At 38.7% G+C, this 54,151-nt stretch overlaps 3 protein-coding genes and 1 long non-coding RNA gene across 7 annotated transcripts; 1 reads left to right on the forward strand and 3 right to left on the reverse strand.

Moving 5' to 3' along the window:
* Positions 1-10,391: 10,391 nt before the first annotated feature.
* ccna2 (cyclin A2) lies at positions 10,392-13,934 on the reverse strand. The gene is made up of 9 exons (XM_026183235.1): positions 13,849-13,934; positions 13,302-13,736; positions 12,520-12,778; positions 12,332-12,438; positions 11,940-12,163; positions 11,645-11,849; positions 11,451-11,564; positions 11,089-11,222; positions 10,392-10,978 (listed from the first exon to the last, which is right to left on the reverse strand). The coding sequence occupies exons 2-9, from the start codon at positions 13,509-13,511 to the stop codon at positions 10,927-10,929; spliced, it is 1,305 nt and encodes a 434-aa protein (XP_026039020.1). The 5' UTR covers positions 13,512-13,736; positions 13,849-13,934; the 3' UTR covers positions 10,392-10,926.
* A 6,546-nt stretch (positions 13,935-20,480) lies between these two features.
* bbs7 (Bardet-Biedl syndrome 7) lies at positions 20,481-28,451 on the reverse strand. 2 transcript variants are annotated; one of them, XM_026183255.1, is made up of 19 exons: positions 27,949-28,451; positions 27,784-27,849; positions 26,992-27,054; positions 26,742-26,917; positions 26,456-26,642; positions 26,299-26,368; positions 26,100-26,207; positions 25,646-25,776; positions 25,383-25,467; positions 25,174-25,276; positions 24,875-25,067; positions 24,676-24,750; positions 24,507-24,572; positions 24,250-24,389; positions 22,241-22,405; positions 22,018-22,127; positions 21,804-21,907; positions 21,143-21,266; positions 20,481-21,038 (listed from the first exon to the last, which is right to left on the reverse strand). In XM_026183255.1, the coding sequence occupies exons 1-19, from the start codon at positions 27,982-27,984 to the stop codon at positions 20,905-20,907; spliced, it is 2,136 nt and encodes a 711-aa protein (XP_026039040.1). In that variant the 5' UTR covers positions 27,985-28,451; the 3' UTR covers positions 20,481-20,904. The 2 variants fall into 2 exon arrangements, with proteins under 2 accessions (XP_026039040.1, XP_026039033.1); XM_026183248.1 differs by having other exon boundaries at positions 24,507-24,575; positions 27,949-28,450.
* Positions 28,452-29,469: 1,018 nt separating this feature from the next.
* On the reverse strand, positions 29,470-37,180 carry tmem33 (transmembrane protein 33). Its single transcript, XM_026183268.1, has 8 exons — positions 37,069-37,180; positions 35,908-35,975; positions 35,101-35,195; positions 34,802-34,989; positions 31,591-31,658; positions 31,030-31,163; positions 30,718-30,801; positions 29,470-30,507 (listed from the first exon to the last, which is right to left on the reverse strand). The coding sequence occupies exons 2-8, from the start codon at positions 35,953-35,955 to the stop codon at positions 30,378-30,380; spliced, it is 747 nt and encodes a 248-aa protein (XP_026039053.1). The 5' UTR covers positions 35,956-35,975; positions 37,069-37,180; the 3' UTR covers positions 29,470-30,377.
* A 1,308-nt stretch (positions 37,181-38,488) lies between these two features.
* On the forward strand, positions 38,489-49,794 carry LOC113031251 (uncharacterized). 3 transcript variants are annotated; one of them, XR_003273702.1, is made up of 4 exons: positions 38,489-38,771; positions 38,893-38,989; positions 39,127-39,217; positions 48,656-49,794. It is a non-coding gene; the product is annotated as an uncharacterized LOC113031251 (long non-coding RNA). The 3 variants fall into 3 exon arrangements; XR_003273701.1 differs by having other exon boundaries at positions 38,893-39,217; XR_003273703.1 differs by lacking the exon at positions 39,127-39,217.
* The last annotated feature ends 4,357 nt before the right edge of the window (positions 49,795-54,151 follow it).

Consider the following 54,151-nt stretch of genomic DNA (forward strand, 5'->3'; position numbering starts at 1 on the left):
ATCTGTTTTAACATCTCCCAGTAGTTGGGCATTTTCACTTTGGCAATCTTGGTGTTTTAAAAATAGTGCAAAGGCTTGAATCTAGAACAGATATTCATCTGGAAATGTTTACTTAGCCTTTTCCCAACATTAATTGAGGTGTCTCAGCATTTATCAGATCAACTGTCCTGAAATACACTAGTAATCTTAACAGTTTTACAAAGCAGTTTATGATAAAAAGTCATGTGTGGCTGAAAGATAAAACCATGTAAAGAAGTCCTTTATAAATTCTTACTCTGACATGTGAAGGAACCTATTGTCCAAACGACACTGAACGTTGGGGTCAAGAGCAGCTCTGAAGGATAATTAGTCAAATCTGCATCACATGAAATAACACACAAAAAGCAAAATGACTGATGGATAATTCCATGTCAGTTTATCAACTGCCTCCCAGCTGACCAGCTTGGATTTGCCAGAACAAAACTCCACAAGGAAAATAGGACTCACTTGATTACACATACTCTCTTTTTGGCCAGGAAAAATAATTTCTTACTGGGCAGTGAGCGTGCATAAATTGAATTAAAATATCTTGCTCTACTTCTGAAACAGTCTTTGGCTGCCATAAACAAATAACTGAACTCAAAAATTCAAACGGGAAAACGAGAGAGAGAACCATCAGAAATGTAGGATATTAGCATTAGCATATTAGCATATTAACAGAAACTTGTTCTTTCAGCTACCTACATACAGGCTTCTATCATCAGGGATTATTCTTATTAAGAAGTGTCTCTTCCCTGGATTGTTTTTTTTTTTTTTCAAGGCAAAAGCTTCAGGGGGAAGGCTTTTTTTCTTTGTTTGGTTGTTATTATATGAAAAATTGAGATGGAATTGTCCATTTTATGCTGTAGTAGGTATTGTAGCAAACTTTTCATTAGATGTCTGGATGAATGGATGGATAATTAAATGAAGATATAAGGGATTAGTAAGCAAACACAAATTTTAACTTAAAAGCAGCACTGGGTGTTTGTTTGTGAGTGTGTCAAACTGTAAATGAGTTACCTATTCTGTACATTAGCGGGAAACATTGAAAACTGATACATGTCCTTTGAGCATTTTTAGAGACCAGAATAACTTTTTGTGTATAACATTCAATGTATAACCATTGAAGTCATGCTCAAAAACTACACATTTGCCTTTGACTTTATCTTCACCAATATCTCCTCTTCTAAAATTTTATTCTTTTTTTTCTTTTGGCTAAAAGCTGTTCCTGACTAAATCCTGAGAGATCACAGGTCAGGTCCTATCAGTTAAAGATGACTTGAGATTTATGGATTACAGATGCCCAAATTACATATGGGATTCTTTAGACTTACTTAAGCAAGGTGTTTATGTCCAGCACTTTTTATAAAATGAGCATAAACACAAATATAAACTCTCTAGAGGCAATAAGCTGGATATATTTTGTTCATTGTATCTAAAAACGTCACCTGCTGGAACATCAAATAAGACATTTAAGAGGATTACTGATGTAGATTTATATATATATATTTCACTGTGGATCATTATTCCTGTGTTTCTGACCTTTGTAATGACAACATTTTCAATATACCTCATTCACGACTAGACTATATGGTGGAATAAATAAATGGTTTTAGCCTTAGTTCATTTAGAAGTCATACCCAACCTCAAAATGTGGTTGTTTTATTCACTTATTTTAGTTTTTAAGTGAAGATGGAGTAGTCTCCTTTTTAAACCATCATGCAGTGCCATCTCCCAACTGTCTCTTGATGAAATTGTAAGCCAGTGGGGATACAATAGAGACAGGTGCCTGCAGTTTCCATGTACATGGTAATTCAATATGGTACAAACTAGACCACCGTCATCAACTGAAACTGAGTTCTTTCTTCACGTCTCCTCATTAGACAGTCTGAGGTATCTCAGCACCCTGATGGGGATAAAATCAAATCAAGGATATCAAATGAAGCTGCTGCTTCTCTTTTTGTGCCAATGTAAGTATACAGCACAGGCATACTAATGTTTTTGTAATGAGTGCATCTTCACACAGAAACTCCTTTCGGTGAAATGAGGCTCATCAAAGAGTCAGGGTATCCACACACACCAAGTCTTCGTGGAAAAAGGAAATTGGAAAAATGAGAATTTAGCTAAATATATAGAGGGAAAAATAATTTAGGGCTACATGCAAGCCATTTGATTGAGCTATTTGTGATGGGCATCGTTTCAGAACGAATGTCACAGTGACTTGAAAAGGGAATGACCTTTCAAGAGTCAAGCCACACTTCATTACACAAAGAAAGTCCTAGAGCTGCAGCTTAACAGGAGGGATTCTTGGCACTTTGCATAGCTTCTCTTTTCACAGAGCACAAAACAATGAAAGGACACACTTACCATGCTTTTTTTTTTATTGATGATTGAAGATAATGGCTGTCAACTGAAAGGAAACGAAACAATTTTAAAAAATATTGAAACAAAGGCTTAGATTCACTGGATTTATTCAAAAACAGTATAAATCGAGTGGAATTACTCAACAGTAACAAGTTTCTGTTCTTACCAACTGATGTCTGTCTTCTCCTCCACACAGATGATCTGGAGTCAGGTACGCTCTTTATTTTCTTCCCCCTAAAACTCCTCCTCACTAAGGAAAGCTGACAAGATGCACATCCTCATCTGCAGGTAGTGTTGCCTTTCACTGACAATCAAACGTGAGATGGTTAGCTCATGCTTCAAGTCACCTTTGTGTGACTTTTATTAAGCGGTTAAAAATTTCTACAAATTTTCACAGACAGCAGTTGTTATTTTTTAGAATGTGTGATGCTGCCCAGCAGCTTTGATCACGTATTTAATTAATTTGAACTCTTTAAAAAATTGCAAACATGTTAAAGTTCCACCAGTCTATCTGAAACTGTTAGTAATACATTTTTTTAAATCATTTATTCTTTCCTCTTTTCTTATGTTTTTTTTTCCAAGTTTTATTACTAGTCTTGAATATTTTTGTTTCCAAGCTTTTCTGCGGGTAAACTTTGTTTGCACTCTAGAAATACATTTTCTTTGTTTTAGTGGCCCTATGATGGGGTTGATTATTTGCTTTAAATTATCTTAAATTTAACCCTGACTAAAGTCTGTAGTACTCTGTAGTTCTTTATACAAATGCTCCTTTGAGTTTGACAGTTAAAATAGTTGTATTCTGTTTTTATGACCAACAATTGGCTGAGGTGGAGCAAATTTGATATGTTTTGGACAATACTGAGTAGTTTACAAAAATGCATTCATCATCATATAGCTTATATATATTCTGTATAAAATCCTAATTAGCAATTAGGTGAAGTATAATATAAGTGAAATGCAAAAACCGAGTTTTCTGAAAGAAGGCCAGAAGCTTTAAGATGTGTATTGATTCTTTTGTTTGTTATTCTCACTTCTTCTCTTGTTTGAAACTAAGAACTGCAAAACCATTCAGGGCCCTGTTTAATTCCATTTATGGTCAACTTCCTGGGGAGAATGTGCTAAGTATAGTATGCAGGAGGGGGAATGTTTGCAGGATGTGTTGATTGTAGGAAATAGTTAAGATTCATTTAATTTATTACTCTCTTGTTATTTCCTGGAATCAGAGGCAATACTGTCATTACAGACAGGAGCTGCAGCATTATTTTGTGTCAAAAAAAGCAGGTGCTGCAGACTTTTTTCTAATTTCTTGTTTTTTCTCTTTTTTTGATAATTTTTTATTAGTTTCAGTCAAACTAAATATAAAACACTGATCCACTTGACCTGATGAACAGTTTAAAGGCTCTTTCTTTCTGCCCCACCACTTAGCCATGTCTCACATATTGTACTTGGCAGTACTTGGTTGCCTTCCACCCAGAAACCAGAATGGCATATGAGAAAATGTCTTTGGGTGATTAATAGCATGTGCCCATAATTACTCCAGTGTCTTGAATGAATGCCTGAGAGAGCTAGTGTTCTATTAAATAATAAATCAGTATTTTAACATGCAGGCTTAATTCAGTGTTCTTTCTGCCTCTGTCTACATTTAGCTTTTTGTTTCATGCTCTACATTAACATGGTTTCAAGCATGGCTACTCAGAGGTTAATGTGCAGACAGGACACAAAGAGGAGATGCTTGATGGCTGATAGGAGGGAAGGGATCAGCGGCGCAGCTCACATATCATTATAGTTGTCTCCTTCGCAGCAAACCTTAATTAAAGTGAGCACCTGTGAGAAGATGGGAGTGTGAATACCATCTCTGAGGTGATCCAGTTACGGAAGCTCACAGTTTCATTTCACAGTCTCCCAGGCTGACAAGGAGCCAATTTCCTTGATTCCCACATAAACAAGCGTATAGCAGCTAATAACAAACATATCAGATTGAATGGAGATATTTTTCAGGTAACTGAGATATCGTCTACTCACCAGAGGCAGACATACACAAACTAAATGGATTATGTACTTCTCTGAGTATTTAATATCTCACAATCGGATAAGCTACAAGTGTTCATATGAAGTGCTTGGATAATATGTGCAGTTTTTACAAAAACTAATTTCTCATTCTTTCTCTCATGTGATATGTGCATGTAGATAATGACTGTTAAAAACACTACGGACACTGAATTACAATTCATATTTTTAGCAAAATCCTCATACAGTGCACCAAACTTCATGCCTGGATTAACCTAAAAAAATATTTTAGCTGATCATCTTTATCTCTCAAATGAAATGTTTGGGTTTTTTTGTTTTTGTTTTTGTTTTTGTTTTTTTTTTTTGGGGGGGGGGGGGGGGTGATAGTTTCAGATACATATCTATTTGTAATGATTTTGATTGTAAGCTGTAAATAAAGTAAGTAAGTAAACAAAAGATGGACATAACTTCAGGTCTGAAAAGTAAAACCAGTGCAAAAGTTCTTTTAATCTGCACTCCATCAAATGGCAAGCAGGGAGCTCTGAATGCCAGTAACACACAACTGTAACACACACATATATATATACACACAAGTCTGCAAGGGATTTTCCTATAATTTCCTACCAATGACAATGTGATGGATTGGCTGTCTTAAAAACATTGATGTCATTAGCTGTGTTTAACGACTATAATTAATCTAAGCCTAAATAAGACAAATTGCAATTTTTTCATTTGCAAAGTGTTAAAATATGCAGTGACACTATATCTATTAATATGTGCAATAACTAATAACTAATAAGTCTTTTTTTCTGCCTGTAACCTAACTAATTTTCTGAATTTTAAAGATTAATGTAAAAAAATAAAAATAAATAAAACAAGTCAAGTCATACAGAAATCACTGCTGTTGTGGTTAAATTCAGACAGTTAGTGATTAATGATACATATGTACTTAAAAAGAAGCTTACATAAGGAGACATACTTGGTCATACTGTCTGTAAGTTGAAGACTAGTCCAAAAAAACATCAAACATTGCCATGAAAAAGTATTTGCTGCTTCCTGAATTCTTATCTTTTTCACACATTTGTCACTGTGATCATCAAACAAATTCTAGTAATGCCAGTTCATACCAATTGCAATTTTTTAAATGATGATTTCATTTCTTTTAAGAGAAAATAAGCTATCCAAACCTTTCTGGCCCTGTGTGAAAAAGTAAAGGTCGCCTTTGTTAAATCATGAGTTAACTGAGATTAATCAAAATGTTTGGACTCTAGTTTCAGCTCTCAAAAAGCAACACATCATGAGACCATCTAAAGAAACAGCTGAGAAGCAAAGTCCTTGACAGTCTGGAAAAAGTTACAAGGTTTGCATTCCAGCTAATCACAATGAACCATTATCAACAAATGGAAAAAAAAAAAACTGGAACAGTAACAAAATTACTAAAGTCTAACAAGATTTCTCCAAGAGCACATCAACAACTGATGTAAGAGGTCACAAAAGAACCCAAAACATCATCCAAAGAACTCCAGACCTCACTTGTCTCAGTTAAGATCAGTGTTCATCATTGATTCCCTGTTATCACAAATGCTTGATTGCAGTTCTTCCTGCCAAGGGTGGCACAACCACTTATTGGTTTAGGGAGCAATGCAACAGTGCCAGATAGTTTGGATAGTTTTTTTTTTTAAAGCATTTAACGTGCGTTATCTTTGTCTTATATTAAAACTATTTTCATGTTTGTTTGATCAGAAACATTTAGGTGAGACAAATGTGCACAATGTTTGGCACAATTTGTGTGGCAGGAAAATCATGTTAAAACCAAAGTTAGTGAGTTAACCTTGTTTTTTAAATTGCACTTTCTAAAATCATATATGACATTTATGTATTAAAATCTATTTGTTTTTATATGAGAAAACATCTATTGATTATTTATCATCTAAATCAGTGATCCTGCAAACTGCTGGGAAGTGAAACCAAAAGTCAGCAGTTTCTTCCCATTGCCCTTCCCAAGTTGTCAGCTTTAAAACCAAATCACTGAGAGATTTTCATTCATGAGCGGTGTGCCATGCGACAGCTGTGTTACAGAGCTCTGTGTCTACAACTCAATATATGCAGTACTGAATGACCGACAATAAGGTCTATCATCAATCAAAGGGTCACCATAGATCACATGTTTACTACTTTCCACAAATTACAGCTTTGCTGAGGCCAGGTTCAACTTGTGTCTTATACCTTTTCAGGAACGTTCATCATAATATATTAAAAGAGCAGATAAACTGCCTCTACTAAGAGGAAACCATCCACAGCTCTTGTGTATGAAGCCAGTGAATAAATGTTGTGCTAGATGCAACATTTGCGATTAGGGAACAAATAGACTACTGTCGTGTTTGAGAGCAGACTTAATTTAGACAAATATTCATGAAATGTAATCTTTATTTTATTTTTATTTTTTAGCTTTTTGGGGGTTGGGGGTAGGGGGCTGACTATATACATAGTTAATTTCCAATAATCAAAGATGTAAAGTACATAAAACTCCAGCTAATATTTCTGATAATAAATATATTTTATTAGGATTGACTTTAGCTTTGCGCTTAAACTACAGCATAAAACTATGTAAGCATGTCAGATTAGCAGCATTTTAGAATATATTGTTTATATAGAAAACGCGTCTTTTTCGAGGATAAATGCAAAATAAGTAAATTTAGAAATTTATTAATAAAATCAAGAAAACAACACTTGAATATTCACTGAAAATTAAAAAATGCTAGCCTACCCATTTTACAGGTAATGAATTTTATTAATTTTTTTCCAACCCAAATGTTAAAAATACCAAAAAGAACAAAATCTTTGTCCATAAAATGGTTAGTGTTTTGATCAGAGTTTACCTTGGTTTATATTTTATTATTATTGCCAAGCAGGTGTTTTGAACACGTCTCTATTTAAAAAGTGCATCTCTGGTCTCAGAAGATGAGTCCGATTCAGCAGTTTTGTTGCTCTTTTCAGCAGAATTCTTCATCTTCATCAGATCAGATGCTTTGATTATTTCGTGGTCATAGTCTAACTCTCTGTTGTCTGCAGCATAGACTCTACAGGAACCTACACCGCAGATGCTGCTGCTTTTGACTTTTTCAGGATTCAGATTGATTTGCACTAAGGTTTTTTTTTTTTTTTTACGATATATTGCAAATAAAGAGATCATAGTATTGTAACCAAAGGAGAATTTTAAGCTCAAAAGCACATGTGCAAAATAAATCAGAGCTGGCAGAGCTCTGAGTTACAGCTGGAGTGAGCAGATAAACAAACTGTTATTATTTTGAAATAACCCGTGCACGAATCTGCTGAAGAAAAATCCCTTAAGATTCACTGGTGTGAAATTAGCTGAGAGGTGGCGAAGTGTTTTCAGACATGTCTCAGAGAAAGTATTCACAGAAACAGCTTGACACCTTGGAACACTATGGTTCTTTGCTTTCTTGCAGAGAGCCACATTGAAAAATTTCTACATCCATCACATCTGCGTAAGTGACCTTTAGTAGTTTTGGCAGCTGGATTAGCCATGCTACCCCTTTCTGTTTATTTCTAGTCAAAGATGTAAGAAAACCTCCAAATTAGTTGACTTTTAAATATAAAGTTAATGTAGGAATGCAAATATTTACAGATCTTGAGAAATCTTAACAATATTATTTCTGGCAACAATGATTTGCAAGAAATAACTTGCATCACACAGGTACACTACATATGAATAATGGGTGTTTTCATTATTGTGTTGAAGTATAAGGAAATCAGCTGCCATCGTGTTATGAACATGCTCCCCTCTAGGTTAACAGGATATTGATCCTTTTGGGACTATTCAATCATTCAAAGCCTGCATGACCTCCTCTGACTAATGACTGAAGAGGAATAAAAATAAAACACAGTAAGAACCACAGGTAAATGGCAAATTAAAGGAAAACCCAACACAAATTATCTTGGCATTGACTCTGTTCCTGGAGCTGAACTGAAGAGATGAAAGTCTTTCTTCCGAAAGATATTTATGCATTTGATGATTTAATGTTTGTGTTGAGCATCTATCTGGTGCTGTATGAAATCTGGCGATCAGGAAAGCCATAGTGTGCACATTATTTTGATATGCATCAGATAATTCAGTGATCCCTTATGTCATCCTGCAAAAGATCACTCCCATCAGGACATAAACATGTCCTTCAATAAGTGGAAAAGTGGACTCCACACTTGGCAGTAAAATAGCTTCCTATCTGTTTGAACCTTTTATTGTTTTATGTAAAGCACTTTGGTATGCCCAAAGCTTTTAAATGTGCTCTATAAATAAAGATTGTTGTTGTTGTTGTATCTGTGGTCAATAGATCAGGTGTATTGGCCACTTTTACATCCCTGGGAAATGTTAAATGGCATTAACCCTGTGAGTTCTTTTAGTCGATATTAGCTTTCTCACCTTAAGTCTCATGACACTTTGCCCCTTGATATGTACAATACTTAAAAATAAAGGTGGCATAGCACCTTTTATATATTTCATCAGCAGAAATCCTTAATATTCCTCCTGCCAATTCACGAAAATGAGATGAGTGCAAATTGGCCTACTGAATGCACTGCTTTAATCAGCATGGATCAGGATGCAGATTTAATCTTGGCTTCTGCTTTTACTCAGCAGTTTAGATGTTTGGGCTATGGCTGTGTAAATACACTTAATAGCTCTTGCATAAAATTAGCGGTAATTTTAATTACTGAAGGAGAACACAGATAAGGCTCCCTGCTTCACGCTTATCTGAAAATAAGCAACATATAAAGCTGGTAAAAGAACAAACGGGTTTCTATGAATAAAATCATGAGCTTTTATTATTTGTGAGGCAGTTTCAGCACGAGTCCATAACAGATCATTTTTAAAGTAATTTTCTTACAGTTCTGCAAAGGCACAATCAAGTACGCCAACATGCCTCAGTCCTGGCAGTGTTTTGGCAGATTTGTCCCATATTTCACAACACACGCTCCAACCTCTGTTCAAAGCAAGGCTGCCTAAAAGAGCGAACGGGCTGCAGCATCGATTTTGCCACAGAGTTCCTGAGCTGTTTGAGAAGCATCCAGAGGAGAAGCATCATGAGCATCAGGAGACCGAGAAGCATCCCCACGTACAAGCTCAGGTTCCAGCCCCAGCCCAGTGCCAGCGGCAGCGACGTGGACGCCACAACAAATCTTCTGGGGGCAGGCATGGGGTTAAGCAGCAAGCCACTCTTTACACTACCAAAAATGGTCTTTAACAAAGTTAGATCTTAGGAGTTAAACAGTTATGCCGTAGCTGCACGAGTCATCATTCAGCCAGGTATCCAGCCATTTAGGCTATGTTATAGAATTCCCATCAGTTTCCATGGTTAAATCCTCCCGTTAGTCACAAGTGCGTGCAGTCAGTAATAAAGGAAACCTGCTGAGAGTGCATGCTTTTTGAGCTGTCCATGCTTCTGAGATGAAAATCCTTTCTGCGGCTGGGCTCCACTTCCCCTCTCCTGTCAGACTCCTTGCACAAAGCCAGCCTCCCAATTTATCACGAGGGGGAGCGTGCAATACCTTCAATGCTATTGGCCGACTAACTCGCGTTCAGATAAAAATCAAGCCGTTGTTGAATGACAAGTGGAAAAGCATTTAGTTTGAAACAAAAACTCCAAACACGGGGTGTGTCCTTATTTTCCCCCTTCCCTTGTTGAACAGAACCTTAAATGCCTTGAGGGGCTTTTGATATTTCAAAACCATACTTATCCTGTTGTAAGAAAGGCTGCACAGGAAAACCTTACTGGTTTAAAGAACTGACTTTACCTTTCCCATAATTACCACTCCTCAATGGCACTTTGTCCTCAATTCAAACAGAAATCCCATTTTGGATACCCAGAAATTAGTTTAGCCTTATACAAACAACCAGGGCTCACATTCCTAAGCTGATGTAAGCTTTTAAGAACTTGTCCTCTGCTGCCCTCTTGAGTCTAGGGTGTTGATAAAGCATCAGAAAATGTATTTAAAAGAATTTTATTTACAAGAGCCATAGTTTAACAGTGCAGAAGATGTCCCAAAAAAGCTTTCAAGACACCAATGTAATCAAATGACTCAATGACAGACAAACTACACTTTAATCTGCATCCCATTAGGCCAAATGGTCCAAGGTTACACCTCTTAAAAAAAAAAGAAAAACTAGGCAACCCTGCACCCTTGCTTAGGAAACTAAGCTAGAAAAAAAAAAAAAAAAAAATTGAGGCCACAATCTGTTCTGTGGGTTTAGGTACATGTGCAGGTCAATTAGCAACACTGAGGAGCCAAGTAGCCCAACAGTGCTATAAAGCCTATAATTTGTCTGATTAAAACTTCTTGATTTTGCCAATAACTGTAGTGTGGCATGAATCTTAGACTTTACAATATAAAAATTACAAAAAAAAAGTCAAAACATCTAAAATACCTAGTGCTACTCCAAAAAGAGCAGGGCATTTGATATTGTGGCACACATCATTAAGTGACAGGGGAGTACAACATGGATAGAAGGGAATGAAGTAGTCAGTTCAGCTGCAGTTTAGTTGGTGCATTGATGCTTGAGACTTCATGGTACCTGTGGAAGAGACAAGGGTTTAGTGCTTTAGCACAAATAAAGAAACCCAGACTGTTCCAAATGTAAACAAAGACTCCCCATGAAGTTTTCAAACAAATCTGCTGACTTACTTTGTGCCCTTGTACTTCTCCCGGACAGACTGCTGTGCATGCTGAGGGGCATTGAGGTATATGCGGTGAAGATCCTCAATGCACGGCATCAGATCTTCCAGAGAGTAGCCAGTCATCTCGTTCAAGGACTTGGGCTAAGGAGCACAACTTTGGTCAGTTTGTGTCTTCAAATATACAAATACATTTCCCCACACACTAAACTAAAGCTTGCATAAACTTGGACAAGTTTAACTTTAAACAACAGTTAAGAGTAGATGCAAGCTCTGAGTTATTGGCTGTGCTGCTGGACACCATTGGCATTTCCACCTACATATAGACCAATACCTCCTAGTTGCCCATTTGTACAAGTCTATAGAGCTCACCCATGAGGCACCAGTCACTGTGGTGTTAGCCAGAATGTAGGCCGCAGCTGCTGTCTGCGATGGCAAGTATTTCAAGAAGGGGTCTGAATCAACCAGGCTGAGCTCACCAAGGTACTGAAGATGAAAAACAACAACAAATGTTTAGACAATGCACTTAAGACATCACTTTCAGACTACAGAAATCTCATGCCCACCATTGCCAAGCTCTCCACTTGTTTGGTAACAGCATGCTGCAGGAAGTACTGAGTGAGAAACTGGTTTATTGTTGGTGCTGCCAGGTCAAATGAGAGCACTTTAAGCACCAGATGCTCCATTCTTAACACTTGCTTCTTTGTGTAGGTGTCGTCTGTGATGTAAACAAACTCTGCCACCTCTGGTGGGTAGATCTCTTCAAATTTCCTGCATAACATTCAAAAGGAACAAATGTAATGTTTGCAAAGTAGTGGGCTTTGAACATTTGTAGAATCTGACATGCAAAGAGTTACATACGAAGCTAGCAGCATAGCTGCAGTGCCAACCAGCTGAAGTTTGCCTCTTAGGACAGACATTGAGGAAAGGAAGCGATCAATGTAGTTAACAGCCAGATAAAGTGTCTCATTCTGGAGCTTGTACTCTTCGCCAACTTCGACCAGCCAATCAACCAGAATGGCTCGCATGCTGTTTGTGATGTCAGGCTGCTTCTTCATGTAGCCAGCTTTAGGCCTGGTTTTCACCTGTGGGGTGACAATCTAGTTATAAAGAGCCAGTTTGCAAACAGGATCAGATAACCATCAACAGGTTTAGGTTGAAAAATGTTGCCAGGGGACATGTCTAAGATGGCAGCACTGCCAGAAAATTCTCATATGCTTTTTGCTTTAGCACTTCGTATGCTAATTTCTCACCTCCATCTCCCTCAGATAGCTGTGAATTTCAGCTGCATATTCTGGGGCCTCATTTACATTCACTGGTTTTTCCTCCCCCTCAACCACAGACATGTCCATTGGAGAATCTGAGAAGAGTTTTATATTTAGTAAACAGTAAAAACCCAGATCAGAGTAACAGTTGCTAGCGTCATTTCCTTTAAACCCACCAAAGCTGACATCCATCGCTGATGGAATTTCAATAGTGGCAAGGGGCTGCCGGAGCCGTGCCACAGCACTGATCTCCAGTGGGGATTGTTCAACTGTGGGCTTGGCTTTGATACTCTCAACTGCTTGCAGTGGCTTCTTGACACAGGCTCCATCAGGCTCATCAATATGGATCTGGAAAGCAGGTTGCTTGGCCAGTGGTTTATCAAAGCAGCTTTTCCCAAAGTCTTCATTTTTACAAGACAAGGATTGTGTTGAATCCTGGAAGCAAAGAAATATTCAGACATGGCCCACAGAATAGAAACTTTGTTAGATTAGATCTGACAGCAACACCATCCAAGGGCATACATGCTGCTCAACTTAGTGGTTAGATGAAGACTTTTCATTACAACACTAAGTGTGCTGCACTTGACTGAGAACATTCAGATGATATTACACTAGTCAGGTTCAATGTTAATACTCAATTGTTACATCCGCTGACGGGAGGGAAACGTTAATAAAGCACCCTCAAGAAGGCATGTTTGTTGTTTTAAGCAGCCAACTACATGACTGACTTCACCTTAATGTTGATATTAAAATGGCGGTCAATTGGTGGGAACGGGGCGTACACACACACACACACACAACTACGTTCGTGAGTTTGTAAATATTAAGTTTTAAGAAATAATAAAAGCATCAAGTATTTTTTAACAAGCAGGGACATGGTAAAATGTATTGGCTCCAAAACATGTAGTCAACAGCAAAGCGCAGCACCAGCTAAGCAGCTACCAGTTAGCATTGTTACCTGCTTTCCGCCGACTTGGGATTTGTTCCTCTGGTTGTTCTGCAGGGCTCCTAGCACGGTTCTGTTGGCGGCTTGCTTCGGAGGAAGGTTTTCTTGGTTTTCAGTCGCCACAGGTCGGGCTTTAAGCGAGCCTCTGAGTCTCTGCAGTACATTTTCCTGATTCTGGTAGTCACTAGCCGCGCTTCCCTGTGCTCTGTTAGCGCCTGACATGTTGCCCTCCAACTCCAGCCTGCCTTCCGCTAGCTTAACTACAATTGTTGAGTACTTGTTAACTAGTGAGATGAGCCCTCAAATATGATGCGTGGATAAAGGGATCAAGTATATGGATATTATAGCGAGGTTATCATTAGCGTCTACCTTGCCGAGGAAGCTTAAAGAATTGTTCACAATCAAAACTAAGCTGTTGAGATGGTAACCACACTTGGAATCCCCGTGCTAAAACAAAGCAGACAAAAACAAGACATGCACAATTGGTGGTACAATGGCTACAGTCGGAAGACAAGAATTTAAGTCGCCATAACGCACGAGTTTCGAATTCACTACAAACCTGGAAACAAGGGAGCTAACCTCGATCCATTTACACAGAAACCTGTAGAGACTGCAGCTTTCTCTCAGTTCAAGTAGCCCGCGAGGATTGAAACAGACCAATCAGAAGCCGCGAAGGCAGTGACGCGTAAAATGTACGGGGAACCGAAGAGTACAATAATCTTCTGATTACTAAATTCAAAACCGGTTTGGCATGTTTGTATGGAACGCCAGGACTGCCATAATGAATTAATTAAATACACCATTAAATAATTAATTAAATGTGGCAATAATTAATTAAAATTGGAATTAATTAATTAAATAAATAGTTATGATATATGTAATTAATTAATTATTGACACATTTAATTAATTATTTATGTATTTCACGTTTTAATTAATTATTGACACATTTAATTAATTAATTATTGACATATTTAATTAATTATTTATGTATTTCACATTTTAATTAATTATTGACACATTTAATTAATTATTGACACATTTAATTAATTATTTAATGATATATTTATTTATTTCATTTTGGCAGTCTTGGCGCCTGGCTCTCATCATGAAATAATTTTATCTGTCAGCCTCACCCATCAAACTCAGGGGGCGGGGTTAACGCTGATCGAGTCAAAACCATTGCTTTGGCCTGGTGGCCATTGTTTCTAGCACACAACAACCGGCATGTGGAAGCTAACAGAACTGAGCTTTGAAAAACCCTGTTTGTGTGTTACCAAATACCGTTTTAATATTTTTTTAGCCGAGAATGTAGTGGTTTAATCTTCATGTGTCTGGTCGGTTTGTCAAGATACAGCCTCTTTGCAAAAGTGTTTCGATGATTTCGGAGATGTCATCCCAGTCTCACGGCAAAGCGTGGGATAGACCCGCTCGCCTCGCAAGCAATCCCACCGACAAAGCGCAGGCCCCGGTACACAGCTGTAGTAACCCCCGCTGACTTCTTTTACTGAGGTTATATTTATCGGTGTTTTATTTCCTGATGTTCTTATGTGTCCTACGTGTTTCAGTCGCCAATTCTGAATTATAACTAACATTAAAAACATGTTTAAGGAGGAGAGAGAGCAAATAAATCTGTTTAACATCTGATCTTTGGGTTTTTGTTCAGTAATCAGCGTGACCTGTGTATAAACACATAAAAGAGATAACGTTGGTGTTTCCGTCATGTAGTAACTGCTGGCTTTAACTGTACAAAGGTTGTTCGACACTATGAAACACATACAGACTTCATGATGTTCGGCTAATATTTTTATTGTGAATATTAATCATGCTGACCTCGCTCTGTACACCACGCAGCGAGGTCAGCATATCCACGATATCCTCAGCTCCATGAGTTAACACAAAGTTTCCCAGCTGACTATCTAACTGCCAACTATTCCAGAGACGTGAAAATATACAGCATAAAGAAAAGTGTAAGAGACTCAGCAGCAGATTAGAATAACAGTTTGTGGCGTGAATAAGACACGGCGGGACCACGGAGCAACGTTCAGAGTCATCTTTATTTACATCTCACCACACCACAACACCCCCAAACCCCTCAGTCCCCGTGTTTTTAACTAGGCGGGCGTGATTAAGGATGCCGTGCAGGTGCGTCCGCCCTCCCTGCACCCACGCCCCACCACATACCCCCATCGCCCGATTGAGGCCGGGGAGCCATCCGGCCGAACCTACTCCCCCACCGCCAGTGGGAGAGGGAATCAGCCCGGACAGCTGGCACCCCCAGGCCCCGGCCAAGCGACGGGGAGGTGCGAGTTCAGGCGGCCGCCCGCGAATCCAGCGGCGCAGGCAAAGCTGGTTCGGAAGTCGGACACGTGACAGGTGCACCCGGCGCGGCCGGCACAAGCGTGAGCCCCAGCTCACAGGTGGCTGGGCAGAGGTGTGGCGTGTACAGGCCTCTGGTGGTGGTGAGGCCGGTCTGGCGAGCACGGCGATCTCAAGCGTGGCGCCCGCCTCGCTCGCCAGTTCCACTCGAGGAAGCTCCCCTGGCACTGGGACCTCCAGCTCCTTGCGCGGCCCCTCTGTCACCGCTGTCGCTCCCTGCTGGAGCAGCCCATAGCGCGACGCCTCCGTCACTACTGCTCCCTCCGCCGCCACTCCCGGCTCGAGCAGCCCCTCGTGCAGCTCCTCTTTCTCCAACCGGCGCAGAGCCTCGCGCACCTCGTCTGCCGCCTCCGGTTGGAGCGGCTCATCCACCACTCCCGGCAGGAGCAGCCCTTCACCTGGCTGTTCCCCCTCCTCCGGCAGGCGCAGATCCCCGCGCGCCTCGTCTGCCACCTCCGGCTGCTGAGGTGCCTCACGCGGCTCCTCCACCGCTTCACTGTCCTCGGGACACACCTGTGGGGGTGGCGCCCAGGCCCAGAGCAGCGCCGCCAGCTCCCCAATCCTTTCCAGGTGCCGCTCGGACTGGTCCTGCAGCTCTTCCTGCTGGCGACGCACCTCCGCCGCCTGCTCCCGCTGGGCGGCCGCCATTTCGGCCACCCTCTGGGCCAGCTCCTCCATTCCCTGGCTCCGATATGGACCCGCCGTGCTGCCTCCTGGGTTTCGGCACCAATGTGGCGTGAATAAGACACGGCGGGACCACGGAGCAACGTTCAGAGTCATCTTTATTTACATCTCACCACACCACAACACCCCCAAACCCCTCAGTCCCCGTGTTTTTAACTAGGCGGGCGTGATTAAGGATGCCGTGCAGGTGCGTCCGCCCTCCCTGCACGGCACCGCAGACCACGCCCCACCACACAGTTATACATTTAATAAATCACCAAATGAATCCAAGAAACGAGCAAACCTGTTCCGACAATTTGAATTTGTATTCCCTCAGCTGCAGACTCGCTGCTGTTTAAATGTTTGAAAAGGAAGATTAGATATAAAAAACGTCAAACATAGACTCAGTCTGCCTTCACATTTGATATGAGGCCAGCACGTATAGTGGCCTCAGCAGGCTATTACTGAAATACACGTGCTATATCATAAACTATGATATAAACAGGGAGGTCCTATTAACATGTTTAGTTTTAAAGGACACCTTCCTGCCTTTAGTCTCATTCATGAGCAGTATTCGTTTTCTTCTAACATCCAGAAGTCTGCACAATGTGTTTCATAGTTTGTAACAAGCCTTTGACAGGTAAACATAACATGACCGAAAAAGCAAAAAAAAAAAAAAAAAAAAAGAGAGAGAGAGAGGGTTGACATAAGAAAAGAAAATGCTCTCAATTAAGGAGACAGGCAAATGGTTCATTTATGTTTGATGTGTGTTTATTCCTCCCTAAATATCGTCGGTGAAGTTTGCCATGCACGTCAGATTTTCCTGCGCATTTTTATACCTCTGCCAACAGAGAGAGAAAAAAAATCACATTCTAACAGACAGCTGGTGCTTAGAATACAGTTGAATAACTATTAAAAAACAGATGATATTTAGATGATAGTTCAGTCTAACACATGTGCCAGTGAACCATTAAACGTCTGTGAAACTATGCAGTTATGAAACGTAACTTTAACCTCAGCCAAACCGATTTGCTCAGTTGTAAATAAAACAGCGAAGTAAACGTGACCCGACAGACAGAACCTGAGTGAATGAAGTCCAGCGTTTAACCACTGAGAGCTAAAACTCAGCTGAGGTTTGAAAGCTGTGTGCTGGTGATTGGACATCAGCCGCTGATAAAGCTGGCTCGCCTATAAAGTGCTCTGTAAGGAAACAAGCTCCAGCAGCTCTGCGCTCGGGGAAAATACTATATTTACTTATCTTGTGCAGTTAAACTGTGACTATCACCAGGTAACTAGGCTGTTTCTTGAATTAGCAGCAGGTGTTAAACAGCTGACAGATGAGGAGGAGGATGCATGCAGGTAAACTGAGGGTCTGTTGAGCTGATCGCTGGTTTCGTGAGAAAAATGTCAGCTCGTTCTTTATGTTACAGAAGCACAGAGACACAAGACCAGGCGGAAAGAGACGATCGTTCGGTGAAAATGAGAATCTGCGAATGCAACATGTGGAACACGGAGAGTGAAATATGTAAACAAACCGGTTAATGTACCCCCTCGGTGCACTCTGCATGCTAACTGTTAGCAGAGCTAGTGAAATCTCTGAAAACATCTGAGCACTTTTGCAAACATGTTCTATGTTGACAACCTGACCAGACATGTGAAGATTACGGCGCGACATTCGCAGCTAAAACACTGTTAAAAGTGTAGCTGGTGACAGAAAAACGGCCTGTGATTTGATCTGCATTCTGGGATACCTGGCTGCCCCAAGTCTACACAAGCAATCGATTATCTAGGATCGACCTGTTTTGACTTACTTTGCACGGCAACCAATCAAATGTTAGAGAAGCTGCATGGGCAGCGTTAACCCCGCCCCCTGAGTTTGATGGGTGAGGCTGACAGATAAATTATTTCATGACGAGAGCCAGGCGTCAGGACTGCCAAAATGAAATAAATAAATATATCATTAAATAATTAATTAAATGTGTCAATAATTAATTAAATGTGTCAATAATTAATTAAAATGTGAAATACATAAATAATTAATTAAATGTGTCAATAATTAATTAATTAAATGTGTCAATAATTAATTAAAATGTGAAATACATAAATAATTAATTAAATGTGTCAATAATTAATTAATTACATGTGTCATAACTATTTATTTAATTAATTAATTCCAATTTTAATTAATTATTGCCACATTTAATTAATTATTTAATGGTGTATTTAATTAATTCATTATGGCAGTCCTGGCGTTCCATATGTTTGAACGTAAAATCGCTTTATTAAGTCAGCTGGGCCTGTGTAGCAAATGCACGCGTAAAGGATAAGATCTTGTTTTATTTTTTTCCTTTTTTTATTTTGCTATCTTCATATATGTTCAGACACACAGGTTACCCAAGGCATTTAATCATATGAACCATTTGTAATCTGTTCTTAGTGACTAAAGACTTGTGTTGGGAAGTACTAACTGCATGCAATACACACAATAATTAAACCACTTTTTGAATTAGCTTGGTTATAGTTTAATTTTTAATGAATACATAATCAGAGAAGTTGTTACCTGGATAACTGAGTGCGCTTGCCTTTAAAATCAGTCTGAAACTAATTATTTGCTGTCTGCAAATTGCACATAAAACCAAAGTTTATATCCTTCTACTTTTGCATAAATAGTGGACCGCTATAATTTACATATGACATATGAACAGGCACTGCTATAAAGGCAACTAAATATCAGCTTTTACTGATATGACTGTTTTTTTATATATATATATTTTTTATTTACAAAGCAGTTTGAACTATACTTCCATCCAGTTATTTAGTTAACAATTTTGATAACCTTGAGTATTTTATTGCAAGTAAAAGTTTAAATATTTAATCTTTAATACAATATAATGTTTAAATATTCACTAAATGTTAACAGCAAAATATACTTACAATAATAAAGGAAATTCTCCTTTACAGAGCATGTTACATATCCTCCTAAATGTCCTCCGTAGTGGACTTTTGCAGTCATTTCCTCCATTTTGTTCTGTTTCTTTTAAATGACCAGAAAAGGAGTCCTTTTTAGAAGCAGAAAGAAATTTATTGCAGTTTGTTGAGGGAAACAAGGATCTTGAGTTGTCTGATGAAGAAGATCATAGGGAATAAGGCCTTCAAGAAGAAAGAAAGAGGAGCATCAGAGATGGTACTCAGACGAAGTCCTCTTGAACTTGCTGTCATTAAGTGGTTGGACAACAAGCCAGTTGTCATGGCATCCTCTGCCTATGGCAATCAACCTCAGGACACACACATAGGATGGTCCAAGAAAAACAAAAGTTTTGTCCAGGTGCCAAGGCCACTGGCAATTGCTGAGTACAATACCAACATAGGTGGTGTGGACCTTGTCGACCGAATGTTGAGTTTCTATAGGATGGTCTCTCGCACTCGGAAATTGACAGCACGTGCAGTTCTCTATTTTTTTGATCTGGCAATCACCAACTCATGGCTTCAGTATAGCAGTGACTTGCAGTTTTGGGGGAAGAAACCACTCAAGTTCCTTGACTTCAAACTGTTCCTTGGTGAAGAGTTGAAGTAAATGTTTGCCATCAAAGATCAGTTTTACATGTTTGGCCTTCCAATGTCATGTGATATCTAAAAAGTAAAAACTTTTTTTTCCCCAAAAAAATCCTTTCAGCCTTCTGATTACCTTACAAACATTAGGGGATTTAAAAAAATAAAAAAAGGACAACATTTTTTTTCCTGGTAGTCAGGAGGATATATTTGCTCGTCTTTTAGGGAGCGTTTCAGATGGCACCAGTTTAAAGGACAATGCAAACTGCTAAATCTGCCTCTGCTTTATATTCTCTAAACTACTTGTATGTCAAATTTAAAAGTGCAAAGAAACTAGATACCAAATAAATGGTAAAGTGTAAAGTGTAAAAAGTGTAAAGTCACAAAGTAGCAAAAAATACAAATTCTGTGGAAAAAGTACATTGGGACTTTCAGTCCTTCAAAGTATATGTATTCAATTACCTTCCACAACGTTGGTGTGATTTTGCAGGACTTGATCTCTGGTACTCTATCAGACAATGGAAGCAAATAGGCAATCTATAGATTTGCTGTCCATGATAGTGTAGATGTAACAGTTTAATGAATGAGACTTGATTGGCTCTTTGTTAAAATTCACTGTATTATGCATTTCTTCTTCTATACAAGTAGGTTTTTGTAGTAGCATTAGTCCAGTGAATAATGAACTTTACATCATCTCATTTTTATTTGAAGAGATGAACATCACTCATATGAAAACCATAACATAAAAATATACATTACATATTTCTTTAACAACCTTATATTTGGTCACTTCAAATGCCAGCTATTCATACAGGTAACTTTTTTTATAGTTATTTCCAGATACTTTAAAATACATAAATATTTAAATATTGTGCTCAGTAGCTATGACAAAAAGTAACTAAATATATTTAATAACATTACAGAAACACAGAGATACTACCATGAAACAAGTGTTTCATTAGAATACAAAAATAGCACAAACATTCAAAGACAACTAAATGAATACCTTCTGACCTATTAAAAACTTAGGCCTCATTAAAAAAATCTAACAGAGAATTCAAGTCATAGTTATCAAGTATCTCCAGCAATGAGGACACCTTGGTTTTTACATTCTGGCCCTTGAACTTGAATTTGTCGATGAAGAGGTCTGTGATCATTCCTACAGGAAAGAGAATGAAAAATATTAACTATCATAGGCCAACAATATTAATACGGTAAGGATCACAATGAGATCAGTTAAATGAAACTGTTAAAACATTGCACCGTAAAGCCTTTCAAGGTGTGCAGGCTGTTTCTTGTACTCCTCAAGGAGATTAGCGGATTCATCCAAGATGTTGCGATATTCTGGAATGAGGAAATCAGCATTCCCCTCATGAACCTGAAGCTCCTGATGACCACAGAGGAAGTAGAGACGCATGTTGGGAAATAGGAAGCAGATATTAGTAGCTACATTAAATTACACTCAAAAGAAACATGTGAGGAAACTGTATCATTTCACTAAATCGTGCACAGCAGATTTGCAACAGTTTCAACAGTATATTGGCAGGGATGCAATGGAAATAACGTTGCCATATTGTGAAACTGGTGCCTCTGTAATAAAAATATAACCTGCAGGGATTACAGCTTTTTAATCCTCATTTTAGGTTTAAATAGCTTTAAAACAGTTTTCATCATTTTAAAATCATCAGTTTAACTGAAGATTCTATACGTGCAATTTATGTCAGCTTAGAGTTATAACTCTCTCACCTCTCATTTACATAACCATTAAAAATAATTGCTTGTGGCATTAGCAAGATGGCTGCCGAGTTGCAAGACTTTTTTCTAGAAGGTATTTGATTAAATTCTGATCAAACCGGGTGGTCTTTACTGCAAATTCCACAACACAGTTCAAAGGAATGAATATCTTTTTTGCTTTTACACTTACTTTAAGGGCATCGATGAGCTGAACTTTTCTAGCCAACAACAGCTGGTACTCCAGCTTTGGATGGATCATGTTAAGGGTGTGGCTCACAGAGTCATCACTGATTTCTGGAAGATTAATAAACATAAATACAGGTTTTCTATTTCTTCTATTTAAAAAAACAAAACAAAAATAAAACCTGACAGATGGTATTGAAATAGAACAATAATACACCTACCGTACGAAATGTTGAGATTGATTTTCTTTTTGGTAGCTTCTTTAGACAGAACATCACTCAGTATGGAGATCGTAGAGATGTTGTCAGACTTAAAGTGACCCTCCCCTTTGCTGTGAATACAAAATGGTTCAATATATTAAACTATATGAAACTACCTATTAAACTCTTCAAAAACTTAAAGTGTATGTAGTTTAGAGCTTGTCTACTGTGTGCCTGCATTTACCAGTAGGTGGCTTCAAGCTGTGTGCCAAGGAAGGTGTTGTGGAAATAAAATGTGATGCTCTCTCCTGCGGGTGTTTTCTCAGGTACCTCCGGCAAACAGAAAACCACCCAGGAGTGGATCTCTGCAAAACTGAACTGCCCAACCAGACTGAGCCTGTTCATTGGCCTTAAATAGAGTGAGAAAAGCAAAGAGAAACGAAAACAAATGATCCCATCTGGGAAAGATATATATAAATCTTATAAAGTTTGTATCTGTCTTGTGTGAAACTTGTATGAAAAGCATATAAGAGTGAAAACAGATATAAGATCCCTTGAAAAATTATATAATGAAACTTGTATGTTTTGGATACTTACTAAAACAATGTATGAAAGTAATGAGAAAGTGGCCACTTTCATGAGTAATCACATATAAGTTTTTACTATTTGTTTTCCATATGGGATTTTATGAGAAAAAAGGGAAATCCTGATAAAAGAACCGTGTTAGAACATTCCTGTGTTGCTGCTATTAACAGTAATATATACATACAACACAAAGTTGCTGACACATATCTCATAGAAAACCATAGTAAAAGTAGAGGTTACTAAGGCTACGTTCACACTGCAGGCGAAAGCGCATCAAATCTGATTTTTTTGACCCTATGCGACCCATATCCGATCATGCTATGACAGTGTGAACAGCACAAATCCAATATTTTCAAATCCGATGTGGGTCACTTTCGTATGTGGTACTGAATCCGATACATATCCGATGTTTTAGAAAGCGACTGCTATTTGAAAGGTCAAGTCGCATTAAATCCATCTTTTACATCACTTACACAAGACAGACGCCAATTATCAGCTTCGGAGAAGCACCCGATAAGACATCGCGAACACTTCCTGGCCATCCAGTGTAGATGTTAGTGAAACTGTTGGGAGGACAACTTTGGAGAAACATGAACATTTTATTTATACTGTATAATCTGCAGATTCTGACAGAAATCTGCAACTATCCTTTGAAGCACCGCTCCTCTAAAACAGCAATAAGGATCATTATTAGGTTATTTACATTATTATGTAAATAACAAAATAACTCAAAGCAAAAATTGGGAAACGTAAAGTCCGAAGTCTTTACATTAAGGGCCATCAGTCAAACAATATTGTTTGCTCTGGGTCTAAACAGAGCGCGTTGTGTGTGTGACGTCTTCTTTTGTGCATGCGGGCCGCTTTGGACGTTCACACTAGAGCGCATTTGCTGTCGCATTTTATTTGTAGTGTGAACAAGCAGACAAAAAAATCGGATTTGATCAAAAAATCGGAATTGAGCATTAAGACCTGCAGTGTGAACGTACCCTAAAAGCAAGAAGTAAGCATATTTATTTTCAACACACAAAAAATGATAAAATAAAAATATTAAATCCACCAAGGAGATTATGTGTCTGCTAAAAACTGGAAGCAAAACTAGAAATTCCATGTCATTTCACAACAAACACATAATAAAGTGAAATAACAAAAACTGGGAGATATCGCAGTTCTAGTTGCTACTAATCTTCAGATGTCTTTGTGGATCCAGGAACGCATGCATGATGTCAAAGGAACTGTCAGTATATATGTGTGTAGTCACTCACACTTTTATTTGTTTGTGGGTTTGTTACTCTAAAAGTTATGGAAAAATAACATCAGAATTTCACCAGAGCTGGGGCTTGATTTATGTTTGTTGGGAATTCAGATCCAGATTTTTTTTTTTTAATTCAGGATTCTTTATCACTGTGATGGAAGGCAAACTGGACACTGTGTCTTATGTTGCACTGACAATTTTAGTTTCAATTCGAGGGTCTAAATGTAGGAACCATTCACAACTCTAGGTTTAAAGCTAATAATGTGTTTTTGTCTTTAAAACTATCTTTTGTGTTCTGCTTCAAAAAGAATGAGATTACCAAATTTCAATTCACATCTCTATGATTTTATTATACTTGAAAAGACTGTTTTCAAAATTCAAAGTAGTGCAAATTTTTCTTTTATTCTTTTAATTACCTCTCTTGGTCTATGCTGTGAGTCCGCTGGTGGAGGGACAGAGGTTTGATCTGGTACTGGCGTACCTGACATGTCTTAGGCTGCAGTCTTGGGGTGATATACGCCTGCAGGGTTCCATACTGTCCCTCAATGGACCTCACCTATAGAACAGTTTGTTGTGGATTAAACATATTACTTCTTCTGTAACACATCATATCACAAATAGCTGAGGCAAGTTGATTATGTAGCCATTTTAAAAATGCCACACTTTCACTTACTTTGAGCTCAATTCTGGTAGTGTTGGCCTGACATCGGTATGTGGCCAGGAGGAAGTTCCCATTGGGCTGCTAAACATAAACTGAATGAATGTGAGGCCTTTGATCACAGAAGCAGGTTTATGACTTAGTTTGTAAAAGTTTTTGTGTGCACATAGTTTACACAGCTCACCTCTGAGTCACATTCACTGAAACTGACGACAGCTGAGTTCTTATCCACATCCAGGAGGTCAATAGGGACATCACTCTGTGTAGAACATTAGTCTCAGTCATATTCTGCTAGCTTACTTTTGCTACACGGAATGAAAAGTGTACTTTTTTTTGGTATTGCAACTTGTCTTTTAACAGTGCGGTATAACAGACACATGTACCTGCAACAGCAGGTTGTCGATGGCAGTCTGCACCTCCAGGGTGAGGCTGTAGCTGGCATCGTCTTGGCAGAGTGTAAACTTGTCATTGATGCTGAAGACGGGGACAGCAGAGACAGCCGTGCTTGATTGAGAGGTCTGCTGGTACTGCTCACGTCCCTGCAGGACTTTGACCTGCAGCTGCTCCAGCTCTGCCCTGAAAGTTAACAACATTACTAACTGAAAAACTGAAAGACTTGTTTTGAAATCACACTTCACAGTAAACCAAACAAAAAAAAAAGGGAACAAGATTTTGCTAATACCTGAGTGCTTCTACTTTAGACTGTGTCTCCTTGCTCATCCTGACCTCATCTCCGGGGCCAGCCTCGGCCTTCTGAGGCTCAGTGGTCAAACCAGTCACCCATCCTGTAAGAAGTGAAGAAAAGAGTGGACACAAGACACCAGACACTTATTGTTCCTGAGGGGAAAAAATGCATAAGCTGCAGTATTAAGGGAAACATTATCATCTAACCCGTGTAGGTGGCAGTCAAGACCTCATCATAAGACTCCTTCCCTACACAACCACCCTGGATGGAGGTCACACTCTCTGACAATACCTGTTATGAGGAAACACAGCAGAGAAAATATTGAAGATTAAGAAGGGAGTCTGTCATTTAATACCTAAATGCATTAATATTTGTAAATTAAGCAACAATTATTCAAATAACTTTAGGTTTGTAACAGTTACAAAAATACAACTGTAAATCTATGGAGAGTGAATTTTTAATCACTTACGTGCTCAAAGCGCAATGTCGGTTCATTAGAGCTGTCAAAGCCGTAGACCTCAACCGTCCCATCATCCCTCCCCACCAGGATATCATTCACTCCGTCACCAATAATATCATAGTTGTCAATGCAAAGAATTCCTGGGAGACAGAAAACATGATCACTTTGCCAGAGGTTAAGTCATCACCTAGTATGCGTGAGTATCTGTTTAAACATTGTGGAAACATACATTGTGTATAAAATGAGATCAGATAGATCTGTTTGAGAAACAAATTGTTACTGCATGCCCATGCAGTAGACTCCGCTTTATGACTGCTTTGACTCAGAGCAATCACCCTCTGCTAGACAGTAAAAATATTGCACTTTTAAGGCACCTGTACACTGGCTTCATGTGTAAGAACTCGATGCTATGCCCATCTTTTCTAACAGTGTTCATGAGAAAATAATGCATTTCTGTACATACCTCCTTTCTTTTTGTCATTGTCAATTTCCCATTTGGTCGCAGCTGAAAGTTCACCAATCTCAACCAATCCTATTTTTCCATCTGTGGTTCCAAAGAGAATTTCCTCTCCTAAAGAGAAATTTCAGAAATTAAGTTCAAACGGGTACATATAAAGCAGCTTTATGCTTTATGGTTACAGTAAACAAAGAAATCAACTTGCCTTGCTCTTTATACAGTTCCAACACAGAAGGAGGTCCAGGAACTTCTATGTCATATGCAAGTTCAGATCTCTACATACAAAACCATAAAACAATTGGCATCTCTCATTTGACAAAGAGCAACTCATAATCAGAACAGTAAATGAGAGCTCAGTCTACCTGCAAGACTCTGAGCACTCGATCTTGGCATGCCAGGACGGGGACGAGGTGAGTGAGGTTTTCAGTGGACAAACATGTGATGTCATTGATCTTGTCTCCAGAGAGGTAGTAGTCCTGATCTTTGCAGTCACAGTAGTGGTTGTAGATGTAACTTGCGCACACAAAAAGGTCAGCGCCTGAGACATGCCTGGAAAAGACCCAGTGGGGTAAAGATGACACAACTCTGCACAGCTCAATCGTGTAATGTAAATCAAAATGAAGGAAAAAAACAAAACATGTTTCCTACATTGCATTAATGCTCTCAGTTAGGTTGGCTTCAAAAGTGAGGAACTGTTTGCCTTTCTTGGTGAATCCTCGGACCTGAGAACCAGAGCAGACAAAGATCTTTTCCTGGGGAGTTCCCGCAGCACCTCCAAGGTCCATTCGGGCTATCTTCTGGCCAGGAAGTGTTTTAAAGACAGGCTGAAACAAAGAGTCAAAAGTCTTACAAGCTGTTCATTTCAAATCTCTGTGATGACAGGAAAATATTTACTCACCACTGCTTCCCCCTTCTTGATGCCAAAACATGTGAGTATTCCATCATGATCAGCAATAGCAACCTAAAACATGAGGAGACACCAGTCAAGCACTCTAATACTTACCAATTTCATTTTTTAGTTTAATTAACGATTGTAGCAAAGGCAAGGAGTCATATCTAGAAGATAAGCCCAGTATCAAAAGAGAGTATAAAAGAGACCTTACATATACTATAATTTGTTTCGACCGAGCACTGATCCCACATGGTGATATGACCCTTGAGGTTTACCCAAAATGCACTTTTTAAAGTTTTCTACAATGAACTAATAGAAAACATGTTTAATTAAAGCCTGTTGGAAAAATAGTGTCTAAATCTTGTTTTGAGACAAAGTCTATTGATCTTTATGAAATTTGACTGACTATACAAGCAGTTTACATGTCCCTCTTTCAATTAAACTAAAACTTCAAAACAACTGCCCAACTTACTGCACAGCATGACAAGTCTTACTTCTTGAAGGGCTCGGGTCAAGCAATTATTTATCAGAAATCAATGTCATTGGTTTTGATTTCTGACCATCTAGTAAACAAAATATGTATTACAGATAAATAAACTAAAACCCAAATAATAAAACTGGTTACATTTTTAAAATCAGAATCAGAAAGACTTTATTTATCCCCAAGGGTCAATTAACAAAATTAATCATCTGCAGTCTTCAGCAAAAGCAGGAAAACAATCTGGATTTAGTCAGAAAACAATACTAACACCACAAATGTTAATTAATTTAGGTTACTGTATGGCTCATAAACGATACCTTTTGGGTTGCCTTTTTTCCCAGTGGAGGAAGAAGCCTCATAGTTTTCTGAGCTGTCACGCCAACCTGAGAGATAGAATGGAGGAGAACTTTTACTCCTAATATTAATTAAAGAGAGAGAGAAACACACACAGCATAAACCCGACGTAGTCTGCTTTGTTTTACCTGAATGTAATCAACTCTATTGAGGCGAAGATCCATCTTCTTTCTACTGTTTCAACTTAAGTAGGAAAAAAAATCTGCAAATATTCCAAGCAGGTTATTCAGACACTACTCTTGGCCCATAGCCGCCCGTTACAATTAACACTTTGTCAGAAAAACGTTCAACCCAATTCCAAGACGATAACGATGCTAGCTGAGACTGGGATTATCTAAAGCAATGGGATTAGCTCAACGTGCTAGCTTTAGCAATCGGAGCTAACTGGTACTGGCACGCAGGCTTCCTCAACGACCGAAAATCATCTTTAAAAAAGACACGAAGGAAGTCGATGTGTGTAGATGTGAGCGCGAATAAATTCCCATTAAACGCCGATATCAGGTATAAACGATCTGTGCAACATTTTGGGACTTGTAGAGGGCAGTTGCCGTTGCTAATGGCAACGTTGCAGGCTGTAACAAAACTGCAATTCCACTGGTTGAAAGGGAGTAACGGACATTGAAGCTGCATTTTGATTGGCTATCTCATTCACGTTTTCTACCGGTGCGTCATATCACTTCTATATCTAGCAGACAATACAAGAATACATAAAAGACAAAAAGAGAAATGAAACATAAAAGCAGCAAATAATGACAATAATGTTTTTAAAAGTGGCTTAAGTGTGCCATTCTGCCAGTAATGTGAAAAATCCCATTAGCCTTTTGAATTTTCAAAGTTTTGGAAACAACTGAATAGTTTTTACTCAAGGATCTGTACCAACTTGTACTCTTTCTCTATTTTTGGAAAATACAAAGTTTACTACTTATCCAGACCCTCTTGGCACCTCTCATTTATAAACATAAAACACCATTTAATTATAGTGACACATTTATTATGTCAATGTTAAAGGTACTTAAAAGTCATAGTCATATATTTTTTTCATTTGCACCATTAATAAACACAGTCCTTTACCTATACAAATGCTGGCACATACTGTAGAGAAACTAAAATTTGGTTTTAGTGATGGTATCTTGTCAGAGTTTTCTTGAAAATTGTCTTCTTTCTTGTGCTTTCAGATGACTAACTGGCGTTGTCAGGAGTAATCAGGGAAGAGTACGTGGATGAACTTAAATGAAAGAACAAGCTCTTTTTACTCTCCCACATAAATATCTGTTGTATCATAAAATCAAAGAACTCTTATTTAAAATGACACATAAATATCACACATCGTTTTTTGCAAATATATCCCAGATAAATGGCGTGCAGTGTGTCTATAAGATGTATTTGATATGTACATGTAAAATTGTTTTTACAATGTACTCATAGGGTCTGAACAATTATTCACTAACTCACATTTCTCTAGTGAGAAACAATATACAATTACACTGAAATTATCTGTGATAAATACTTTTATATTAGACCTATGCTTTGAATAACAATTAAAAACAGGCAAAAATAAATCCTTATTAGGATTTGTTCATATTGAAGTCAACTATTATAATGCAAGAAATTATTGGTACCAAACCCAATTAGCATTCTTCAACACTATGTTTGTTTAGGAGATAACTTTATTCTCATTATAAAAATGTGGTTTGTCTGTAGGCAAGTAAACACAATTAACATGGCAGGGAAAGAAAAACATACCAGGGCATGCATTAAGCAAGAAACCTATAGCCTAATAAAAAATGAATGACTCAAAATCAAAACAGCTTTTAAACTGAGAAATGAGGTCAGGGTGCATTCATAAGCATGGCATGCTTTCTGCAAGTTATTCCATTTGTGAATCATACAGCAGAACATCTGGTACCTTAAAATATCCTATAAAATACAGCAGATTATTTTCTCAGTTTAACATCCATTTTGACATCATAGCTACATAAGATTTTGCATGTTGCTGAAATGTGAGTCAATGGCATTGATAGAATACATTTAATATTTAGGCTTTTAGACACATAAGAGCATTGGATGCTTTACAAATCAGACATAGTTGGAAACTGAAAAAGTACAATATGATTATTTAAAGAAATGATCATAATCCATTGTTTATAAACACATGTTCATTAATTTACTAATCTGAGAATGTTAATGTTTCATTATATAATAAGTGATTTTAATGAATAAATAAGACATGAAAGGAAAGAATGATAACAGCCGATAAACAGGGAACCCAGCTGATGTCAAGCTAATGTGCTCGGCCCATCGAAGGTAACAGAACAGGATGTCCACCGCTTCAATGAGGTCACATTAAAAGGATGGAAACGCAAATATTAGCCTTCAGTGCATTACTGGCTGGTCTTCAGCTGCACTCAGATACACAAAAATTGGAGCACAGACTGTAAAGTTGACATTCAAAAAAAACGGTTCCTTCCATTGATGGCAAAGTCTTTCCCCATCGAAGTTAAGTCACATCGTACATCTTACTGAAAAACAAAACATGAGGAAAACAAATTTAGTGTAATCAAACCCCCGTGGGGGCGAGGCGGCTGATAAAGGCGATACTGCTGAGGCACATCCTCCTGAAGAAGGCAGGGCAGGCAGGCTTCATGATGAAATGCTCCAAAAGAATTCGCAGCTCGGTGAACAAGGTGCTGAGACAGAAAGAAAAGTACTTCACTCGGATTGTATTGAAAGCAAATTTAATCTAATCTTTGTACCTTCTGAATAGCAGGGCATGCCAACTCTAAACAGAAGGGCCATGTCCTTGGTTGAACCCCAGAGCCTCTTGCTGTGAGGCAACAGCGCAAAACACTGAGTCACCATGTTGCTATGTGACAATAACGGATAATTCAAAGTCTTACCGGCAATATGGATTTCTTCTGGATGTGTAGCGCAGAGTGAGGAATCGGTAATAAATGAAAGGCAGCAATAGGCTCCCCTGGCCGCTGTTGACAAAATATTATTGACATGAACATGTGAAAACTGGACACTCTGTATTAAGATTACAAAGAAGGGCTTGCATTTGTTAAGAGAAAACTGATAGATATTTATGAGATTAACACAACAATAACCACAAAACAGTCACTGCAACTAATCAATATTCATATATCTCTAGATTAGGGATGCTACAATTGGTCTTCAGAAAAAGAAATCGTTGACAGTTGTAAGCATACCTGAACAGCATAAAAATAGTTGCTGGCATCAAGAAGATCTCATTACAGGCAATAAACTTCAGGATATTCTGCTGATTAGTTGTCAGTTTGTCCAGGAGACCCCGGATAAACATCATGCTGTTTGGGCCCATGGTCTTAAAGAAACAGAAAACAGTCACAAAGTGAAATGAAAGCTTTGGCAAATCAACATTTTGAAATGAGCAGTGGGTGCAAGAAGTAAAAGGTAAAGGAAAACACATTAAAAATCATTAGCCTCCAGACTTTAAGTCGCTTAATGGTACATTATACGTTCGTAGTTCAATTTAACTGTAACAGTTAAGTATAAAGTTCTTTACGTTGTGTTTCTCATTTGCCTAATCTCTCTCAAACACACACACACACAAGCAGAGCAGCCATGTAAAGCGCTGCTCTGTTGCAACTGTGTGAACCCAACCACAAACCTACTCTGCTGCCTCAGACATGGTGGCCTGGCTGGTACTAATATCCCATCTTGTGGCTATATAATGTTTAAACTGATTTCACAGTAATTTTCAATAAGTCACTGTGGTGACTCATACTTACATCAAGAACTTTCTTTGTGTAGGTAGTTGCGTGAAGCAAGGAAAAAAGAAAAACTGGAAAGATGCTCACTGGACAACAAGGTTAAGATTAAATAACAAAAAAGAACAACTTCCTCCTAAATAATACAATAATAAGGGAGCATGATTCCAACTACGGAAAAACTAAATCTTTTACTGCTAAGACTAATTGATTTGTAATACTGCAGGTCTGAACCCTTTAAGGACTCCTATCAGACCGTCTTTGGAAAAAAACTGCAGCAACAAGTAAATGTCTGTCCAACTATAGCAGTGAAATAGTGTTTTATTATTGTTTAAAACTAAAAAACACACAATGTATGTAGCAATGCTATCATCTCCATTAGGGCTGGGCCATATTATACCGTTCACGGTAATACCGGTATAATGTTAGGCAACGATAGGAAAATGAAATATCGCGATAGAATGGGAGTAAAACGCGCATGCGCAGTGCCTTTGTTTTCATACGCACATGGCCGATTGTTGAGTGAAACAAACCAGAATTGGTTTGTAAAAATGGTGCAACTTCCGTGATGTGGAACTGGTTTGGTGTTTGTCCATCAGATACACAACAAAGCACATTTTTTTGCAGAACATGCAAGCGGCCGTTGTTATTGTCATATTTGTCGGACTAAGATGCTCTTAAATCTGGGAGTAATCTGGGTCCTAAACTCCGTATGTTTCAGGTCAAACAACACTGCAGCATCACTTAGAGTTAAAACTGTCTAAATTCTTTCATCTTTAATAAAACGATCAGCATTGCTGCTTTACCAGGTGTAACTATAAAGTTTAACTTCCAGGCATCCATGAAAACAAAAGTTATTACATTTAACGGAGTTAGAAGTTAGCAGGAAGCTAGCGGAAGTTAGCTCGCTAGTTTCGCTAGTTACCTAAGCATGATATAGCATGTTCTGACTGAGAGATTTCTGAAAAAAATCAAACGCACAGCTCTGCTATCACTTCCAACATAAATGAAGACAGAAAACTAAACAGCAGTGACGTTTGTAGGGTTACTGAAGTTGGGCTAGCTGGTATATAATGATGTGCTACGTGATCGCTAGCGACACAGCTATGTTAGCATAACATAAACAGTGAAGCTGGAGGACGAACACTAACACTTTTCCACTTATAAAAGTTAACGTGAAGGTTCTTCATGGTTAGAGACAAATGCAATCGCATGGCAGGATGCTGTAAACGGACCAAACTTCAGTCAGGAGAACAACTGAGATAATCCATCCACAATACGAGGTTAGTCATTAATATACTGCAGCAACATGGGAATAGAGCAGCTGCCAGAGAATTCAACATTAATGAATCAATGGTACAGAAGTGGAGGAAGCAAGAAGAATGAGTTTAATAAAGTTTGATTTATCTGACTGCTTTGTTTCGCTTAATGTGCCTTATAATCCCGTGCACCTTATGGTCCGAAAAATGCGTACTGCACACTGCAGTTTAATGTTGCAAAGCACCTCTTTTTAACTTCAGTGGATATTATACATGGTTATGCTCAGGTAGAGCTGGGCGATATGAGATTTTTTCATATCACGATATGTTTTTTTCATTTCAGGCAATAACGATATCTATCACGATATAAGCCAAATAACTATATTTGTAAGATTTAAATGTGCCGTTGCTCACAAGTAAAATGTGAAATAATCAGCAGCTTGTTTTTATGTAAATATTTATTTCCCATAATAAGTTCAACAGGGTAGATGTACTTAAGGAACATCAGACTTTTTCAGATAAATAAAGGCAAATATTGCAAACTACACAAAAGGCAGCCGCTAAAGCGTTTAAGTTTCAAAATAGAACAAACGAAACAGACTACTAAATTGTCAATTCCACTTAGAAACAAAATATTAATTCTAAAAATAAATCTTAGTTTGTTTTACAGAAGAACAGACAAAACTGACTAACTTTTGTCAATATCAAATAAACTGAGAACTAAAAGGAAATTCTCAATCTCTTCTTGTTGTATAGCTTAGCTTTTCAAACAGTTTTAACAGTTACTTTAGTCTGACAAAAGCCGAATGACGAATTAGCGCTTCCAGTCAGAGACTGAGGCTACGTCCACACGTACACGGGTGTTTTTGAAAACGGAGATTTTCCGTTTTCGTTTTAAAAAATAATCCTGTCCACACATAAAGGCAGAAATGAAGGAAAACGCTGCTATGAACATGCCAAAGCAGCATGTGGCGCTAGATTCCTAACCGTGCAGAAATATTGGCCAATCAGAAGTCTAGAAGCCTGGTGGGAAAAAGTAAACAAAGCTGGGGCATAGAAGCAGAACCGAGTCGTATGTGTGGACGGACAGTAACTGTGTGTATATGTAAGCATTTAAACACTGCAGAGAGTAGAATTAACAGTATTGTAGAAATTCATTTCACCGAAACAATAACGTGGCGCACAGTGTGACGCATGCACCAGTTTATTGTATTTCCAGACTTGCTTTCGGCACATTTACAGTGCACGCTACTCTGTTTTTTGTCAGACTTGAAATAGCCGAAATACCTTCACACTACGGAACTTCTATGGCTCTTCCGTTCGACAATCTCTCCGGCGTTGGAACCATTATCTGTTTTCTCTTCGGTCACGCTCGGTTGATTTTTCTAGTCGGCACACTCATTTCCTCCATTACCTGCTGGCTGCTTCCCAAACAAACACACGTGCGGCTTGGCACTTGTGCTGTATGTTACAAGTCACGTGACGTGACGCTGCGGCTGTGATTGGTTCGGCTCTGCGCTACTTAATTTGGATTGGCTGATTTTTTTTTTTTTTTTAAGAGGACAAGAGCGGCGAGGTCTATCGCGATAGCTTAATTTCTCTATCGAGTAAAAGTTATATCGCGATACATATCGTTCTATCGCCCAGCTCTATGCTCAGGATATGTCAGCCCATTTCTACTGGAAATGCCTTTTGGTTAAACTTTCAGCAAGGAATTTGCATTTGCACTGTTACATTTTTATAAAGCTTTAATGTACATAAAAACCAGCTTCTTGTTTAAGTGAAAATAAATGGAAGGTTGTCTTTTTGCGCTAGTAATGTTGTGGAGTTGTATTTTGTCTCGCATCAATTATATCGTCGGTTATATCGTTATCGCAAATTTTCAAATATATATCGTGATAAATATTTTTGGCCATATTGCCCTGCTCTAATCTCCATTTAATCTTGCAGACTTGCTCATAATGAAAGGATACTTGTAATGGGGTAGGAGTTGACCAGGATGAGTGAGTAGAGCAGGTAATGGCAGCTGTCCTCCTGCAGAGCCTGGGCCAAGAAAGCTCTGCTCAGCTGAAAGCGTGGAAGCCTCTGGTGTAAGCGAAGCGCACTGGTGAGGGCATTCGCTAACAACGCTCTCTGATAGAAGTTAGCTGCTGCATAGGGTCTGAAATATACAAGCAGTGACAAAGACTCAAATGCTGATTTTGGCTGGATTACAATTACTTTTAAAGCTAATTGACATTTATAATTAGATGATTTTGCACAGTGAACTCACCCCAAAACTGGTAGAATGAACATTACAGAGCAATAGACAGTGAAGAGTCGTGACAGCCACATTGCAGTTTCCAGCTTGTTGCTCATTAGAAATTGCTGCAGAGACACAAAGATGCTCAACATTAAACCGAACCAATCCCTTGTTCTTGTCTCCATTTTTCTCATATATACTGGTAGCAGATTTACTGACTTTAAACTTACAGTCAGGTTCTCTCAGTGGCTAGCATAGAAAATTCAGCCAAACTAAAAAGCATCTTAATGCAATCTACAAGTTAATTTTACCGCCTTGCCTTCAAAAGTCAGGGGGCAGCTGCAACTCATCTTGGTCATCCTCATTCAACTGATGTTACTCAAGTGAATGATTGGTAGTGTATGTCATCCAACTCTTGCAAACAGCACTGAAATACATGCCACACATCCCTACTCTACTTGCCCCCTAAGATAAACACGTTTGGGTGTCAAAATTACAGATTTAGGATGAAATCATTCCAATTATATGTAGAAAATAAAACAATCTAGGGCTAAAGCACTCAAATAAATAATATCAATTTTAAAAAAGTAAACTGTTCAGTCAAAACTATGCATAGCACATACATTTTGTAAGGGGCTCAAGATATCTTAAATCTTAGCAAAACTGTTCCCAATTTCTTCAAAATATCTGATAAAAGTTCTTGATGAAACAATTAACAGAAAATGAAGCACCATTTTCTTTCTTTTTTTTCTGACCAGGATGCGTACAATCAGAGTACACCTTTGGGCACAATAATACTGGAATATTTGAACTACAGAGTTAAAGCAGCCAACCTACCACAGGGCCTAGCTGCGGCGGAGGGTTTTGTTGGTTTGCATCAGCCATCTTTGGGGGTGCTGGTTTCTCTGTTGGGGGAAAAAAATTCAAGTTTAGAAGTAACCCTAACTGCTCATTGAAATTTCAGGTCACCTGTGATTAGATGGACAATCGATAATATTGTCTAGCAATTACATGTGATCACACGATCACAACAGTGTGACATGAGTACAAGTGATGAAAATATCATCCCTTCCTCAATGATGATTTTCACTCTCTGGCTTGAGTTTCATCAGCTTCCTGAACAAAATATATGTCAATATAAAACCATTGACAAACTGTATCACCAAGAGCTGCTGTAAAACATAAATCTTCCACCAGACATCTGTCAATTATTCTACAGAAATCTCGTAAAAATGACTGATTGCAAAGGTAAAATAATTAGTAACATTAATTATTATTGATTCTGAGTTTTTCAAGCTGAAACCACAACTTTTGTGTTTCACTCTGTTAGTTTTTTCCATCCTTTGTTATTTTTAAACTGGCTTCATTTAGATTTTAGTCTGATGAACAAACAAAAGAGGCCACCTTTGGCCTTATGAATCTTTCACCATATACTGGTAAATTTTAACTTTCACAAAGGTTCCGGATTCATCTATTAACTGACGCTGGAGATGGACACTTAGATGATCTATTCGCTAAGGTAAAATCGGGACGATTAAATGGTTAACCTTTGTAAGCACAAACTACATATGAATGGGACACATGGAATCTAACAACGATCATTCCCTCTAAAGGAAAGATATACCGGTAGCTAGCTGGCGGATGTGCTCATTTATGCTGGTAATGACTTGTTAATAACAGACACTATAAGGCCAAATGGTTAAAATATCCAGATACTGCTGTTAAATCCCAGACTGATGACTGCAAATTTATCATAAGGCAGCCCTGTGTGTATTTTACTAAGGCTAACGCTGTTTAGCAGCAGGTGTATCTAGAATATTCTGTTACCATCGTTACTAGCACGTCAGCTACCGCCTCAGCTAATAGTTGCTACCTAGGTCGTACGTGAATGCTTCCCTGATTACTTTGTCAACGTTAGGTCGCCCGGCAGTTTAAAGAAGACTTAATTAATAGCTACACCTGACCCTATATATGGCAATAATAAAGCATTCTGCTTACCAGCGCTACAGCGTTGATTTACGTCGCGTGCTAACCGGTTAACGTGACAGGCAGAAGCTTGGCACTCTGGGAACTACTCTAGTAAACGATCAGCTGACCTTGTAGCGTAAGACGGGAAGTACGCTATTTCTCGCGATATATCAAAAACTGTCTTAATGTACCTAATGAAGCTTTGTTTTATAAGCTTATTGAAAATTGTGCTCCTGACAGATACCCTCCATATTAGGCTGTAGGCAATTAAACGACTAATACTACAATTGAACTAATGAAGACTAAACTAAAATTATACATCCAAAGCATTCTAACTGAAGTGAAACGACAAAATCCATTCCGTAAACTCCCCCCAATATAAACAATACTGAAAGCTCAAACTCGAAATTAAAGAACAGTGAATAATAAAAAAGGATATATAATATAAACAGCTGTAATAAATCAAAAACTACATAGGTTTCGCACAGAACATGATAACCAAAAACGAAAACATTAAAAGCAGTTTTACGTTAGTGATATACACAAAATCGAAATATTCAGAGGTGACATGAACATGGAAAGCTAGGAACATAGCATGAAGAGAAGGGTAAACCACGAAGCGAAAGATTAGAAGTACTTCAAACGCAGTGTGTATCTTTTAACAATAAAAAAAATAAAAAAAATAAAAAAATATTTTGTTTAATTTAATAATTTTCTATTTATTTTTTCTATGAATAGAAAGAGATAATAACTTATTTTTGTTTATTTATTCCCCATATAGAGGATACATCTTTATTGTCCATTTTGCTGTCTGGCACCAAAGATATTCAAGGTTCAAGGTTCTTTATTTGTCACATGCATAGTTATACAAGTATAACACACAGTGAAATGTAGCCTGACACGCTCCTCGACATGTGCAAAAAAATGTTATAAATGTTATATGTCATAACAAGACAATTAGGAGATGGAAGTCTAACGTTATCTAAAATTAGTAACGATATTGGTGTTGTTAAAAAGCACCTCTTATGCCCGTTTAAAGGAAAAACTGCGCCTGCGTCAAAGTCAACGCCCATATTATGGTCCTCACAGAGCTCTTTTCAGTGGTATTTGTTTATTTTAGCCTTAGCACTGCTCAGAAACGGTACTGCTTGGATTAAAAATTTTAGGTTTACTGGGCTTTTTATTAGACAATAACAATATCGAATTTATTTTTTCCCTTTAACCAATCTCCTTCAGTAATGGTGAACCTTAAATCTACTACCACAAGGGGGCGCAGTCGACCAGAGCATCCTTCTGCTGCAGGTTGGCCTATAGCATGTGCTGAAAATTATTTTAGCTTTAAGTGCACCTTATTTGGTCCCATCATGTTTTAAAATCTTGCATCTGACTGCTGCTGTGGCGCATATGTCCGCAGATTATTGGCACGAGTGTCACAGGATGATGTGTTTGCTGCAGATGCCATTTGAAAATATAGGCAGTGTAAGCACTGTAGAATCTAATTATTTCTTTGCAAAACCTAATTAGGCATTAAAAAAGGTTAACGCCAGCGCCTGAAACGTTTTTGTTTAATAATCCCATTACTGACGGCTCATCATGTATAAAATGGTGCAGGAGGACACTAAGTTTCCACTTGTTAAAGGGAATCTCTGAGAAATAGTCGCAGATTTTTGACACTATCTGCGATCGGAAATTAGGGCTTGTAATTAAACTGCGGAGACTCAGCACAGCACAGAGTAAGTAAGGCTGCAGCGCCCTGCCTTGCATGCATTTTCTATGTTTAATTGATGATTCTGCCTGCCTGCTTCAAAACGTTATTACTATTTTATCTTTTTTCTTCTTCTTTGGGCATGACAGAACTCTCCGAACGATAGCGTACACTGAGACTAGACCTTGATGATTTTTTTAGGTGTCAGCTCCTCTCGGACCATTACCAGTCACTAGAGAGCTCAAGGTGAGAATTTAAATGAGAGAACATTATGTGGCCAACTTTTAATTTGGCCGAGCTCCCACGGAAGAATGGAGCGGGTATTTGATAAGTTTCGCAGAGAGAAATATGTCACAAAAATTATAATGTCGATGTTTTTGCAGAAATGTGGGACTTCGGGGACGTTAATGATACCAGTATAAGTCCCGCATTGCTGCTGGGTGGATGAGAACCAGCTGAGGAAGCTTTCTAAAGGTGAAGGTTATTGAAATCTCAACATTATCGTTTGAAAGCAAATGGGACAAATATATATCATTACTGTTTTATATTTATCACGATTTTGGCTTTTAGAAAGCCAGACTGCCTTTAAACATTTTAATGATTAGAAACCCCTTGAGATCAAACACCAGCATCAACAAACTCGCAGTTTCGAATAATTTACTCGATTTTTTCCTTTTCTGTGGGTCGAGTTCTGTGGGTTAGGAGCCCAGAACTTAAAATATGACACGATTTTTTTTCCTAAAAAGTAAGAAAAAAATATAATAGAACACAAACAGCGTAAGTCTGCCTTTAAATAAAATAAAGTAAAATAAAATCTAAAATAAACAATCCGGAAGCCAGCCAAAGTAATGATAAGCTTTGAAATTGTCTTGCCTTCATAATGTGGGGCCCTTCAATCTGTTTTTTCATTTTTTTCTTTTTCTTTTTCTTTTTTAAACTGTACTTAAATTTCGATTTTTAAGTGTTATTGTGGTTATTTATCGTCCGAGGACATGTACGACTATCAGTAACAGGGAAAACGATGCAAGTATTATACTTACAGAAATTGACTTCAGCAGAACAATATCTATTGTCTTTGATCTAAAGAAACACCCTTTTACGCATTACGCACTCACTTTATTCCGCTTTTAATCTTTTCCTTCAAAGCTTCTTCAACAGTTTTCGAGAGAAAAAAGAAGGGAAAAAAGAAAGGAGTGTGAGTGACAGACCAAAGCGAAAAGCTTCTTAAAGAAATAAACAGTCGTGTATGCTTAAAGGAATGCGCTTGTAGTGGCTCCATCTTAGTCTCTGAATCTATTCGGACAAAACAAACAGGGCGTGGAAGGGGATGAAAATCGGGACAAGCGAGGAAGAAGATGTTAAGAGAGAGTTGGTTTGATAGGGAGGAAAAGAAGGACACGGTGAATTTCCCTCAGACTGGTTAAAAGAACAATAAAACGAGTTATCAACAGACTCTGGCCTTTTTTCTCAAAGAATGCGTTTCAAGCTTATTTCACGATGACTGCAGTGATTAATGGTGGGTGTGAAACCTCTAGGCGAACTGATGAGGCCGAATGATATCTTTATATCTTCAGGTTTAAAAAGTGAAGTTGTACAATTTATACAAATGAATGTTTTTGCTTAATTTTTATCCAATCACGCGTTGGAAAAACATTTGAACTGCTTTAAAACTCCCAAAGAAAGCCGGAATAAAGTCAGACGCGTACCAGATCTCCCCCAAGGCTAAAGGAAAGACAAATATTTACATACCCGTTTACCTGCAGTAACTTGTCAGTTATTTAAGTTATTTATTTGAGTTTGCTGTGCCTGTTTTCACTTCTGTCAGCTGGTTAAAATATACTTTGTTCTCTTGGCAGATTTTATTTGGATTAGGGTTCTCTTACAATCGTAATATTTTTTTTCACAAAAGATAGAAAACAGCACACTAAAATGTTTTTGATTAAATATTTTAGGTTATACAAATTATCCCTTAATTTTATTAGACCATGCACAATTTTCAAAAGATATCCTGCAAGTGGTCATCTTACACATTATTGCTTTAACAGGCTGCTCTTATATAAGGCAAAATGACAAAAACAGCATGTTGACTCCTGATATTGGACCATCTTGTTGGAGATTTAGACCTGGAATATTTATTTGAGCTAAACACTTTTGGAGGAGATGTGATCTACTGTTTAACAGACAAGTGGCTCCAGTTGTACCACATTTTTGTCTGTTGTTTACATGTAGTGTGTTTTCTTCATTACATTTGTAACGACCCTCAGTTTGTGATGGCCATTACTGTCTGCTGCTGTATGTGTTTACACACTAAAAACTGTTTTATCACATTTTGCAAAATCTCTGAAATCTTTTTTCATGCCAGCCTTTTTTATGCAAGTGCTCAGAAATAAAACCTTCCCTGACATGTTGGCTTTGATTGACATAATGATCACAGAACACTTAAGGCAAATGAAAATGAACTTGTTTGGAAGGTAAAACGTTAAATAGATTTATCTTCCTGTAACAGGGGAGATGTGTACAATCATACTGTATTGTGTAGCCATTTTAAATGTATTATGTGAGCCCTTATTTCTTTTTAAAGTCTAACGTACATCTATCGATATTATAGCTCACATTATATGAAATTAGAGCAATTTGCATAGATGCACATAGGTCTGGTTTTTGTCTTTCTTTTTGATCAGTGTATATTATTTACTGATCAGTCAGGGTATCTGGTGTCCACGCTTAGCACTGAGCCAAAATCTATTGAGATAAAAAGCAAAAAGGGATCTACCAGAAAGCTGACTTTTCCCCTTTTTTGGAAGTAAAGCCATGTTTGTTTGTGGCTTGAATGGGGGTTCTATAATGGAACTGATGGCATCAGGATTGTCACCACAAATGGTCTGGGCGTTCTGCAAGGCTGTTTGACAGAACCTATTATGTCATTGGTCACGTCCCTCCACTCCTTGCTCGCTTGGTTTTGAATGGGAGTGAATTAATCAAATGGTTTGAGAGAGATCAGCCAACTTAATGCACTTTGTGTCAAGGTCTGCAGTGATCTGGGACCTCAGCCCCCTTCTACCTGGACTTCCTGCATCTGAACATATCCATGCATGGACTGTAACCTGGCTGAATCAAATTTCTAAAGGGACATTTATTATGCCACAAAAACTGAATTGTCTCTGCCCTTTTTTTCCCCAAGAGACTTTTTATAATATAGCATGAGTTGCCATTTCATCATTTCTGTAGGTACTTATTAGGTGTTAAATATACTGGTATTGAAAGTAGCTATGTGTCTATGGCACCATTTTTTAAAAATGTTATTTATGTAACAGGCTAAATCATATATTTGCGATGTTATTGGACTGTATGAGTCTGGAGTGGAAGACAATTTAAACAGCACATGGCTATTTTTTTATGTATTTTCTAACAAATCAGCCTGTTTACTATTACTATTTTGAAGTTTAGTTTATTTAAGATCTTGATGAATTTACTGCTAATAACAACCCCTAAAACAGAATTTATAACTAGATTCTGTTGAGGGGTGTTGTGACTGCTCACTTAATGACCACAGAAATCGAGGACTGTGACACCAATCAGATTGTTTCTTCATATTGGATTTACTTAATTTCCATGGAAATTCACTCCTAGGGTTTCTTGAAGTTTATCAGATTCCACCCGGACAACAAGCAGTAAAGCCTTTAAAAGAGGATCTGTTGGCTTCAGAAATGATCCTGAAATACATATATTTTTTAATCAAAACTCAGCCACCATCGTATTTGTTTTCCAGGAGTGTAAAATGGTCCAGAGTCGAGCGCCGTAACGTTATTGCTTTATCAAACACAATCAAAATGCGAATTAATCAAAGCACTCTGCGCTAGAGCACCTATGCATGAGCATTGTTTGGTTGTAATGGATGGCTTTAAAATTTGACGTTATTATTTCCCGTCATTTCTGGAAACAAATTGAACATTTATTGCATATATATTAAAAATTATACAGTCGTCAAGAGAGGCTGATGTCTCTTTTATTGAGGCGCACCGAGAGGTGAGGTCTCACCGGATCAATTTCCCTGTCTTGTTACTCCCGCAAGAGGATGTTTGGAAAATGCCTGCACCGCTAAATTGATTCAGAAACGAATTCATAACTTGAGGCGTTTAAGCAATTTTGTGGCGCCCAGTTTTTATCCCCAATCTTTTCTTTTATTTCGTGTTTTGATTGCTTTAAGCACCCAAACAAAGTTTTATACCGTGGAAACAGGTTTATTGTCAGTTCTGCGGCCTTTTGTCCACGTTTGCCTATTTTTCATTCTTTACAAAAAAATGCATTTAATACACTGGGTTTTGGGTGGCTTCGCAAACATAGCCATTAAGCAGTCACAATGCTTTTATTGTGCACTTGATCTCAAAATAGAGGCTGGTCTGACTCCAGGATCCAGACAAACCTATGGAAAAGGCCTTGTCTTTGTCTGCCTGTACGGAGATGAATGGCCCGTGTCAACCAGATGATTAGTTTGCACTATTAAATTGTCAAAAAGGAAGGATTTTTCCCTAATAGTGCCTTTTCGTGAAGAATTATGGAATTCAGAGTTGTTTGCGACTGCCGGGGAACTTGCAGGGCTTTGCAGGGGCGAGGGCGAAGGTCAGACAGAGTTCTCAGCGCTGCGTCCAGTGTAGCACAGCAGTCAGAAGGGAAGTGGAGACAAATGTAGGCTTATTTCCTACACCATGGGAAGATTAATACCTATTGTTCGAGATGACCGATATCCTTGCAGTGACATATGATTCAACAAACTGAGGTGGGTTTATCTTAACGCGCGATAAGTCACCCAATTCTTAAAACTTAGTGTGTAATTGCGCACCAACAACTCGGCACAAATGATCAGCAAATCGTCTAAGAACACTCATATAACTTAAATTGGAATTATTTGTTCAAATTTAAAATAACGAAGCTGCTGCATAATATCAAACGCACAAAATGTGCAGTCTTGCGCCAGATCTGTCGCTGCACATTGGCTGTCTTTCTGCACGCCCTGACAGTTCTGCTCCAGCCAGGAAACCCCCTTCCATCCCGCTCAACCTCTATTCTAGTGCCAACGTTTTGTGTTAAATGTTAACAACTTGGCCTGATTCATTTAATCGCCAACAAATCTGTGTTGACTCTAACACTCGCCTCCATTGTGCCCATTATGCGCCTGCCCTCACTTGAAGATTTATGTATTTTTGATATTAAATTCCTTCTGTCATCAAGACTGCTCTCTTGTTGACTTTTCTTGACCTGCCGACCTCGTTCCCCAAACTTTCCCATATTTAACGCGGGACCCGCAGCCTCCTCCCCACCAACTTCTTCTGCTCTGCCATAGCTGAATGCTCAGTGGCTCCTTTTGTTGGCATGTGCTGTTTGCACTGTTCTTGAACTTCAGTGCGCTGCCCTGTCCTCATCCTGTACTTTGAACTCTGCAGTAAAATCTTCCGTCGAAAAAAAAAAAACACGCATTGTTCGCCAACGGATGGAGTCAGTCCCTTAAATGTTGCACACTCTTTAATTTGCTATAAAACAGAGTGGACGGACTGTCCGAGCATCATAATTTGGCCGATGTGACGGATTATTATCTGATCCTTGATGCTCACTATCCACGCAGTCTTGGCTGGATTTGTGTGCTCCATCCACATCATCCAAACTGCATTCATCCTCTGTTGAATCAGAGTGACGGATGCCCGTACCTTTGCCATATATGACGTCCATGTCGTCTATACAAGCCTCCCTCTGGTTGCCCAGCTTGCTAATTAGTTAAACAAACGTTCATACTAATGATCCCACTGGCCTGGTGAGCTTCGGGGTTTTTGTTCGCCTACTTTCCCCCAACTTCCCCCGCTGGAAACTTGGCCCTGCTGACCCGAGCTATCACGAAGCTGTGTAGATGGCTGGACCGCCCTGTCCGGAGTCCAACCCCCACAGAGGGCAAAGGGCAGCGTCCAAGGCCCGGGAATGTCACCACCAGCTGCTTGCGGTGACACCATTTACAAAGGGGGCTTGGTGAGCAATCCTTCTATGGGTTGTCAGTGTTGTGACAGTGCTGTTCTGACATTTATTTACTTGTAGGATCAAAACTGACGGTTTGGCTTAAGCAAAGAGCCAAGTTGTACATTGGTTCAAAGGTAAAGAAAGCATCTGCTAATGCTTTATAAATTAGTTATATTCCACTAATAATGAGATGCTGGCAGTTGGCAGGTGATGAAAACTACCTGACTGGGGAGAACAGTCTGTAGATAATCTGTGTTAATTACTGACTCGTAAAACGTATTAATGCTAATAACTATAGACAAGAACCATACAATTTATCAGTGAAGTATTAATATGTTTAAATAAGGCATCAAATACAGAGGTTAACAACCTGGTAGACCCACGCTGTAACTTTTGCCATCGTAATTAAGGGAGGAAAGACCCCAGGTCTAATAGCATTGTGTTTGATCATTTGAAAGTCAGTAGTTAGAAATTTGCAGCTTTTTTCTTAGTGCAGTAAATAAATAAATAAATAAATAAAAGCGATCTGCAGTCTAACAGCGGTAAGTATCTATGAATTGCTAATACCAGCAACATTTAAACCAGAAAGTGCTTTCGCAGCAATGCAAAATGTTCATGCAACATATTTTTGTGTTTATTCATTAGACTGATTAATGAATGCATCGCCTGCCAGAGAAGTGATTAGTTAACAAGATTATTCCGATTAAATATTTAATAATGTTGTCATTCTTCCACCAATATAAACAGTGCCTGGGGTAAACTGCAGCAACGCAAATAGTAACGGTAATTATAGGCAATAAGGCGGTCATAAGCGAAAGGTTTGTGCGTTTATGTGAAAGCTATCCTGGGTTTATGTCCCGCTCTTCCTAAATTCAAACGTTTTTCTTTCTCTGCAGCGCGCCGTGCGGTTAACACTGGGCCCATTACACGTTGTCATTTGTGGCTCTTGGTGTTATTTGGACAATGTTTGGCCATTTACCCAGCCTGTGTCTGCGCGCTCCAAGGAGGTCTCGACAGAAATTGATACTAATTGCAGGGACTGTACACTGCTGGCTAGTGGAGCGCCTGCAGGCAGTTGGAGGACCTGCTTGTCACCGCCTAATTGACAAGGGCTTGTCTGTCCTGGGAGCAGCTGGTCCTAAGCACTGGCGCACAATCGCAATCTTGACACGGCCTCCACTCGCCTGAAGGAGTTTTGAGGGGAAACGCCGTTAAAGGGAGATTTATTGAATCTCCCTTTGGGTGACGCTGTATTAAGTACGCAATATAGGCTTATATCCACGGGTGCAAAAGGGAGTCACACTCCTGGTATTAATAACAGAAGGTGGCAATTAGGCCAGACAGGTGACATTTCTTGTGACATTATGAATCACAGCAAACAAGACAAGCGCGGGTAAATAAAGGCTATGTGAAATCGCTTTTAAGGAAAAGTTATTTTACTTTTCGCAGCTACATGACACACAATGAGCCTGTATGCGCAAATCGGATGACTTCAGGGGGATGTGTTGCACCAGCCATTCAGCTGGCTCAGACACAAATAACATCACCCCTCACAGTAAAATAATCAATTCATTATTCTGGCCTGTTTCTATTAGACCATGTCTTTATAGCTGAATGCATCAGGAGGAAAAAGCCAAGCAAGTATTGTTTTCGTCTGCAAGTGGAAAAAGGTTTTCCTGCACTTTCCCACTGCCTGTAAAGAAATGCTGCTTTTCTGGGCCTTTTGAACTGAAAATCGTGATTTTTCCCCTGGTGTTCTCCGGACGCGCTCCTTTCTTTCTGCGGAACAATGACAACACTGGAGCACCCCGCCGGTGCGCCACAGTTGGGGATCTCCATGATTGTTTTGGACATCTTTGGATTTCATCAATCAAAATGACTGCAGTTTTCCATAAAAATGCTGAATTTGGTCCTGGAACCGAGCGGGCAAGGTAGAAAATACGAAGCTGTCCTTCTCGATGATAAATGGCCATCCTTTGATTGAGCAAATAGAGAAATACGTGCCATAGTACTGAGAAACAGGCGAAGATTGTGAGGCGAGGACTCATGGTCTTGCGTCAGATCATGCCAGAAATGAATCACCACAAATCATTAGGCTATAAAAGCGACTGCATTTTCCCAAACCCTGGAAATCTGTAAGGCTTAAGAGCAGGCTAGATCTTAACTGATCCACACTTACGTAAAACTTAAGTAGCTTAATGGCCACTATTACCAGAACGATAAGTATTACGCACGCTTAAGAAAAATGTTAAAACTCTTTTTACACTAGTGCCATGAAGGTTATTTTTCAACTACTCAAGCCGAAACAGTGAGTGACAGACAGACATTAAGTTCACCAACGGGTGCCATATCATACCGATAATATTGGTCTTTATTTTACCAGGTTAAGTGTAACAAATGAAACGCGTGCTCATAAACTTAAAGGAGGTTTTGGCCTGGAACTATAGGGAGCTGGTCCACTATTCCTGCCCTCCCTCCCATCCAATAAACCTCTATTAACATGGAAATGTCACATCCCATTGACTAAAACTCAATTATGTGCAGACTCGCAGCATCTTTAGAGTGGACTAAAACTTTTAATTTCCCCAAAAAGCCGTTTTGATTTAATGGTCATTCAGAAGCCCATGAAGGTGTTCTATCTAAATGGCCTTAATGCCGCGGCTAATTATCCAGTATTGACATATTGTCCCGCCTCAGGTCAACAGGTCAGCAGTTGGAGATTAATGACACCGGAAGGAGGTTGTAGGAAGAGGTAACAAGGAAACCTGACTGTAATTTTTTATATTGCAATATAATACTTAAGATTTTGTTCACTTCAATGTTTTCGGCTATAACAGGCCGTGTAATGTTACTCAGACATTGTTGGGGTGGTTTTTACCTTCGTGTTTACTGCTCATATAAAATCCCATCAATGGCCCTCCTACATTATTTATTATTCAAATGAGAATTTATAGTTTCTACTTTATAAGTAGCGACTTTCGGTTTAGGTTTGTATCTTTCTTTTTGCTTTTATCATCACGGTTATATTTCTGTTTTCATATAGCGTATTTTCTTTTAATGATTTTAGGCTAGTAGTGCATTCTTGTAAGGACTCTTCCCCTCCCTCATTCCCTCTAAAAGATACAACAGAACTGACTGGCTTGTCGAGCTTGAAGAATTGTTTAATTTCAGAGCCCCGGCGTTTCCTGAGGTGAGGTCTGCATTGGCTGCTAATAGAGATCTAATTGATGGGCCGAGTCCCGTTTCCGTGCTCTCTCTCCCTTTATTGCGCCCCGGCGTCTGCTGTAAAATAGGTCTGTAATCAGATTCCGCCTATTCCTCCTGGAGCAGGATGAGAGCTCAGGGCTGCGGAGAGAAAGAGATGGGGCAAAAAAAGAAAGAACAGGGGGGAAAAAAATCGTTATTAAAAAAGTTAAGCCTTGAGTAGAAATTCAACATACTGTTGAGGCTTGATGAAAAAGAGGAAAGTCGGCTTTAACATACAAATTGCCTGACTTTTCTTTAAATAAACCCACATTATTACTATAGAACCCTCCAGTGCGGCTGCAGCACTCATTAGTGATTTTTTTTAATCTGTCAGAATAGCCTTTTTCTCCTTTGGGATTTATAGGTTTGCAATATTTTTTATACTGAACTCTTACAAGATTAATATAGATCTGTCATAAAAGGCTTTGATATTGCTGACAAATGCGCCTTCTATAATTATTATTTTAACATGGTTATATGTGCTTTCATGACTCGCACTCTTAGTTCATGATCTAATCAAATATCACACAGTCCACTGTTGTCATTCACCCAGAAGGTACAGAAGATGTCAATCAAATCAGACTGGCAGCAACAGAAACACACTGATTCTCTATTTTTTTATTTTTTTGCCATCTCCTCTGCTTCTCTCTCCATCTCCTATAGAGCTTCCTGGAAGGCTGTGATTGGCCGTCTGTCTGGGCAGTGATAGCAGCCCTGGAGCCGAGGATGATTGATGATGGCGAGGGCAAGGCCGAGCGCTAGCAGCATAAAGCCCCATAGATGCCTCAATAAAGAGCCTGGCTAGTGGAGAGCCTGGGCCCCGCTCAATAGGGCCCCTCCGCCTCTAAGGACCCACGGCTAGAAGAGTGCATGGAGAGAGGGAGAGGAAGAGAGGGAGAAGGAGAGGTGCTCTGTTGTTGGATAATCTGTTTAGCTATCGAGCCAGCAGCCGTCTGAGGCTGGATAAGTGCAGCGACGGATGTGTGTGGGGTGAAAATAGCAGGGGTTGGCTGGTGGAGTGCTGGAGGGGAGATACAGGGAAAGAGAGAGAGGGAAAAACAGAGCGAGAGATGGATCATACAGTCTCAGCATGCATAATGGAAAAAAGGGAAGCGGATGAACCAAACTGGAAATGAGATCTGCAGGCTGCTTTTCACACACACATACACGCACACTATAAATGATCAAAAGCCAAAAAAGTTGACCACAAGAAAGTGACTGGAGACTCAAACTGAGTGATCTGACCCCAGTGCTGCCACTCTGGTGGCCATTATTCAGCCTACAGATGCATAACTGCGGTGACCTTTGCTTCAGCAAATCAATGAGACCCTGCTAGGTTGGATTCCTTCGGTGCTGCGTCCACGGCTGTGGCCCCATGCAGCCCTGTTGCAACCCCTAGTTCACAGCAACTCTGAAAAGCACAATTAGGCAATAATCTGCTCCTACCAAGCCAGCTTTCAGCGACTCCAGCATGGCTACACGATGTCCTGCAGACCCTCCTGGCTGGAGTTGAGAGAATGGACTGTTGGCCTGATGACTGTTGGCCTGATGAGGGTCTGGAAAGATCAAAGTTGTAGGGAAACATTTTCCAGAGCTTGGGCTAATAAGGACGAATATTAAAAAAAAGTTTGCTATCAATTTACAAATAAATGAAAGTTTCATAACAGTTGCGGCCTGGTTTGAATGCGCTTCTCCCAAGAATACTTTGCACAGATTTTAACTCATTCAGATCTGCATTTTCTTCCGTTGGATTTGTATTGCATGTTAATGAACATCTTTGTGTTAACGCATTCTAAAAATAAATCTACCAAAGTTTTCACCAACTACATCTGCTCTTTGATTAATCTGCTCTTGCACACCATGCAATAATATTATATATATATATATATATATATATATATATATATATATATATATATATATATATATATATATATATATATATATATATATATATATCCATCCATCCATTCGCTTCCGCTTATCCTTTTCAGGGTCGCGGGGGGCGCTGGAGCCTATCCCAGCTGTCATAGGGCGAGAGGCATATATATATATATATATATATTCATAAGCACATGTCCAAACCATATCTCACAAATTTTAGAAAGGAAGTCAAGATTTTAAATTTAAATTTAGAGGTTATCTGGCACTGGACATTGAATGGAGGATTCTCACCTGCATGAAGATTCAAGGAAAGGTATAAGGGTTTGTAAGCTATATAAGAACAACATATCCCAGGACATAGTTACCGCTGATGTGTCCTTGCAGCACAGTGACAGGAGGGCATAGCATCGGAGGTCAAAACAATGGAGGTCAAAAATGGAATCACAATAACAGAATAAACACACATCTCCCAAATCTTACTAGTAACCCAGAGCACAAATTTCTCCAGTGAATGAAGGCATTGACTGTGAGGTCAGTTTTTATTGCCTTATGAGGTCAAAACTAATCAAGTTTTTGCTTTCAAGTCTAACGTCCTCAGGCTGTTGAGACCTCAAAGCAGTAGTTGACTGGGTGATTTTAGGTGAACCTAAGCAGAAGATTCAAGTCAACAACATTTTAATAGCAAATTGTAATTTTAGTAGATTAGAGAATGAGGAGAAGGTGTTTTTTGATATGTTATGATAAAACCAATATAAAGAAGGCATAGCTATAGCATGCTTTATATTTGTATGTTTGCCATGTAAGATGTACCAAAAGTCCAATAAATAGTCTAAACTTAAGATATTTGCAGTTATATTTATCACCGATCCAACATCAACACTAAATTGGATATCCAAAGTTGTATCAGTCACTGAATTTTCAAGTATTTGATCCTAAGGATAATTTTAAAAAAACAGGATAGACACACTGCAGACATACTGAAACAACAATCACGCAATTTCCTATTAAAGCTGGAAGCATTAAAGAAAAAACTCCATCTGTAAACTGAGTAGAACAGCCTGAACAAGAAAGAAATGTGATTCATTAAAGCGATTAAAGCCAAAATAGCATCAAAACCTACAGAACCTAACCTCCAGCAGTGGATTAGCAGGTAAAGGAAGAGTCAATGAATGTCAGCCAAAGAGTCAAACATTGAAGAAGGTGCAGGGGCTGTCCTTGAACAATGATGCCTTGCTGCTGACCTGGCCAAAATGCCCACACCCTGAATCAAAGGTGGTAGTCGACTGAGCATTTGAAATGACTGCTAAAGGTGCAAAAAAGTAGATGAGTCTTATAGAAGCACTACAAATACACATTTTCTTACCAAACACTAAAGAAAAAGTTAAGTTTGTCTTTTAGGATATTTCTATTGCAGTGCTGCAATAACCAGGCAAGAACTTTTAAAAGAAGAAAAAAACACTTAACTGGACAAGAATTAACCCTGAGTTAAAATATATTTTAAGAGCACTTTAACAAATTAAAAGTAGACTAGAAAAGAGGTACTTCTGTCAAAAATGGTGACAGACCAGTATAATCCACTCACATAAGGATTGATTTGAAATAAAGGTGGATGTAGAGATGTTCAAAATAAACATAAAGCAACATGATTGTAAATTAGACCTGTACTCAACTTTTGCCGTTTGTTGATTATTAATGTAGTGTATTTAACTAATTCAAAATATATAGAGCACAAATTATATCAGGACACTGAGCATTTTAAATTGTTTAATATTTTAGCAGCATTGCACAGGGCGAAAAAAATTCACAAACCCTCTTAAAGCAGGTTTAGGGCCACACTGTCTGATCAGACAGGACTTCGGGGTTTTTAGATGAACTGTATGAACTCTGGGGACGGACTTACAACAAGGAGAAAAATAAAAACAAAGGAGACAGCAAAGCTAGAAAACACTGGTCAGGTTTCAAGATTCAAACAACACAGGAAGACTGGTTTAAAAACAAACAAACGAACTAGGTTTATGAAATAAACAATAATGATAATGACTAATGTTCAGGAGTGTGAAGCTGCTTGGCTTTTCTGTCAACCCCTCTTATCCATGGCCTGTTATTAGGGTTTTGTAATCTCCTTATGATGTGAATGAATGACTTGTACTATTTACTAATGAACCTAAAACTGCCTAGCTAGCAACAAATTACATCTTATTGCTTTACAGTCAATTAAAGCCACAAGAAAAATCTGTGTGAGCAGTTCAAAAGCAATAGGTTGATGAAAGATAACAATCAAATGTGTCTTTATTGATTTGTGATTAGTGTGGGGGGCTCATTCGTGGGGTATCCATAACTTGATTTTGTCTCATATTTTAATTGCTTAATTGGAGTGATTATTTAGCAATGGGAAACCAATCCACCTGTTCCCCCCTCTGTACACGTGAATGAGTCAACAGTGCTTGAAAGTCATGTTGAAGCATACAGTTACAAGTTCTGCATTGCAAATAAAAGCCCCTGCATTCAAATCCTGCTTCTAAACTCCTTTTGCAGTAAATTATTTTTATGTGACATCCATTCATAATTTAATATTTTAGCTGGATGAGGTTAATCTGATTTAAACTAGTTTACCTACTAGCAGTCAGATATCTTAAAGGACCAGTAAAAAGGAAAGCCTCAGATGCATCCTTTGTCATAAAAATGCAATATTTGGATAGACTTTTTATTTTTATGGTGCGTGTCCAAAATTTGGTCTCAATGGTTCATAGTAATAAAAGCTGAAAAAGACTTTGTCTATATACACTCAAAGCGAAAGCTGGCTGTGCTCTTTTCATATTTGTGGTTGAAATGTTAATGTAGTGGCAGAGAACAATCTTCCAAATTACAACTGAAAGTACATTTAGTTCTTTGTCCTCAAACAATGTCTGGAAAATTATCTGTCAGATGTCAGACTCCAAAGTAAGTTGAGGGCAGTGGAAACTAGCACAAATTCACCTCAGTGGTGCTGGCTGGAGTTTATGGTGTTTTGGGTATAAATCAGGGGGATACATGCAATGTTCACTGATGCTTGTGTGCTGGAAACAAATTAGAAGGTTTGTAACAATTTCCCACTTTTTCCTGTAACCATTTAGAAACTGATGAGAACAGTTGCTCTAATTTTAAAAGCAAAATGTCTTCTCCTTCTTGCTTTAACGTGAGATGAGTTTAGCTTGTAGGCTAGTATAACACCTGAACTCTTTCACCATGGAGCCATCCTGTTACATTATGTGCAGAATTGGTGCAGGATTCTCTTGCTGAAATAAGAAAATTCATATTGACTTGATTACTGCATATGTTTCTCCACTATCATGAATGGTGCTTTCAGAGATGTTAAGTTTTCCATACTGTGTACACCCCCATACAATCCCTGGTAATAGTTTTTGAAATGTGCACTCGTAACATGAAGTATAGTCCCCCTTATCTGTGGCTGGGATGTACTCTTTGTCCATGGACTCCAAAACGAATTTCAAATTTTCATTGCCACAGGGCAGTTTTCCACTTCACTCTATCCATGTTGAAGAAGTTCAAGCCTGGAAAGGGCAATGCTATTTCTGGAATCTTCTCTCAGTATTTTATACGTATATTCTACGCACAGTAGTCTCAATGCATGCTTGATCATCCAAGTAAGTAAATCCAAAAAGTTGACACTGTTGATATGGATGTTTTTAATGATGGTCACATATTCAGTCACATTCTCTGAGTCTTTTAACGATATTTTATACTTCAGGTGATAAAATCACCTAATTTTTTGCATTTTTGCCACTTTTTATAGTCTTTTTTGGGCCCTGTCCTAATTGTTTTTTAAAAAGTGTTATTGAAGTAAAATTTAAAATGCATATGTATTTTTATTTATATTTTACTCAGCATACCATTTTTTGTTTTTTGTTTTGTTTTTGGAAATGGTTGTACAGCACGGACAAATCCAATATGCGTGCTCTCAGGTGGAGCTATTATCCAGCACTGAATTATTTCATATTGCTGCTGTTGTTGTGTGCATTGTTGGTGGGCAGAGGTTAACAAAAGGCCAAGACAAATCCAAGCCACCGGCGCTGGCCGCATGGGGAAATGTTGGCAAGCGAGCCAGAGAATAATCATAGGCTAATCTGATTTCCAGCTCTGATAATGGAGGCCAGGCTAAATAAGAAAAATTCCAGGCAAATTTGTGCAAATGAAAAAGGATTCCTCCTGACATAATGGTATGGTGCAAGGCAGCCTCTAATGAGCAATAATCTGTCTAAGAGCTTCTCTCTCTCT

This window comes from Astatotilapia calliptera, chromosome 2 (genome assembly GCF_900246225.1).
Source record: "Astatotilapia calliptera chromosome 2, fAstCal1.2, whole genome shotgun sequence".
NCBI classification, from domain to species: domain Eukaryota; kingdom Metazoa; phylum Chordata; class Actinopteri; order Cichliformes; family Cichlidae; genus Astatotilapia; species Astatotilapia calliptera.

What these genes read in the sequence shown, in the direction of transcription:
- bbs7 (XM_026183248.1), bottom strand. Translation starts at nt 27,984, where the DNA reads ATGGATCTTCGCCTCAATAGAGTTGATTACATTCAG. An exon ending in GGAACTGTATAAAGAGCAAG is followed by an intron (nt 26,208 to 26,298) that starts GCAAGTTGATTT and finishes ATTTCTCTTTAG; the next exon opens with GAGAGGAAATTCTCTTTGGA. An exon ending in TCTAAAGTAGAAGCACTCAG is followed by an intron (nt 25,068 to 25,173) that starts GTATTAGCAAAA and finishes GTTAACTTTCAG; the next exon opens with GGCAGAGCTGGAGCAGCTGC.
- tmem33 (XM_026183268.1), bottom strand. Translation starts at nt 35,955, where the DNA reads ATGGCTGATGCAAACCAACAAAACCCTCCGCCGCAGCTAGGCCCTGTG. An exon ending in TTCATTCTACCAGTTTTGGG is followed by an intron (nt 34,990 to 35,100) that starts GTGAGTTCACTG and finishes TGTATATTTCAG; the next exon opens with ACCCTATGCAGCAGCTAACT. An exon ending in ACTATTTTTATGCTGTTCAG is followed by an intron (nt 30,802 to 31,029) that starts GTATGCTTACAA and finishes TTTTGTCAACAG; the next exon opens with CGGCCAGGGGAGCCTATTGC.
- ccna2 (XM_026183235.1), bottom strand. Translation starts at nt 13,511, where the DNA reads ATGTCAGGCGCTAACAGAGCACAGGGAAGCGCGGCTAGTGACTACCAG. An exon ending in GCAGCTATGCTGCTAGCTTC is followed by an intron (nt 11,850 to 11,939) that starts GTATGTAACTCT and finishes AATGTTATGCAG; the next exon opens with GAAATTTGAAGAGATCTACC. An exon ending in CAGTGACTGGTGCCTCATGG is followed by an intron (nt 11,223 to 11,450) that starts GTGAGCTCTATA and finishes TGTGCTCCTTAG; the next exon opens with CCCAAGTCCTTGAACGAGAT.